General features: G+C 37.0%; 3 protein-coding genes across 3 annotated transcripts; 2 read left to right on the forward strand and 1 right to left on the reverse strand.

Annotated features, from left to right (window-relative positions):
- Positions 1 to 8727: 8727 nt before the first annotated feature.
- Positions 8728 to 13824, forward strand: LOC127098169 (transmembrane 9 superfamily member 8). The gene is made up of 7 exons (XM_051036679.1): positions 8728 to 9046; positions 10843 to 11007; positions 11091 to 11200; positions 11296 to 11401; positions 11484 to 11596; positions 11698 to 11848; positions 12295 to 13824. The coding sequence occupies exons 1-7, from the start codon at positions 8939 to 8941 to the stop codon at positions 13450 to 13452; spliced, it is 1911 nt and encodes a 636-aa protein (XP_050892636.1). The 5' UTR covers positions 8728 to 8938; the 3' UTR covers positions 13453 to 13824.
- Positions 13825 to 13994: 170 nt separating this feature from the next.
- On the forward strand, positions 13995 to 17127 carry LOC127098170 (WAT1-related protein At4g15540). The gene is made up of 6 exons (XM_051036680.1): positions 13995 to 15716; positions 15809 to 15922; positions 16006 to 16249; positions 16342 to 16500; positions 16582 to 16733; positions 16828 to 17127. Exons 1-6 carry the CDS (start codon positions 15457 to 15459, stop codon positions 16964 to 16966), a joined length of 1068 nt encoding a protein of 355 aa, XP_050892637.1. The 5' UTR covers positions 13995 to 15456; the 3' UTR covers positions 16967 to 17127.
- A 7122-nt stretch (positions 17128 to 24249) lies between these two features.
- On the reverse strand, positions 24250 to 24708 carry LOC127098171 (uncharacterized). The gene has a single exon (XM_051036681.1). The coding sequence runs from the start codon at positions 24663 to 24665 to the stop codon at positions 24351 to 24353; it is 315 nt and encodes a 104-aa protein (XP_050892638.1). The 5' UTR covers positions 24666 to 24708; the 3' UTR covers positions 24250 to 24350.
- Positions 24709 to 72089: the final 47381 nt, after the last annotated feature.

Consider the following 72089-nt stretch of genomic DNA (forward strand, 5'->3'; position numbering starts at 1 on the left):
GCAACCTTGAATTGGCAAGTCGGGTTGAATTGGGCGGAGGTGACCTTGATGCGGATGAGTTTCCTTCAGGGTTTCCTTTAGGGTTGCTCTGAATTCTCTTGGTTAGCCTCCAGGGTTTGTTGTGCCTTCTTTCTATCTCCGGTTTTCCTTCCCTTTTCCTTCCCCTTGTTCTGACTGAAGTTGTGGTATTTATAATGCTCTTTTTGTGACCTAATGGGCTCAGAATGAAGCCCAGAATTTTCTGGTATTCGCAAGCTTCGCTAGGCGAGTGGCGTAGCGAAGGGTTCGCTAGGCGAAGGAATTGCTCGCCTAACGAGCAAGCCAGTTTGGGCCATTTTCTGGATTTGGCCACCTGTATGTTGGGTATTGGTTCCCTTAAGATCAATGCCTTGAAAAATAAGTTGGGGTGCCTTAAAAATGCCTCGTAATATTAACGAGCAAATTTGGGGGTATGACAAGGCCCAAGGTAAATAATCTTTTTTTTTTCATTTTTTAATTGGTAGAATCATGTATCATTTTCACATATTGGACACACTTTATGTCCCTTGACGATGTACCCGGACAAATTACCGTATGCATGAAAGTCATTGATTATGAAAAATAACATGACACGTAGCTTAAAGTTATCACTTTTATACGCATCATCAACATCAACAAGTTCCTCCACAAAATTATTAAATTTCAATAAATGGTGTTAAATAAACACCTATGTTGTTCCCTAGTTGCTTTGGACTCAAAATATGAAGGTGAGAAAAATATACAAGAAAAAGGATTGAATTATGTATGCCAAAAATCGTTTTGCTTCTGATAATGAAATTTTAGAATCTGAACAACGTTCAAAGTTTGATATCATAAATAGTAACAACAACAAAAATAATAATGATATGAAGTAAAAACAAGCAACACATAAAGATTGTCTTGGTTCCACTCATCAACTGAGTGTAATCCAGTCCCCTTGCCTTAACAAGAGTTTTCAGTATAATCAACAGATAACACTTTGCTCAAGCACATTTGCAAGAGACTTCACTAACTCAATCAAACTCGAAAGAGACTTATGCTCAAGCAAACTTGCAAGAGACTTCTGCTCAATGAACCTAGAAAGAGACTCCAACTCTCATGTACATAGACAAGAGACTTCAGTGCTCAAGCATGCAGGCAAAAGACTTCCTCTACTTTAAATAAACAGTTTAGTAGAAAAGATAACCACTATACTTATACACACAATTAGAAGTATAGTAGTTGCGCAACAACCACAAAGGTTCTTAACCTCTTAATATTTCTAAGATACGAAAAGATAAGAAATCTTAAGATCTTATGCAATAACAGTTACAAATGAAAATTCATAGTTATACTCAAGATATTGTATTGCGTTATTGTAACCTTCCTTCAAATCTTCAGTTTTCTTTTATATAGGTAGAGAAATAGTCGTTGGAGGGTTGAGCATAAGAGCAAACCTACTGAAGAATCTTGCCAAGAGAGACGTTGGAGGATGTATCTGGTTAGAAGCATTGTCCACTGAATAACGACATTGTTTATATCACCTTTCGAAGTACTGGGTATCTACCAAAAGGTAGAACATACTGAAGAGGTCATATCACCATTCCTTAAGTATTGCAAAAGAAACCCTAGTTGACTATATCCAAAAATCATGCACTTTAACAAGACTGGTCTGCTTTGGTATAGGGTATGGATCAGAGGTTCCTCAAGTCTTCAGAGTCTGAGTTGTCACCAGAGGCTGAAACGCACGACCAGAGTCTGAACATTCAGAGGCTAATGAACACATTCAGAGTTATCAGATTCTAATCAATTAGAATTAGAGTTTTATTTCTTCTCCACATATGCTTTCAACATGATTAATTTAGAATGAATTTTGTGTTTGTGATCCCGCACACTTGAACATATGCTATTATACCCATTTGTTCTTAAAGTACTTTGTTATCATACAAATCCAAGGGATATGAACATTTTTGTTCCAACAATCTCCCCATTTTTGATGATGGCAAAGAAATGTATTTAAAAACAATGTTATGTCAATTTAACTAACTTGACAACAACAGAGTCTAGGGTTTGTAATCTCCCCATGAGTCTAATAGTCCATAGGTTGAGTTTTGTAAGTCCCCCCTAAGTCCTATCTAAGTTAATTTAAACTTATTTTGATAAAATAATGTTCAAACTAAAGCAATATCAAAATAATTAGGATTCAGGTAATGGTGTTGTTGTTTATTATGGTGATTTTGTGGTGATTATTATGGTGTTCATTTGGTGATAATGCATGTTATGGAGAATCATGTATCATGGCACTACGCCAAATAAGGGAAAAGAGGGCGCTTTTTTTGGCCTATAACAACGCTTTAAAGCGCCCTCTAATCTGGCGCTGGCATAGGTAAAGACAACGCTTTTTTTCCTGGTGAAAGCGCTCTCTAAAGTGGCTCTTTAAGCCCTTTAAGGGCCACTTTAGAGGGCGCTTTTTAAAGAAAGCGCCCTCTAAAGTGGAAACTTTTAAGGGTTTAGAGGGCGCTTTTACTGGAAAGCGCCCTCTAAAGTGGAAACCTTTAAGGGTTTAGAGGGCGCTTTTACTGGAAAGCGCCCTCTAAAGTGGAAATTTAAAGGGTTTAGAGGGCGCTTATTTTGGAAAGCGCCATCTAAAGTGGGTGGTTATTTAACATTTGCATGCATCACATGTCTCTGTGACCATATTCTCATTTCAGGTTATGTTGCAGCCACAAGAGGTAACCAGAAGAAAATGGCACACAGCTGCTTGTTATAATTCACAAGAGCAACTAAAGGTTCTTTTTATGCTTTTATAATATTAAAATACAAATACTGATATATGCTTATTGTTTATATGATCCTCTTGCTATTTGAAATGTCATGAACCGAAACCACTGCTACTCTAATTGAAATGTATAATAACCACTCTCTTTCATTTATTTGTTTATAATCAATCAATTACAACAAAAATGCAAGTATGCTGCTAGATTAGAAAATCACACTGTTTTGGTATTTTTCATATTTAACAAGACCAAAGAGCACAAAAATGAATTGAGTTGATTCAGAAAAAAAAATATGAATGTGAATACATGAGTGAACACTAGCTGAAGTGCTACTCGAAAGGAAACTTCATCTGAAAAACTGTTGTATTTCTTCAAGAGTTTTTCCCTTTGTCTCGGGGATCCAAATGGCAACAAATCCTGCTGTGAAAACACACACTGCAGTATATATTGTGAAGGTTCCTGATAAAAACATAGGAAGCTTCTGGTTAGAAACAATAGATATTTATAGAAAATTAACATAGGCAATGCACACAAACCTCCCGAACTCCAATCCAAGAGCAAATTTGCTGTTAATGTAACCAACCAGGAAAAGAACCAATTGGCAAGTGTTGCAAAACTTCCAGCTAGGCCTTTGATGTTAATCGGAAGAATCTATTATGTAAAATATATTCAACACATCAACTATCACATTATATTACAACAAAGGTTTGTTCATATAGGGTTGTCATGCATATTATTATTGAAGAAAATTGTACCTCAGACATTATAATCCATGACATTGCTCCTAATCCCAGAGAGAATGCAATAACCATGACCTGAAAGAAATTGAAAGTTTATAATAATGAAGTTAGGGAAACAAACAATAGAAACCATCATTTGTGTAATAAAGTTGTATTTACACACCACAACTCCAGCCACCGATACGAGGCTCAATGTCGCATATAAATCAGAATCTGGTGATATATATTCCTGAGAGCAAATTCAACATAAAATATATTATCCATATAAAAAACCAAAAATATAAAGAAGAATTTACTGATATATAATCCTGTGAATCTGTGTTACAAATTTCTGAACATTTATGCATGAATGCATGTGTAATATCTAGTTAATGTATTATGTATATATAAAAATAAACAAAAAAAAATGTTCAAAAAATATAACAAACAAAAAAATTATTATTACCTTCAAGTAGAATGATATTGAAACAACCAAAAGACTCAAAGCCATTGCAGATGAAGAAACCTGCAATAGGAGATTTTGATTAATCTCTTATTACCCTTCAAACAAATAGTAATGTGAATGCAAAAATTATCGAAAAAGCTCAGACTCACAATAAGTAAAAGTCGGCGACTAGATTTGTCTGCTAACCACAAAGTTAAAATCGTAGCAAGAACCTAAATGACATGTAAATATTGTTCAGATTATGGTATGATAAATTTGGAACGTTACAAATTTAGTTTCCTTTCGGTCGAACCTGAACAGCATCGACTCCAAATGTTGCTACATCACTCGAAACATGCGTCTAAATCTCGGAATAACAGGAAAATACCACAAGACTTTTGCTAGCATTGCAACACAATAATTATTGTTGAGAATACTCAATAAATGTATGAACCAAGAAAAATGAAACCAAAAATGAACAATAGCGAACATCAGAAGAGAAACCAAGTAATATGAAGATTAGAAAAATACCTATGGTGTCAAAATCGAACAGCTAACAACGAATTAATAGAAGGAGGAAACGTCATAGATCTAACAGAGGTGGAAGGAGAACGCCTTAGAAGTAGCGAAAATCGTAGCAGTGAGAACCTTAACGTGAAAAAGAACGAAAATAACAGAGAGTGAAATAACAAAACGCGCAGTATGTTATAATTTTAATGTTTACTAAAGGGGACCTTAGAGGGCGCTTGTGGAAAAAAAGCGTCCTCTAAAGAGGGCCTAAGAGGGCGCTTATGAAAGCGCTCTCTAAGGCTTTCCAAAAGCGCTTTATAAACTAGAAATGCACATGGACTTATAGAGCGCTTTTTTAAAAGCGCCCTCTAAGGGTAACCTTAGAGGGAGCTTTCTAAAAAGCGCCCTGTATTGTTGTCCCTCTATCTCCTCCTTATTTTTTCGCTTCACCTTAGAGGGCGCTTTATTACAAAAGCGCCCTCTAAAGTGCGCTGTCTATTCCAGTTGTTCGCTTCTTATTTTTTCGCTTCACTTTAGAGTGCGCTTTTGTAATAAAGCGCCCTCTAAGGTGCGCTGTCTATTCCAGTTTTTGGCGTAGTGTGGTGTACGCACTTTGGTCTAGTTTTGTTATGCTCCGGTCCTATGGTAGGGATTCATGAGCGAGTGGCGGGTTCTGAATGAGAATCAGTGAAGCGTTATCTATGGTGATGATAACGATTTGGTGTGCTTAAGTCCTATGGTGGGGATTCAGGAGCGAGATAGACACGTGTTTTTCATAATGGTACCATATGCATTGTTGAGTTATGGTGTTGAGTTCATTGCATTCATTATTTGTATATGCATTGGATGACTATGTTGATGTTGGTGGTTGAGAATGACTTGATGATGTATGCAATTGGATTGTGTGTAAGAAATGTTGTTGATTGTTTATGCTACCACTGCATACTTTTGCATCATTAAATATTATGAGTGTATTCTCACTCCTTTGTTGTTTGTATGATTTTGTGCTCCTTCTTGGGGTACATGCGACCAGGTAACTGAGTAGCTTCTTAAAGGTTGAAGGATGACATAGAGGTTGTTCTTCCTTTCCATGTTCTATTCGTTTATTGAGTATTTAGTTGCTCTGATCTGTAACACTGGGCGGGTGAATGATTTGTTTGATTTCGTTACTATTTGCGACATTGTTGATGTTAAAGGCATTTTGCCATGATCGTGTTTTATGTTATGGGACTTATTATTTATTGAATTGTTTCTATTAATTAATTTCGTGTGGTGAGCCGATGTTAAGGAGAGCATGTGATAACAAGTGTTTAAATTGATGCATGTTTCTTATAACCCGTGTTACGGAGCAGGTTTTGTTGTGTTTGAGTGACATCCTTGTTGTACAATTGTTTTATTTTTGCATTATGTCACGTTTCATGGGTTAGGGTGTTACAAGTATCATTCATAAATTCATCATCTTCAACTCTATGTGACATAGGTCTTTTTTCGGTCACTTCACAATGTCATACTCATTTCGCATAATTTTGAATAATTCCATCACAACCTAAATGATTGAATATAACATCCATTGAATGTTTTTATATATTTCGACAAATTTTACAAGGACACCAAAAAATTCCATTATTGTTAGGAAAATATTTTATCCGCGAATTCAAGAAAAAAACCACTTCACTATCATACTCTTTACTTAATCTATTGAATTCCATCCAACTATGATTCATAATCACGTACAACTTTTGAAAGTAAAATAAAAATGAACATTTCAAAATAAAACAACAATAACAATAAAGAACAACTACAAATATATGAAAAATAACACTACATTATACCAAAAATCTCAAAGACCATGGCAATAACAATAACAATAACAACAACGACAATAACAATAACAATGACGACGACAACAACAACAACAATGACGATAACAACAACAACTACTACAAATACATCAACAACAACAACAACAACAACAACAACAACAACAACAACAATAACAACAACAACATGAAGAGAGTTTTACATACCGGAAACATGATGAGAATGTAAAAAAATGTTGGTTTAAGGTTCGAACTTTCTTCCTCCATGGAGAAGATAATGTTTCAGTTCGTTAGGTGAAAAAATGGTGTTTTAGTTCGTTAGGTGGAGAAATGGTGTTTCGTTTAATAGGGCGTAAAAAGTGAATGAAACTTAACATTTTATTGAGTAAGTAAAATATTTTTTAGAGTTAACATACAAATTTTCAGAAAAACTGAGAGAACATAATGGAGATAAAAACTGCGTTCAATTTAATTTTAATTAAATAAAATATTAATCAATATTTAATATCAGTTTTCTAAAAAACTGAATGATAAGATAATTTATAAAATAAAAAGCAAATTTTAGTTTTGAATAAAATATAAATTTGCAGGAACTGAGAATCGAAGTCGTTTTTCTACAAAATCGAGGGATACGATTAAACTTTAAAAAATGACACATTTCAGGTCATTTGTCTTTGAATTTTCATTAGTTGAGATGATTTTTTTTATAAAATGTATTCCCTCTGTTCCTTTATAAGTGTCATCTTTTTTTCTTTTTACACATATAAAGAAAGTTAATTATTATTATTATTATTTTTCAAGAATGATTCTTCTTTTATCTATTATACCCTTAGTTATTTATTACATTAATTTTATTTTTTTATCTCTTTGTAATAATTATTTAGGGATAATTTTAACAAAAGTATGGTTAATACTATCTTGAACTTTACAAATGACAATTAAGAATATGTTTGGATTTGTGGTATCAGATGAAATGAAATGAAATGGAGCGGAATGGTAACTAATGAGATTCTATTATTTTGATTTGTAAATAATTGATGGAATGAGACATTTTTAATAAAATAATCAAACAATAGAGTGAAATCTATATTCCATTCCGCTCTGTTATAGTATTATTTTTCATCAATCCAAGCATAATCTAATTTTTATTTAAAAGGTGACACTTAAAACAAAAAGGAGCGAGTATTATTTATAGTAGTGAATTTTTTTTAAATATGAGATATAATAAAAAAAATTATTTTAAATTTTTATAAATTCACAATGAGGATGAGACAAAAGAAAAGGTCGACGAGTGAAAGAAAAAAAAAGAAACCGTAACGTATATAGAATTTCTCAGTAACCGCAGTGAGTGACCATATAATGACTGAGCTGGAACTTTGTCGGTGGTTCTGTTTTCTAATCTTGGATCATGTGCATTATTTCTTTTACTTGTCATTATTCCGTACTGGATAATAACAATTTCATGATGGAGTATATCGCAAAGTAAAGCACATTTTTCATTATATTAGAAAAGATAAATAAACGGATAGTATATTGTTAGTATTTGATTCTAACTACCTTGATTTATATAAAATTTTATTATCGCATAAATTATTGGATTTAGAGAGGTTATGATACAATTATTATATTTTATTATCTTTTATTCTGCACATTAAATAATTCTTAACTTTTATTTTAATATGAAAAATAACTTTATCTTTAATTGTAATTATATTAACAATTAAATATTTGACTTTATAAAAAAAATTAAACATGTGAAAAATTATTCTATTATATTTTGACCATCTAAATTAACCTGTTCTTATTTTCATAAATATAGACAGTTTGTTTTACATTTTATTTAAAATAAGTTTTATAATATTATATATTTTGATTAAAAAAATATAAATATTTTTTTTATAAAATTTTTTAGTTTATAAATATCAATTCCTATAAAAAGATGTTGTTGTCAACTTGTCATAAGTTAAAAACTATTGATTTATATTCTCAAAAAAAACTTTTTATGAAACATTATTTTAGACATATTTTTCTGTTTCTATAATTTTTTTTTGAATATTGAAATTTGAAAATGACTTATATTTAATGTCATTTTGAATAATTTTTTTTAATTGTATAATTTTGATTATATATAATTGTATTAATATTTATGTTATTGAATTTTAAAATTAATTTTTTCATTTATTCAATTCATTTAAATAAACTTTTAATTTTTTAAAAAAGTTTTTTTTTATAAATATCAAAGAAAAATCACTTAAAAAAACAAAAGGACAGTAAATATTTTTTTCTAGCACTCTTTTTATTTATTAATTTCTTAAAATGAATCTTGACCCATCCATTCAGATCTGATTTGAAGCCTTTACGTGCAAACCAAATAATGATTTTAACATTTTAGAAGTTACTTCCAAATTTTCCTTCGCTATACCAAAACATGTAAGTAAAATAATTCCATAAACTAAAATCCCGATCATACCCTCGTTTCCAAAGAGAGTCCGTGACGTGGCAGAATCATAGTGGCAGAAAACACTAACCGCACCTATATCGAACCGGAGAGAATTATCATCCCTGTTCTTCACTCCCTTATTATATCACTCACAAAATTCACAAGCAACAAACATATAGAATTCATTTTTTCACAGATCTATCTATTTTCCGATTTCGATCTCAAACGCTATGGCGTTTTCGAGATCCATCGCATTCTCTGCGTTCCTCATTCTCCTCTTCATCAACGGTAGCTTCTGTTTCTACCTCCCCGGTGTTGCACCACAAGATTTTCAAAAGGTTAGTTTCATCTCCATTACGATTTCATGCACATTTGGTTAGTTTTTCGTTATTATGTAGTTTTTCGTTTATTTCATCGTTAATGTTTATGAACCGCTCGATCTGTTTGTTCAAATCTGAGATCTGTGATGGTTGCGACTTGTAGTGATTTAATTTTCAAACTGTTCATTTTAGGATTTGATGTAATTGTTTGAGTTTTATTGGTGATGATTTGAATCACATTGTGATATTGCTCTGTGTGTGATGATTATTGTTGTGCGTGCGAGTATCGTTGTCATTGTTTTTTTTGTTATTTGACTTCGATCTGGTGTCAGTGAATGAATTTTAGTTACTTTGATGGTGCGAGTGTGACAGTGTATGAATAATTTGATTCGGTTCAGTTATTATAGTGATGTGGCGGTTAATGGAATTTAAGCTCAATTTGTAATTAGAAATTAGAAATGTTTAGTGTTTGACTGTGGCTACATGTGGTGTGAGGCTGTTGGATATGTACCCGTAGGAAATTTGTATTTTAGGAATATGAATCAGTGGGTGTAGTTTGTCGCGTTGTCGCCGAGGTTGGTGGCACTTGTGGTATTTTAGAGAAGTGATTTGAGTGTTGATGTAAGAAATTAGAACCTTTCAGGAAGAGAAAATCAGTTATTCTATGGTATTTGTTGTGAATAGCTGCAATAACATAGTAAACTTTTAACAAACCGCGAGATATACAGTTTAGTAGGAAATGGTGTCAAATAGTGGCTAAAGCCCTGTAGCGTAGCAGAATTTAAATAAACCATTTTTTCCGCTACCCGACCTAATTGACAACACAGCTGTTAAAAAAAGTAGAATCAAATTATTTTTGTTCTGTTTTCTGTGTCATGAACACACAAGTATTCTTCCACTTTTAGCCATTGTTTGTCGCATTTGCATATTGTCAAAGGTTTTTCCAAAGACTATGTTGGAATCTGGATTCCCTGCAGTTGCCTAAATCCTGCAGCAACCACGTCAGTGAACATTGGATCAAGAACAGACGGGGCAGATTCAAAGGGCGGGATTTTAGTTCATATATAAAATCAAAGATCTTCTTGAAATTTGCTCTGTCTGATCTGGATCTTATCGGTCATTGACATGGTGACTGCATGAATGCAAGATTTTCGTGATGTCATGGAATCCAATTTCGTGTATTTGGGTGAACATTTTGTTAAATTTGTACTTGAATGAATAGAATAAACATTTCAAAATTGATTTGGTCAGGATTGAGTTTAAATTGAAGTGATTTATGTTTGTATGATTTTACTGTAAATGCTAGTTTGATGTAAAAGTTAAGTATAATAATGTTTTCAACCCAATGTAAAAACTACTATTATCACTTCTAGTCATAGCAAGGTTTGAAAAGCAAAGTAAAATTTGCCAGAAAGTAAACGAAGACTTGTATTTTCACTAAAATCACGTTTGACACAAGGTAAAATAATTTCTCATAATCTTCACCATGAAACCAAAGACACTAATTTGCAGTTTTTTCGGTTATTTGTATTTGTATTCTACATTGTATATCATACTTCCCTACAAGGACTCTGATACCTTTACCTTGTATTCTCTGATGTGGAGTTAACCACCTACAAATTTATGATCCATTGGGTCTTCGCAAGTAGTATCCGATAAAGACTCTGGGTCTTCATTTATCTCTGTAGTTTCATTTCCTACCCTAAGTTCCATTTTTCCTGTATTCAAATCTTAATTAGTAATGCTAAATCAATTTTCAGAATTTTTACATAGATCTACTTCTAGACTGACTATTCTAATATTACACGGTGCAGGGAGATGAATTGCAAGTGAAAGTAAACAAATTAACTTCAACGAAGACCCAACTACCATATACATATTATTCACTTCCTTATTGCACCCCCAAAAAAATAGTAGATAGTGCTGAAAATCTTGGAGAAGTGCTTCGTGGCGACCGCATTGAAAATTCACGTTATGTGGTAAGTTTTGTATGACATGTTAACCGCTGGTTGGATTGTTGTATTGTGGTTATCAACTGGTTTACTCCTTGACATATTTGCAGTTTAAAATGCGTGAACCACAAATGTGCAATATTGTGTGTAAGCTTAAACTTGACGCCAAAACAGCAAAAGCATTCAAAGAAAAGATTGATGACGAGTATCGGGTGAACATGTATGACATGCCAGGATTGTCATATATTTTTGTGCCTGTTTTTTGCTACAATATCAATATAGGGTATCTTACAGTGGCTCTACCTTTACATGCAGGATTCTAGATAACCTTCCTCTGGTTGTTCCCATAAAACGTGTGGATCAGGACTCTACTGTTTATCAGCTTGGTTTCCATGTTGGACTCAAAGGGCAATATAGTGGGGTATGCTCATTATTCTATGAATCAATGTCTGTTGTTGTGAATGCCAACTATTGTTTTGTGCTTACTATGTTCAAATACACAGAGCAAGGAAGAGAAGTTTTTTATACACAACCATTTGGCATTTACTGTCAGATATCATAGGGATTTGCTCACTGAATCTGCTAGAATTGTGGGCTTTGAGGTTAAGCCATTCAGGTTTGTAAGTTTGTTATTGTTTTGTTCTATGATTCATCCTGTCAAACCAGTTGTGGTATGCATGCCTTAGTGATTTTTGAAATCTGAATGTTGATTTACAGTGTCAAACATGAATATGAAGGGAAATGGGAGGAAAAAACTCGTTTAACAACCTGTGACCCTCATGCTAAACATACAGTTGTCAACTCCAATACTCCTCAAGAAGTTGAAGAGGGCAAGGAAATAATTTTCACGTACGATGTTGAATTCCAGGTGAGATCATCTTAAATAAATGGCGCTTGTATACTAACCACTTTTGAGTGCCTATCGGTTTATATTAGCCAAGTAGTTATATACATGGTTTGTGTGGAGAAATTCATTTACTGATAGATCATGTTCCTCTTGTATTATTATTCTTGTATAATTTATCTTAATAAAATGGTGTTTTTAAACTTGCCACTTTTGATTGCCTATTGGCTTACACTAGTCAATTAGTTAAATATGGCTTTTGGAGAGAAATTAATTTATCACTAAATAGATTAAATTCCTCTTGTATTATTCTTTAATTATTTTTGGCTTTTCATTAATAAATTTCTGTTTTCCCCTTTGCATCCAAGTAGTCTGCTGTTTTTCCTCTTCTTCCTTCCGTTCTTATTATTAGTTTAGTGAAAGATGATGACATTTTATTTTTATAACAATTTACCTTTGTCTACATTCAGGAGAGTGATGTGAAGTGGGCTTCAAGATGGGATGCCTATTTGCTGATGAATGACGATCAAATTCACTGGTTCTCAATTGTGAACTCATTGATGATTGTTCTTTTTCTCTCGGGTATGGTGGCAATGATAATGCTGCGTACACTTTATCGTGATATTTCCAAGTATAACGAGCTTGAGACCCAAGAAGAAGCACAAGAAGAGACTGGTTGGAAGCTTGTCCATGGTGATGTTTTCAGGCCACCAAACAACTCAGATCTGCTGTGTGTTTATGTTGGTACTGGTGTTCAGTTTTTTGGGATGATACTAGTAACAATGCTCTTTGCTGTCCTTGGATTCCTTTCTCCTTCAAACAGAGGTGGGCTAATGACAGTCATGCTCTTGCTATGGGTTTTCATGGGGCTTTTGGCTGGTTATGCATCAGCCCGCTTATACAAAATGTTCAAAGGATCAGAGTGGAAGAAAATTTCCCTAAGGACTGCAGTCATGTTCCCTGCTTCTGTCTCTGCTATTTTCTTTGTATTGAATGGTCTTATATGGGGGCAAAAATCATCTGGAGCTGTGCCGTTTGGAACAATGTTTGCTTTGATCTTTTTATGGTTTGGAATCTCAGTTCCACTTGTTTTTGTTGGTGGCTATGTTGGGTTCAGGAAACCTGCAATTGAGAATCCTGTGAAGACAAACAAAATCCCAAGGCAGATCCCTGAACAGGCGTGGTACATGAACCCGGCCTTCTCAGTTTTGATAGGGGGAATACTCCCATTTGGAGCTGTTTTCATTGAGCTTTTCTTCATCCTCACATCAATCTGGTTGAATCAGTTTTACTATATCTTCGGCTTCCTCTTTTTGGTCTTCGTCATCCTTGTTATCACTTGCGCTGAAATAACAGTTGTGCTTTGCTACTTCCAGTTGTGCAGTGAGGATTACTTGTGGTGGTGGCGCTCTTACCTCACATCCGGCTCTTCTGCACTGTACCTCTTTCTTTATGCAACATTCTACTTCTTCACCAAGCTTGAAATCACAAAGTTGGTATCTGCGATATTATACTTTGGCTACATGCTTATAGCTTCTTATGCCTTTTTTGTTGTAACTGGTACCATCGGATTTTACGCATGCTTTTGGTTCACAAGGCTCATTTACTCATCGGTTAAAATTGATTAGACACACTCATAACAGTCGGTGGTCTGAAGTACCATACTATACTTCCTAAAGGATGAGGAAAATGTGTGCAAGAATTTTGAAATTCAGGTACAATCCTTCAGAATCAGATGTAACCTATTCAATGGAATTTTGAATTGTGATGACACAGTTATTCTTTTGTTTCAATATATCTTATACTTGCCAGAGTTATCAAGTACAGATAAGGTACCATGCAGTTTGTTTTCTGTTATTTCTTGTAGAATTACAAATGGGCTACACGATAGATGATTTTTAAGTCTTTTTGAATTGAAAAGAATATTTAGTTTGTTGAGAATTTTTTGTAAGACGATTTAATATTTTTAAATGCTGAACATTGGATGTGCCTTTTATTTATTTGCATCAGCAGTGATTTCATAATTGGGAGGGCTGTTGACTGAACATGGATTTTCTGCAGTTCTATTTTCCTTCGACTCTCCCTCCTGCTCTTTTTTCTTCCTATCTCATCCAGTCACTTCATTTGTTTTTATTTTTTTCTTCCCACACTCACAAGATCGAAGCTGAACTCTACCAGGCATCAATATTTAGACATCTTGCATTTACCTTATATTTATTATATTATCGAAATTTCAGCTTCTCATTTCTTCTGCAAGGCTCATGAATGATATTCTTACCATCACAAATAAAATGGTGTTAACCAAAACTCTTGAACGAGCAAAACAAAACAAAAGGTCATTCTTTTCTTGGGTTGCCTGCTCAAGTATTGTTATTGTGAAGAACAAGAATTACGGTTAGATAAAAAATAATATCGATTGAGATACATAATTTTGTTATGAATGATCGCATTACCAAACATTCACGATCCTTCTTCCTCTTTCTCACCTATAGGGGCGTAGTCACAAAAGACCCAAAGATTCACTATCTTTCTTCCCTTTCCTTTTAGACTCTTCATCCTTACAATGATTTTTGATCTGATATTATCATCTGCAGAAGACTCAAACTTTGTCTTCCAGTGTGTACTTTTGATGACGGGTGACAATTTTTGCAAATCAATTTTACAACTTTAATTGAGATGTAGTTTTGAAATTTTGATTCCCTAAATTCAAATTTCCTAGAGTTCCTTGTATTTAGGTTATTATTAAGGATTTCCTTTTGTCACACACTATGCTCTAGATAATTTCTCTCTTGATAGAATATATACGTAATGCAACACATGCAATTGAAACTTCAAAGAATCGTAATATTTAGTTTTGTTCTAAAAACACATGGACACAACAAAAGCCGAGAATATTTGTTCATTTAATTAATTTTTTTTCAAGCTTTATCTTCTTGTAACTTTGCACTCGTGCCAATTTCATGATAAACTCAATCAACCACACAACTTTCTGTTGTCCTTTCTCCCTCAATTTGGAATCATTTGTAAGTTTTAACCTAAAAAGCACATGCAAACAAAATATCTAGTTTTGAAATAATATTACAACTTACTAGCCATACTTTGTAAAACAAACTTAATAAATACAAATTTGTTACGTGGTGGAAGTTAATTAGTTAATAAAGAAAAGCTGATAACAGAATAAATGGTAGCTGGTAACTAATTAACATCCATGTAACAAACAACAAACTTGTATTCAGTAAGTTTGTTTTAAAAAGAATGGCTAATAAAACTAACGTATGGTTGTGCTTGCTATATAGCCAACTTAAATGACATACCAAAGAAACAAAATATTTAAACTTGTTAGACAGACCCTTATAAAAACATGTTTATTCGGCCATGATAAGATGTCGGAGAGAAGAGACAAAGACCCTTGTTTTAGAAAACAATTTTTAAGATTTCCACATCAATTGCTAAACTAAAAGACAAGAAAAAATAAACATTTAAACAAGTTGTTCACAATAACCTTAAAACCCAAGCCACCTAAACATTTTTTAATCCATATTTAATACTAGTAGTAGTTTTATTAAATGAAATAAGCAACAAACACTGAAATCAAGAGAAAGTGAATCATAGAGAGAAGGAGAGCGATAGAAATGGCATCAAACTATTTTTACAAGGATGTGCTTCCATTGACTGCAATGGTTGCAATGGAGTTCACAAACGTTGGTGTTAGTGTTCTATTCAAAGCAGCCACTCAAAAGGGATTGAGTTTCTATGTCTTCATTGCTTATTCATATGTTGTCTCCACTCTTGTTCTTCTTTTGCCTCTCCCCTTCTTCTTCAAACGGTCAAGAGGGCTTCCCCCTTTGAACGTCTCTCTAATCTTCAGAATCTTTCTCCTTGGAGTTTTGGGGTAATACTCTAAAATTTTGAGTCTTTTTAAGTAACATTTTTTATTGATTTTGAGTATGGTTGATTTGATGAAACTTTTGTTGGGTGATGCAGAGTTGTGGCTCAGCTATTTGGATATAAAGGACTTGAATACACAACACCTACTCTTGCTTCTGCTCTTGCCAACCTTATACCTGCTTTTACATTCATCCTAGCTATCTTTTTCAGGTGCCAATTTCTCTTACTCTTAAAAAAAAGGTTACACTATTCTAAATTTTGTGTTTCACTATAGTTACTTTTATTGAATGAAGGATGGAGAACATAATTATAAGACGCAAAAGCAGTCAAGCCAAAATATTAGGTTCTACGGTATCAATATTAGGTGCACTCGTAGTTGTACTTTATAAGGGTCCAATGATTATATCTTCACCAACAACAAAGCCACTGCATACTATTGTTTCTCCAATAAATCTAACAACACAATCAAATTGGATTATCGGTGGATCTCTACTTGTTATTGAGTTTCTCATTATTCCAATCTGGTACATTGTTCAGGTATGTTGAACTCTAAGCAAAGATTTCAGACACTGTGAATTTCCAATTTTCATATAAAATTACTAACATAAAATTGTGTTGTTTCCAAATAGACAAATGTCATCAAACAATATCCATCAGAGATTATTGTGGTCTTTTTGTATAACCTATGTGGAGCACTAGTGTCTGTTCCAGTATGCTTACTGCTAGAACCAAACTTGAGTGCATGGAAAATAAATCCCGATATCGAGTTGATCTCCGTTATATACTCGGTAAATAAATAAGCTTACATGAAAAGTCATAGAAAATTTGAATTTATTTATTTATAATGGAAACTTTGAAATTTGATGCAGGGAATTTTCTGCACTGGACTAAGTAGTCTTGTTCACACTTGGGGACTCCATGTTAAAGGCCCTTTATATATATCAATGTTTAAGCCATTGTCAATAGCTATTGCTGCATGTATGAGTGCTATATTCCTTGGTGATGCACTCTATTTTGGAACGTATGGATTTCATCCTTTTACTTCTTTTTTTTTTGTTGCTAAAATTTAATTATTCTATAGATTAAGGCTCTTTTGACATGTTTTATTATTGCAGTGTTGTTGGAGCAGTAGTAATATCGATTGGATTTTATGCTGTTTTATGGGGAAAATCCAAAGAAGAATTGAATGATGATTTTGACACAAATAAAGTTCCAGATTCATACAATGCCAAAACTCCTTTGTTGAAAGGCTAAAATGTAGAGAAAGTTGGATTTATAATATTGTAAAATAATTTTATACTATCAATCAATAACTATCATGTATTCTGTCACGTCAGACTGTAATTTTTAAGCTAATGATATAATATGATAAATTGATGAATTCCTATTGAATGACGGTATAAAATTATTTTATATGAGAAGAGAATATCAATTATACTCTAAAATATAGTATAGGAATAACAACCTATGGTTCTTGAAAATGTAGATATGTATTGATAAGTGAAGTTGATAATTAAGGTTTATTGTTTGTTAGGTTTTTAATATTTTGTTTGTTAGGTTTTTAATATTTTGTGCATCAAGAGAATTTTATAGTAATTGTATATACAACACAAAATCAATAAATTTATTAAGCTTATATTTGAATTTAAAAAACATATATTTGCATACTTCAATTCTTCAACATTCTGAATTAAAAAAGAAAAACAACTCAAGGGTTAAGCTATCAAAAAGGACGATTTCAACTAGATTTCCACCACATCTTTATCAACAACTATATCACCTCTAAGAAAATTTATTAATAAAAGGAAGACATGGACACAAGGAAGACATGGACATTCAAACTTAAGACTTAGGTTCATGTACACCATTTCTGAAGTATTAAACCCTACACTTATGAACTTAATTGAGTTGATCCCGAAAGTGTTTGAAGGGACACCCGAAATGATCTTATTAATTCAAATATCTTACGAGTCTTAAGTTTTATCCACTTTCACAAAGGGGTGCCAAAATAAATAGATTGAATTAAGAAAAAGTGTATTATTAATGGTGAATTAAAAGAATCTACTAATCTATTAAAAATCCACAAAACTACCTTAAAAATTTCAATCTAATCCATTCATTAAACATAAAATCTGTCTATTAACATTTTTTTTTGGATAGGTATCCATCATAAAAATTAATTTAAATAAATCAATTTTTTCCAGAAAAAAAAATATTTTTATATTTTTGAAAAAAAGCATGTTTTTGTGTGTAAGGAAAAAATCATTTTTTAAAAAAAAAAAAATCTTATTTTCGAGTTTTTTTGTATTTTCGAAAAAAATCAATTTATTATTTACAAAAAAATATTTTATTTTGTTTTTGAAAAATATCAATTTTTTTATTTCTGAAAATGTCAATTTTTTTATTGTGTTTTTTTAAGTTATATTTAAAATATATGATAAAAATAATCCGTTGGATTATTAAAATATGTTGGATGGATCAATCTATGCCTATAATGAATAAATTTAATCCAATTCATTAACTTATTTTTTAAGTGATTAATGAATTAGATGAATTTTTTGATGGATGAATCGAATGAATTTTATCTTAATGGATCAAATTGTCACCCTACCTATACATTCAACGTCACATGTAGGAGGTGCGACAACATCATCTTCCTCGCCCGTTGTTGCTTTGAATCAACTTTAAAGTTAAGAAGGTCATCCTCACACTCTATAAATCCAACTAATATACTCTTTTTCGGAGGACATGACACATATCATCTTGTTTACAACCTTGTTATTGGTGGTATATTAACAATATAATATCCTTGTTGAGAAAGGTGAATGCTTAATGCCCGAAGAGAATAAATAACGTCAATCCTCATTAGTCTTAGATGATAACCTTATCTCTGTTGGATCATTATAAGGGGAAAATATTCACATTGGATCAAACACTCATTTAAAGGTCAAAGACTCACCCAAACAAGTGAGAGATACACCACACATTCACCCAAAATCTTAATGTGATAGGTGTAGGGTTCCTCTCACTTATAAAGTGAATTATTGAGAAACAAATGTGAGTTATAAGTCTCACATTACTAGGAAATTGGAGGTTGAACTATTTATAAGTAAGAAGACTCATACACCTATCACCTTAAAGTTTTTGGTGAATATGTGGTGTCTCTCTCATTTGTTTGGGTGGGTCTTTGATCTTTAGGTGATGGTTTGATCCAATGTATGTTTCCCTTTCATGATAACCAATCAATGGTATCAAGGTCTGATTCGAGTAAGGGACCGGTGTAACACCCCAATTTTAATAATTTATTTTATGTAAGTCATTTTGATTTAACTATATATTTTGTTAAAATTATGTATTTTTATGATTATTTTATTGTTAGGTGTTGGTGGGGTATGTGTCCTTGATATGGGAGAATAATTAAGGGATTGTGACCATAAGATTAATCTAGAATAATTTAGAGTTATTTTAGATAATTAAAATAATTATGATTTAATTGATTATTTAATAAAATAATAAGGAAAAGGGAATGTGTAGAGATTTTGAGGATAATTATGTTGAGTAAGTGAGGACAAAGTAGGCATTATGGAAAAATATTAAGGTTAAGATAGAGATAGCCTAATGGGGGAATTATGTTTTTGGATAAAAAAGAGAATTGTGAAGGGATAAAGGTTATAATACGTGTTTTTAGAAGTTGGAGCAAAAGAGACAAATTGGCTAGAGGTAGAAGAAGGGAAATCAAGAGATGATTGCATCGATTGCCAGGATTTTAGGTAAGGGTGGAAAATTGTTTCAATAATAATGGTAGGATGAAAGGGTAGAGTGGGGGGATTCATAATCTTCCATAAGGTTTGATTATTCTTTTGATTGATGATGATAATATTGTGTTATATGTAATGATATGAATTATAACCATGTGTATCGATATGTTGTTGTTGTAATGTGCTTGGATCAAATGAGTCATGTTGAATTTGATGGAATTGGTGTGAAATTCGTGTACCATATGTATGCATATATATTCTGTTTCGATATTGATGATATTATGTCAATGATTGATGTTTAAAGGGTATGGCCTTAAGTGTGTTAATGGTGATTTAGAGATAATGAACATGATGATATTGTTGCAATATGGTGTTGATTCATGAACCCATGGAATAGATGATGAGTTTAGGAGGTTATAACAGTGGAAAATTGGATTTATATGATTTTCATAAAATAAGTTGTTTTTATATAGGTTAGTGTTTGAATGATTAAAAATTGTTTTTTTTTACAAAAAATAGCAGTATGGGTCGACCTATGAAGGTCATGTGTCGACTTGTTCGATGCACGTGTCGACCTGTATAGGTTATGAGTCAACCTGTATAGGTCATGAGTCGATACATGCAATCAACACATCTAACTGAATGCTACATGCTTTAAAAGTGACGTACATGCGACGGTATGTACATGTTATGTGCCGACATGTACATGTTATGTGCTGACCTGTATAAGGTCATGAACCGACCTGTACGAGTCATGTGTCGACACATAAATGCCAGAATGTTCGTTTTGCAATGTTCGACAATTTTGGCCATAACTTTTAATCCGTATATCTAAATGATGTTTCGTTTGAAGAGTTATAAAGCTAACGCTCAGATGTAACGTGGTAGTGATATTTAGGAATGATTGAACTATGATTAGGTGTGTACTGTAGTGATTTTCATGGTGATGTTATGAACCGTTTAACGAAACGTTGAGTTCCTGTTATTGATAAATTGTTGTGGTAAATTGCTAACCTAATTGCAGGCTATTTGATTGTTTTGTTTTGATGATAATGTGGGTTGTGATGTATGGTTTCGATGTGAAACTATCCTATTGATGTTGTACAGGAAATTATGCGGTTCGATGTGATACCGTTTGTGCTGTTGCAATTGTTGTGATAATGTTATATGATTATGAGATGGATTGTTATACTTATAATGATAACATGTTGAGTTGGGATGTGTAGTTTCAATATGAAACTATCATGTTGATGTTGTACAAGAAATCATGTGATTGATGTGATACCATTTGTGTTGTTGAGTTGTTGTGAAGATGCATTCATTCATTCATGCACCATGAATTGTTGTTGTTGTGAAAGAGACGATACAAGTTTTGATGTTGGTGACCGGTAATTGTCCCAAGCTTGGAGCTCAGTGTGGGGCTTTGCGTTCACAGTTGATTGGAATCCGGTTCAAAATTGAAATTAATGTGAAAGAGGCGATTACAAGTTTCGACGTTGGTGACCGATAATTGTCTCAAGCTTGATGTTGAGGTTTGAAGCTCGGTGTGGGGCTCATGTGTTCGCAGTTGATTAGAGCCCGGTTCATGATACAAACCATTGTTGAAGTCGGTACCACATGCATGTGAGTCTGTTGATGTCGTTGAGAGTCACATTTTCATATTGATTGTGTATTATTCTGGAGTGAGTGAAATTTGAATACATGTGTTTTCTTGTATATTGAATTATATTTGAACTATATTATATTTAATCTACTCTGATTGTTTATGCACCATTAATTATTCGAAAGAAATTTTCACCCCTTCTGTTTGAATGTTTCCTTTACATGGGCATCGTGCAGATACTCAAGAGTAGCATAGCTAAAGTAAGTGGAAGCCATCTCTTGGAGTTGCTTCTTAGTTTAGCGTTTTCCTTAGTAGCGTCTTGCTCTGATTATGTAACATCGGGTTAGGAATGTTTTTTTAATTTTATGACATGTTTATGTTGAAGTCATAAGATTGATTTTGTTATTATGCATTCATAAGCATGTTAAGTGGATTTATTACAACTCTCTTATTTGTTATTAAATTTATAGTTTAAGACCAAATGTCATTACTTACCTTATACTCCATAATTGTTGAGGATATTTCCGCTGCGATGATACTTTAAAATGAAAGTGAGCATACGATGACATGTTTAATGTGAATTGATGTAATCCGGGTTGCGGAGCAGGATGTGTTTGTGACGTGTGTGACACCCTTGTGATTGTGATTTTAATTAAAATATTTGATAATTGTATGTGAGATTTAGAATGGTGTTACATATTGGTATCAGAGCAGGCCGGTCCGTCCGACCAGGTTGTTTACTTATGTTTGTTGCCTAGTATGCGACATATGCATGAAAACGTTGTCGGTGTTTATTTTATTTTCCAATTACAGGTTGAAAATGAAACAAATGGGAGAGAAGCGTATGCTTCTCTTGGATGTTCAAACGGTAGAAAGCTTGGACATCATGTCACTGCAAGCAAGAGTTATAAGTCTTACATTGTTTAGAAAAGTGGAAGTTGAGCATTTTAAAGATATTCTTATATGATGGAGATTTTCTTAGAAGATGCTTTTTTTAAAATTAAAATAAATTTAGAATATATATTTGATTTTCTTGAATTAACAAAAATAGAAGTTATTTTAAAATTAGAAAATATATATATGTTGATTTTTAAATTATTTTCTTAAAATCCATAATTTACATGATGTTGATTTTATTTGTATAATTATTTTTAGAAATATTTTGTTCACTTGAAAATATAAATTATGAATTAAAGGTTAAAAGAAAATATAAGGCTAAGATTTGGAGTACATTTTTAAGCATACGTTTAAAGACAATATAATCCTTCTCATATATAATCGAGTTGATTCATGAACCTAACAAGTCGAAATATGTATAGTTCAAGTTTAGCTCATTTAGCTAACAAGTTTAATTTTTTGCTCATATTCAGCTCATTTGGTTCATGATTCTAGTTCAACGATTTAATTGTTGATTCGAGTTCTGAACTATATTCGAGTTGGTTCGGTTTATTGTCATCCCTAAGAAAAAGTCATAAAAAGGAACCAAACAAGTGTAAAGATAATACTAGGAGCAAATAAGGTACATACAAAAGAATTATTTTCTTTGGAAAAAGGAGAACAAATGCAAGAAGAGTAAGCAAATAACAAAGAACTCGTGATGACGATCATGTTACTACTGCTGCGAATGATGATCTTGTTATTCTTCGTGTCCACGAATCAATTAATCTTGCATATGATGAGAGAATGTTGATAACTTATAATGATTCTACACTACATGTTACACTATAGGTGACTTTTGGAGAATCAATTAATCATTGTCTCTTATACTTTAGGTGACTTTTGAGTATTGGAGAGAATAATGACGGTGTATCTTTTGAGTATTGGAGAGGATAATGATGGTGTTGGCGATGTTTGTTTGCTAACTCACATGGGAATGCCATTGTTGCTTAAAGGATTTATGCATGCTCCATATGTTTCTTTTTTAATTTGATCTTTGTGCATATGCTTGATGATGATGGTTTTTATAATTATTTTTTTCTAGGACGTCTAAACTCAACAAAGGTAATTTGATTGTGGTTAGAGAGGATATAATTTCTAAATTGTATTGGACAAAATTTTGGATTGCTAAAGACATTTGTGAATGAGATTGATATGAAAGCATCTTTGAGGCACCAAAGACTTAGCTATATCAGTGAGAAATGGTTTAATAATTTAACTTGAAATGATGGCTTCCATTATTGAATAATGTTGATTTGGAAAAATGTTCTCATTATATGGAGGGTAAACAGATCAGAGTATCTTTCAAAAGACATTTCTCTCAAAGAAGTTGACATGTGTTAGTACTAACAACAAAGGTGAAGATAAAATACCAAGTGTTAAAAAACTTCTAATAGTTAACATGCCGTCATGTAAGAAGAAGTTGACATGTGTTAGTACTAACAACAAAGGTGAATATTGTGGACCTTTTAATGTCTATTGCAAATAGGGGAGTATTGCACATAAAAAGACTCCTTTCAAAGGCGAGGCATTATACATGCAGGTTTAAGTTCTTAATCTTACTACTACTATTACTACTGTGAATTTGAATAGTGAGGTGTAAAAAAAAATTGGTTTGAAAATAATGTCATCGATGATCATTTGAGATTTTTTGTTGTAAGTTTTTTTTGAGTGTAAAAGTGGAAAGATCCAAATCAGATGCAAAGTCAAATCTAAGTAAAAATATTATTAGGAGTCGTGATGTAGTATTCATGTAAGACAAAACTATTAAAGACATTGATAATGTGAAAGAAAAGTCCTACACATGATAACATATTTTCTGATGTTGATTCAATTTGATTATCGAATACTATTGATGGAAATATTTATAATGGTGAGCCACATGATTATTTTTGTGATTAAGAGTTTGAAGATAAGTCAAATATTCAATTAGGTGATGAAGATGGTCTAAAACATGAGGCGCCAAAGGATGAAAATCCCGGTGATGCTTCTAAATCATCACGGGGTATGATTATAATGACTATGACTTTGAACGGGGAGAGAAAATCTAAATGTTTTTGAAAGACCATGGAAATTGAAGAAAATCAAAAGTGGTTGGGTGAAACGAAGAATGAGATGAAATATTTGTATGATAATCAAATTTATGGTTCGGTTAGTGCATAGTAGAAATCGAGAAGTAAAAGAGAAACATTAGAAAATAAACCGATCTTGAACTAAAATAGTTATAACAAGGAATGATATATCTCAAAACAACTATGCCTATGAATATCATAATTTATTGATATATTACAAAATAAAAGACAGTAACACCATCATGATGTCTAAATATATATATTGCTATCTATTTCTTAGGGTGAGTGTCCTCAGGATCTGCAACTCCAACAGAAACCCTAGCAACATCACCAGCAGTAGCTTCTGGTTTCTTCTTTGCATACAAAACCGAATATCCAACAGCCCCTGTAATAAGCAAGCCAGCTACAGCCATTGTTGAATAGTTGAAAGGAAGTGATTTCCTTTGGTGAAGAACGTTTCTACCAGACCCATGGCTACTACCTGGTGGTCGCTTTGAATCATCCACTCCTGCTGCTTTCACTTGTTCTGAACTCATATTGTGTGTTTCTGCATTTGTTCTCCAATCTTCGTTTCCAGTACTCATCTTTTTCTGATTTCTCTTGAAGTTGTGTTCTATCTATGTAGATGCTTCAAAGGAAAAGATTGAATAAAAGAGGGTGGTTAGGCACGTTTCATCATAATTTGGCTGTTTTCGAGACACGTAGTTGCTACGTGTCGTTGATATGGTCACGTGTACCTCAAACATTTATTTATATTAGTTTGTGTGCTTCAAGGCATGAGTCATGATACCAATGTTTCGGTAGATATTTGAATATTGATATCAATAACTTGGAAACATGACAGATGGCCGGATGAAAATATCAATTGGTACAGCTGATTAAAAAGTGAGATTAACCGTTTATTTAAAAATAAAAAAATTATTAAATTTGTTTTATTTGAACTAAACTCGTTTTATTTTAAATAAAAAGATTTTTTAATTATTAAATCAATACAACAAATAAACAATTTACAAGAGTTTAAGAGAAGAGCACAAAAATTTCGAGAAGAGTAGAAGAGAAAAAGATAAAAGTGATAGAAGAGTGTGTAATAGCTCTTTTTCAGTTTAAATTACAATTTTAATATAAAATATTGTTGTTATCACTTAATTAATTTTATTGATATTTTTGTTGAATTGTTTTATTTTATGTTAGTGTTGTTTTGGTATATTCATTTTGTGGAGGTGTTGTTTGGTGTGAGTTTTTTCATCTTTATGGTTTATAGATGAAAATTGTTATTCTCTAGTATTATTAGGAAGATTTTTGTATACCCGTTATTTATATAGCGAAAGGTTTTACAGGATTAGGTTCCATGATTTTTATTCTCTCACTTTGAGAGAAGTTTTCCACGTTAAAAATCTGGTCTTCTTGCTATTTTATTTTCTTGTTATTATTATTGTATTCTGAAATTGGTTCTACTGATTGTTTATTTAAATTGCATAGTGTCATACCCCAAAATTTGCCCGTCGATATTACAAAGCTTTCCTCTGACTTGTTCTGCAAGGCACTGACTCTAAAGGAACGAAAGCCCAGCTCACAACAGGCCCAATCCAAAGACGGCCCAAAATAGCTTGCTCGCTAGGCGAGCAATTCCTTCGCCTAGCGAACACTTCATCATGACACTCGCCCAGCGAAGCATCAGATCCAGAAAAAAGCCCAGAATAGCTTGCTCGCTAGGCGAGCAATTCCTTCGCCTAGCGAAGCTTGCGAAAATCTGAAGTTTTGGACCTCATTTTAAGCCCATTAGGTCACTACCACTACTACTATAAATACCAGCTCCTCAGCCCCGAAAATAAGACACAGAGACCCAAAGGGAGAAACACAGAAACACGCATAGACGAACGGACACCGAGACGGAGAGACCAAGACGAAGGACGGAAACCCTGGTGCAAAAACCCTGCTAACCTGAAGGCAGCCCCTCCGCGCCGAAACTACCGCCGCCTCCAAGCAATCAGTCCCTTTCAATATCGCAATTGCACACAGGTTTGCGTATCATCGCTGTTTTACGTTTCCAATTGATATTCTTTACACACATGATGCATTTCGATTAAAGTTTTGATATGTGATTTGATTTCGTATGTGAATCTAAGTATGAACATCCTGTATAATTGTCTATGCTATGCCTGTGATCAAATGCCATAAGAGTGCAGGTTTTCGGAAGTCGTACTGCTGCCAAACTCCAAACCCGTGGCCGCTCGCTAGCACGTCGCTAAGCGAGCCTGCAGCGAGCCTTCGCTGAGCCTTCGCTAGGCGAAGCAGAGGCGAGCGGGACAGGGGCTGCTTTGTCTCTTTGCTGTTCTATCTTATGCTTATCTAATTGCGATTTTCGCATCACCTGGCCTGAGCTCATCACTGTTATGTCTATTTTATGGTGCAATTGTCAGATCATATTTTATCTCAATGCTCTAACCCGTGTGTTGAATGGTGTAAAGGCTTCCATATCCTCAATGAAGTGGCCGGCTAGGTACTCCACTTTACGTGTGGGAGACCTTCGTGGAGATGGATTCTAAATTACTTCACTTTAATGTGAAGATTCATATTGATTGCCTAATTAATTTTAATGTATTAATTTTTAATGTATTGATTTTAATGTGTTGATTTTAATGTGGAGATTCATCGTAATTACCCAATTAATTGTTAAAATATGGACTTTAAATAAATAATATCGGACCTCTCTTTTGTTATCCCCCGATTACGTAATATGGTCATGTCCCGTGAATATGGGGATACCCTTAGCAAAGACCCTTCGGTTAAATCATCATAAAATAAATCATGGTCCCTCGGATGTTGCCTTCGAAATTACGATTCTGTCCCTCGATGACCCTTCGGTGTAGCCTATGGCTAAATGATGATAGTCCCTTCGAATGCTAAGGTATCCTCACTACTGTTGCCTTCAATGACCTATCGATGACCCTACGATGACCCTTCTACATCCCCAAGGATAAAGCTACTTACTTCTCAATAGTAAGGATAGTTTTACCCTCACAAGGATAGGAAATACAGTAAAGACCTCGGACAGGTATAACCCTTAATTGCTCATTCATACCCTAAAATATTTTTCCCACCTTACACATTTCAAACATCCTTTTTTGGAAAATCACCACTTAGCATACATCCGTACCAGGATCATTGCTAAGTTATATTTTTCTAAATAACTTTCAAATCCAAATGAGATAACCACTTTGTATACATTCATGCAAGAATCATTACAAAGTTAAATTCTCCTTTTCAAGACATTTCCTACACATTTCTCAACCACCTTTTTTAAACTAGCAAAACATAAATGATTGAGCAATTAAGAGCCCATGGATACCCATGGATACAGAGGGTGCTAACACCTTCCCTTTGTATAACGTACCTCCCGAACCTAAGAATCTAAATTAAGGTCTTTCCTGTTCTTTTCCACCTTTCCTTATGGGATAAAAGAAAAGTCGGTGGCGACTCTTGCTAACCGCGACATTGCGATTAAAAAACACAAAAAAGTCCAGTTCACCGTATGACAGAACTGGCGACTCTGCTGGGGACTTACAAAGAGAGGTCACCTTAAAAAATCATTTATGTTTTCAAATTGTTCCTTCTTGTAAGGGAATTTTTGAGTGAAAGATCCTACACCCGGATCTAGTGTACCTAATTTTTGAGTGAAAGATCCTACACCCGGATCTAGTGTACCTTAGGTAAGTAGCAATAGATCATCGCGACTATCCGGCGTATACTGGAATGGTTAAAATGATGGCTACGGTTAATGTGACACTTTGGATGTCCTGATGTTCCTCATGTTTACTTGAGGAAAAATTTGGCATTCGCGTGGTGTCATCAAAGCATTAACCAGACCTTTAGAACCCTAATTGACTCATCCTAGCCATTAGAAAGTAGTGAGATAACTGACTTCGGTTCCGACTGGGGTTGGTTGAGACTCGATACTACACTCTTTGAGATTGGACTTTAGGGAAGCTTTGGTCAACCACTTGGCGTTGCACTGAAGTGGACTTAAAGAAAGGTCGATGATCTGAGATCCTTCTAGAACCCGGTTACTATTCTAGGACAGGTTGAACCAACCAAACTTCAGTGGGGAGGGTACTTACCTATGGAACTCATGCAAGCCTTAAAACTTAGGAATGATGGTTGTGTGACTTGCTTGTGCTTGTTATTTACTTAACATCATAACATCATCATAACATCATGGCATTGAACTAACCATTTCGAGGACTTAGGGATTTAACTTCGCTTTATTTTGTAAAAAAAAAAAATAAAAAAAAAAAGTTTCCCTTTTTGGTAGTTTATGCAAAGTTAAATTCCAAAAGTCCTTGAAAACATTTCATACATTGCATAGCATAACATTGCATAACAGGTGTTCTAAAGGGATCAATGTTCTCACGGTTTTCATGCAAACAGAAAAATGGACCTCGAACAAACTGTCAAAGATCTTCATGCTCAGAATGCTCAACTCCAGGAGATGATCTTGAACTTATCCAAGGGGCAGGACGAACTGAAGGCTCTCTTGCTCGAGAAGAAAAAAGAAAAGAAATTTGTGAGGCACATTAACCCGGGAAGAAGGCAGTTTGCGAAGATCAATATGACTTTAGCACAAGCACTGCAGGGTATGCTAAAAGCAAATTTAATTACCCTCAGAGATCCTCCTGCAAAACCCAACACTACTTCTCCTAGTTATAATCCCGACGCCAGGTGTGCGTATCACTCCGATAGCCCCGGGCATAATACAAACGATTATTGGTCGTTGGAGAATAAAATTCAGGATATGATCGACGCCGGAGAATTTGAATTGAATCCGCCTGAGACTCCTAAGGTCATCACTGCTCCTCTGCCTAATCATGACAAAACTCTTAATGCTATAGAGGATGCCGACAGCGATTGCGACCTGGATAGCTGGGTCTACCCAACAATTGGTGACGGACTCAATAATTGGAAGGCTGAAGACACTATCCCGATTTCCTTTAGTCGGGAGTAATTGTTATTGCTATTTTAGTATTTCAAAAGCATTGTGTCTATACCCGGGGCACAATAGCTAATTTTTCAAGGGTTTTGTCATTTTCATAAGCATATTCATATTCAATAAATCAATGGACTTTTTGCATTCAAATATTGCGCTCTTTATCTTTCCTGTCATTTTTCAAACAAGCTATGTTTTCTTGCACACACTCACGTAACAATTTGCCGATCCATATCCACTCTGGATCCTGTTGGTAATGACTCTGCTACTGTTCATTATGACTTTGAAAATCCGATCTACCAAGCCGAGGATGGAAGCGAGGAAGATTGTGAAGTCTCTGGAGAACTTGCCAGACTGTTACTGCAAGAAGAAAAGACTATACAGCCGCAGGAGGAGTCAATTGAAACTGTAGATCTGAGTACTGAAATAGACCAGAAAGAAGTCAGAGGTTTCTTGGGGCACTCGAATTACATTGCCCGATTCACTCCACACTTGACTACTATCTGCAAACCCATCTTCAAATTACTGAGGAAAAAATCAAGAGATGGTATGGAATGATGAATGCCAAGAAGCTTTTGACCAAATCAAGAAGTATCTCCGAGAACCTCCAATTCTGATACCACCAGTTGAAGAAAGACCTCTCATCATGTATTTGACCGTGTTAGAAAATTCAATGAGGTGTGTGTTGGGGCAACATGACGAGTCTGGTCGAAAAGGGCATGCCATATATTGCCTTAGCAAAAGGTACCGACTGTGAAACAAGATACTCATAGCTCGAGAAAGCTTGCTATGCTTTGGCTTAGGCTGCTCGCCGACTAAGACAGTATATGTTGAATCATACCACTTTATTGATTCCTAAGATGGATTCTATCAAATATCTATTTGAGAAACCTGTTGTCTCCTGAAAGAGTTATCACTGACAATGGTACTAATTTGAACCACAAGATGATTACTGAACTCTGCATGCAGTTCAAAATAAAACACCATAACTCTTCTCCGCACCGGCCAAAGATGAACGGCGCCGTGGAGGTTGCTAATAAAAACATCAAGAAGATCATACAAAAGATGACAGTAACGTACAAAGACTGGCATGAGATGTTACCGTTTGCTCTCCAAGGTTATCGCACTTCAGTACGCACTTCGACAGGGGCAACTCCTTTCTCTTTAGTCTACGGAACGAAAGCCGTTTTACCAGTGGAAGTCCAGATTCCCTCTCTAAGAATCATGAAAGAGGCGGGCTTAGATGAGGATGAATGGATTCAGACTCGGCTCGATCAGATAAATTTGATTGATGAGAAGAGACTTGCGGCTGTTTGTCACGGGCAGATATATCAGAAGCGCATGACCCAAGCATTTAACAAAAGAGTCAAGAGACAGGTGTATCAAATTGGCGACTTGGTGATCAAGCGTATCATTCTACCACAAGGGGATCCCAGAGGCAAGTGGACTCCCACATACGAAGGGCCATTTGTGGTTAAGAAGGTATTCTCCGGTGGAGCCATGATACTTGCTACAATGGATGGCGAAGACTTCCCGCATCCTGTGAACGCGGACATAGTTAAAAAATACTACGCATGAAAGAGACCCGCTAGGTCGACGTACCTAGGCAAAAATTAGGGATAAACATAAAAAAAAATGTGTACACCCGGCAAGTCGAAAACCTGAAAAGGCGGCTTGGGAAAAAAAGGGTATCCCGGTGGACTGAAAACCTGAAAAGGCGGTCCAGGCAAAAGTTAGGGATTAAAGCATATGACTACATCCCGTTCGCTGTCAGCGTCAACCAAGTTCAAGGGACTGAACAAGCCAATCACCTCTATCCGACAGCAGGAGATGAGATGCTTGAAGACATGATGACAGTAGTGGAATTAAAATCAATAGGACTTTTTCTGCATAGCTTTCTCTTTGCTTTCTTGACAATTTCCTCTTACTAGGATTTCTGTCTCCTTGTACACAAATTGCCTGTTTATAGGCCCTCTTTCAAAGTCAATCCAATTTTATTTCCAAAAAGATGCTTTTGTTTTACTTCCTCTGTTTTGTTTGCGTAAACGTCCATTGATTTAATTTGAATTGATTTATGCATTTGAATATGATCAATGTTTACAAAGATGCATGCTTAAAATAGAAATAGCGATTACTACAAGACTTCGGGACCAAGGAGAAGGTCTAACCATGCTTTCCAATGAATCCGTTGCTAATTCGATTCCCCGGCAACGCCAATTATTCCCCAGAAGAGGTCGGCACCACCATACCGACAGGTCATCTCTTCCATCCCCAGCCAGGCTCTGTTGAGTGTTTTCATCGTCAGACAGAAATCAAGTATCCCCCAGCCGAGACAGGGTCATCAATACTGTCATACGGTGAACTGACTTGGGGTATTTTGCTTTTTATCGCAATGTCGCGGATAGCAAGAGTCGCCACCGACTTTTCTTTTATCCAATAAGGAAAGGTGGAAAAGAACAGGAAAGACCTCAATAGATTTTGGGTTCGGGAGGTACATTATACAAAGGGAAGGTATTAGCACCCTTTGTATCCATGGTTATCCATGGGCTCTTAATTGCTGGATCACTTATATTTTTGTCTGGAAAAAGTGTTGGTGAATTGCTTAAAAAATGTTTGAAAGAGAGTTTAACTTTGTAATGATTCTCGTATGAATGTATACAAAGTATTTATCTCATTTGATTTTGAAAATGGTTTAGAAAAATATAACTCGGTAATGATTCTAGTATGAATGTATACCAAGTGGTGATTTTCTAGGATTTGTAAAGTGTAAAGTGTGAGGGGTGGAAAATGTTTTAGGTTATGATCCAGCAATTGAGAGTTATACCTTCCTAAGGTCGTTATGAACGTTTCATATCCTTATGAGGGTAAAACTGTCCTTACTATTGAGAAGTAAGTAATTTTACCCTTTGGATGTTTAAGGGTCATCGTAGGGTCATCGATAGGTCATTGAAGGCAACCGTTGTAAGGATACCTTAGCATTCGAAGGGACGATCATCATTTAACCGTAGGCTACACCGAAGGGTCATCGAGGGACAAAATCGTATTTTCGAAGGCAACATCCGAGGGACCATGATTTATTTTATGATGATTTAATCGAAGGGTCTTTGCTAAGTGTATCCCTACATTCGCGGGACATGACCATTATACCGTAATACCGAAATCGTGGGGTAACCAAGAGAGGTCCAAGATCACTTATTTAAAGGCAAAGTTTTACAATTAATTAGGTAATTAGGATGAGCCTCCACATTAAAATCAATACATTAAAATTAATACATTAAAATTAATACATTAAAATTAACATATTAAAATTAATTAAGTAATTTAGGGTGAGTCTCCACAAGGGTATCCCACAAATAAAGTGGAAGACCTAAACAGCAACCTTTTCCTGGGATATGTGAACCTTTACAAAATTCAGCAAACGGGTTAGAATACCAATCAGGGTGCAATCGAGGATTACACCGCAAAAGAGAACACAGCAGCATGAATGTCAGGCAAAACAGTGCATAATTAACATAGAATAGATCAGATACGCATAGGACATAACAAACAAAATATTAGCGATTGTCCCGTTCGCCTCTGCCTCGCCTAGCGAGGGCCTAGCGAATACTCGCTACATGCTCGCTTAGCGATGTGCTAGCGAGCGGCTGCGGGTTTTGAATTTCAGAACAGTATGACTTCAACCTGCGGCATGGCTTATGGCATCCAACACATAATTATATGGTTCAGCATTCACAATATTCAGGCACACTTAAATTCACATGCAAAACCTCAAATATGTTTATGAATTCAATTATAATATCACATGCAAGTTAAGAACATAAAGCGATATCACATGCAAATTAAGAAAATAAAGCGATAATAGTAATGCAAACCTGTTTGCAATCGAATTGCAACCTTGAATTGGCGAGCCGGATTGAGTTGGGCGGCGGTAGCTTCGGAGCGGAGGAGCGGCCTTCAGGGTTTCTAAAGTAGCCTCCAGGGTTTTTGTGCCAGGGTTTTCATCTGTCTCCCTCTGTTTTTCGTCCTCCTCTCTTGTTACTGAAGTGCTGGTATTTATAATGCCTTTTTCCATGACCTAATGGGCTCAGAACGAAGCCCGAAATTTTTTGTTGTCTGTCAGCTTCGCTAGGCGAGCTGGTAGCGAACGCGTAGCGAACGTTCGCTAGGCGAGCGTGTAGCGAACGTAACGTTCGCTAGGCGAGCGTGTAGCGAACAGGCCAGTTTGGGCCATTTTCTGGATTGGGCCATTCGTGAGTTGGGCCTTTGTTCCTTTAAGATCAGTGTCATAAAAATGAGTCGGAATGCCTTGAAAAATGTCTTGAAATATTAATGGGCAAATTTTGGGGTATGACAGCTGCCCCTGTTCAATATTCTTGAACCGAGAGAGTTGGGATGGCAAGTATGTCGTTCGTGGTCTGGAGGTGAAAGATTATTGAACACTTAGAATGCCCCAAAAATTTGCACTTGTCCATTTGTCTTGATGGAGATAGGAAGTTTGATGATGAGAGCTTCAGATTGTGTCGTACGTTTAGACGATATCTGAAGACATGGGTGTCCTACCGGGTCATACAGTAGACCGGATAGTGAGTCATCCATTATGCTTATCGACTTCGCTGGGGAGTCAGAGTGTGTTATACGCCGCTGGGGATAAGATCATACCGGATCGTATGCTAGATCGTATCTGAGTTGAAGATCCAAGTGGGTCTTATGCTAGACCGTATTGGAGTTGCAGGATGAGTCGTCCGTTAGGCTGTGTCTGATGATGAAAGGGGGTAGTCGTACGCTCGACTACACTTCAGAAATGTACCGTACACTAGGTAGCATCTGAGCAGATGAAGGTCTAACTGGGTCGTACATTAAACCGTATCTGAGCAGAATGAGCCGTCCATTAGGCTGAATTTGATGATAAAAGGGGGTAGTCGTACGCTAGACTACAATTCAGAAATGTACCTGTCACTAGGTAGCATCTGAGGAGATGAAGGTCTAACTTGGTCGTACATTAGACTGTATTTGAGCAGCATCTGGTCTAACTTGGTCGTACATTAGACTGTATTTGAGCAGCATCTGGTCTAACTTGGTCGTACATTAGACTTTATTCGATGACTGGAAGGTCTAACTTGGTCGTACATTAGACTATATTTGATGACTGGAAGGTCTAACTTGGTCGTACATTAGACTGTATTTGAGCAGCATCTGGTCTAACTTGGTCGTACATTAGACTGTATCTGAGCAGAATCCGAGGACTTGACGGTCTAACTTGGTCGTACATTAGACTGTCACTGAGCAGAATCTGGTCTAACTTGGTCGTACATTAGACTGTATCTGGGCAGAATTCGAGGACTTGACGGTCTAACTTGGTCGTACATTAGACTGTCACTGAGCAGAATCTGGTCTAACTTGGTCGTACATTAGACTGTATCTGGGCAGAATCCGAGGACTTGACGGTCTAACTTGGTCGTACATTAGACTGTCACTGAGCAGAATCTGGTCTAACTTGGTCGTACATTAGACTGTATCTGGGCAGAATCCGAGGACTTGACGGTCTAACTTGGTCGTACATTAGACTGTCACTGAGCAGAATCTGGTCTAACTTGGTCGCACATTAGACTGTATTTGATGACTGGAAGGTCTAACTTGGTCGTACATTAGACTGTATTTGCAGAATCTGACTTGAAGGTCTAACTTGGTCGTACATTAGACTGTATTTGATGACTGGAAGGTCTAACTTGGTCGTACATTAGACTGTATTTGCAGAATCTGACTTGAAGGTCTAACTTGGTCGTACATTAGACTGAATTTGAGTGGCCTCTGAGGACTTGAAGGTCTAACTTGGTCGTACATTATGTCGCATCCGCGAAAATCAACCGGCGAAGCTCAAATAAAAACACAACACAGAGCCGCCACTGCGCGTTATTTATCCCAAGATAGGGAAAGGAAACGCTAAGAGAAACCTGGAAAGGAAATGGTCTCGCGACCAAAGAGAAAGGGTAAAGGAGTCGGTTACGCAAGGGGAAGGTATTAGCACCCCTCACGTCCGTCGTACTCGACGGGATCCACGTTCTAAAATAAAGAATAGGTTGCTAAAACATCACACACACACACAGGGAACGCAGGTGGGGTTAGGAGAAGGGAGCTCGATAGGACGTCGCATCCTATGCCTACATATCTCGTCTGGAACGAGAATCAGAGCCACTGTAGTTCGGCTTACGCACGCCAAACAATACCAAACGCACAAACAGATGGCAAACATGGAGCCTGACAACCACTCGATGGAATTACGTCAGCATCCGAACCAAACACACCCAAAACGGCAAACGTGGAGCCCGACAGCCAATCATTGGACTTACGTCGACATCCGAACCAAACACACAATCAGATAACAAGTAAACACACGCATAAAGAAAAAAAAGTGCCCGGAGTGGTCTCGCACGACCACCTGCCTACATACCTCGTCTGGAACAAGGATCAGGGCGATGTAGTTCCCCCGAAAGGGACTGAATTACTAGCCAGAAACCAGGGGAAGACACACTACCAGGGAGCTGGACTCGAGCCTAGTGTTGTCATGCGTCGTTACCCTAAGTTCAGTTTTCTATCCTACTTGCATAAGCAAACTACTCCTATCCAGGAAAGAAGCAAGCATACAAGCATACAAAATAATTCAAGCATACATCAAATGAGAACAAGCATCTCAAACAGATATCCACATAGCACGCACTATAACCAAACAAGTGGGCTCACACAATAGGTTTGACTGCCTCAGCAAGTCATCTGTACGGGCTGTGTTTGCTCTTAACCTTGCCATTACGAGGCTAAGGTGAAGCAGATGAAAGGTGAAGTGAGGATCAGACCTCACAGCTCTTATCCCTGACCAGGGAGAGCTTCTGACAAATGAGCATGGGTCCAGAATGGGGGAACCCTTCTATACTCAAAGACTCTGACACAATGTGCACTGCACAAGATCTTGGGCTTGTGATCTCAATGCTACAACCATGTAATGGGAGCAAGGAGAAGACTCAACTGAATAGTGGGGGATAGATTGCATATCCCTACCTTCCACCAATTGCCTTGATTAAGGACTTTACCTGCTTAGGCACAATATTAAACAATCACAAGCATCGCCTCTTAAGGAGGACTTCAGACAGTTTGCCCGGTCAAATAACAGACCGGGTCTCCAGACTACATGAAGTTAGGAAGTTATACCTCAATGCAAGTTGCTTAAGCAAAGAAAAGCAAAAGTTCACAAGGAACTGAGCAACTAAAAGTACCTGGAAACAGTCAAACACAGTTAGTACTCAGACAGACAAAAATAAACAGCAAGTATTAATCAGTCAGACTATACAAACTAATGCACAACAAAGGCAAGCTATGAGCTCAAGCCCAAACTTCACAACCTACAAAACAAAGTTATGTTAGTGTACAAACATCAAACAACATCAATTGAATTAACTTGGATCATTCTCCACACACATTGCACCTTTTCATCCTGAAAAATCAATCAAATGTTAGAAACTAGACCACTAGGCCAAGCCTAGGGTCCAAAGGTGACAAAAATGTCTAAACAGCAAGGGATCTCTAACCAAAGTCAAATTAATGTCAAACAAAAGCCAACACAATTAGTCCCATTTCCATATCATTCATCATGTTCATTTTATGCACAAAACAATCCAAACTAGTTCAAATGGAACACCAAACATCCAAACAGAACTATTGCATTCAAATCCATATCAAAACAATTCTAAAAATCCTCAAATAATTTACACCTAAACAGGACATAATCAAGGTCCAGCATGTCAAATTTTAGCTTAATTGGACAAAGGAAACCATGTCAATGAAAATCAACAAAAACAGACACAATTACATGCTCCAAATCACAACATCAACACATGCATTCACTTCAAAAATTCATAAGTCCATGAAAACAATAAAGAAATGAATGAGACCAAAACAGGGATGTCATACCATGTGTCTACAACAATCATACCAAATTTCATGATTATCCAATACCATATGAGCATTTCACATCCAAATTACAAACATGTACCACATGGACTTGCATATTTGACCAACAGAGATGAAAAATAGCAATCAAATTGAAAATGCCACATAAAATTCCACAAAAATTCACATAGCTTCTTAACATGTTAATGAACATCCATGCAAAATTTCATATCAATTCAACAAGCCTAGGTCATTCAAATAAATCCAGCAAGTTGACATAATGAGGTGTGACACAAATTGTCACACCTAGGTTCCAAAATTCATAACTCAAACACCAGGAATCCAAAATTCATGAAATTTACATGTGAATCACCATTAGCCAGTCTACAATTACCACAAAAATTTTCAAGAATTTCTTTGTAAACATGAGAATTTCACAATGGATATGGTAGAATGTATCAAATTTACATACATGTGAAACATCCCTAGGTCAAACTAAATATTCACCATGCACGACTTCCAAAAATAAGTCAACAAAATTCTAGAGTCAAAAAGGAAGTCAAGGAAAAAATCCACATATTTTTTTGGATTATTAAAACATTTTTTATGAATTTTCTAATGTGTTTATGATCTTAACAATTTTTTAGAATTAAATTAATTAATTAGATTTTACAGTGGCATAGTCGTAATTAGGCAAACGCGGGAGCGGTAAACCTCCTATTCAAATTTTCAAACCAAAATCCAGATCAAACAAGCCTTGTTCATCGTTTTCACTCAGAATTTTTCCAGGAACAGCATGAACATGATGAACATCGAAACCTCACAAAAAACCACAAGCGCATAGTCAATGGAACCGTCTAAGAACAAGGAGTCCAAATATGATCCTAATTTAACCTAACTATTCCTAAATCTTACGGATCGATCGAGTTAGGGTTTTGCAACGAAACTTTGAATCCAGACTACATGAGCTACAGTTCATCATTTCCTAAACTAATCACATCACTACGATCTATGTTCAACGAACTATAAAACGCATATGACCAGTCAAAGAATCATGACATTCGAATTTTCGATTACCTGGAATGGCAGTGGTGAATTTCTGGTTCTTCGCGCGATTCAACCTCAAACAGATGGACCAGACACTTCAAGAAGTTGAATGATGTGATTAGGTTCGAGTGAAACAGCTTCTAATGCACGAAATTTTGATTCACCATTAATGAAGCTTGTATGAACAGTGGCGATTTGGAACTCCTTTCACTCCATTCTTCCAAAACAGATGCAGCAAATGATGAATGAAACTCGAATCCAAAAGTACTTTGCCAAATGATGGAGAATTGAGGAAGTTTGATGAATTTGAGTGTGAAGTGTTCTTGAGAATTTGAGAGAATGTGATGAGTTTTTGGATCTGATTTGGTGAAATGTGAATTCTGTTATGATTTGATGATGATTAACAATACATACTCAAGCTTAATCCATGCTTAACCATGCTAATTAATCAATTGGAAATGATTAGTGAAAATGTCACTTTCAAGCTAGGGGCAAAATTGTATTTTCACATGCCAGCTCATGACAGCTCAATGCCACCTCATACACCTCCTAAACACCTGTCATGAGCTGTTGCCACTTGTTTCACCTTCATTGGATACATATTTCTCATTTTCACTATGTGATGGCTTATGTGTTCATTTTCAAGTCCATTTCAAAAGCCAATTTCCAAACCATGAAGCCTTGGCATGTTATGAATATTCCAACAAGTTTCAAATGCCATTTATGAAGTGTTGCAAAAATCCCCACTCAAAAATTCCAATTATTTCACAAGTTGGACAATTTTGCCCCTGGTTCATTTAACTGTACAGTTGAAATTTGACTTTTTGCATTGACCATTTTTGGGAAAATCCAATTATGCACCATGAAAGTACATGTCAAGGGGAGTTTGTGCATATAAAGAACATCCAATTTGGATACTCCATGTGGAAGTTATGCCCTCCTGATTATGGGTCATTTTTGCAATTCACTGGGCCATATCTTGACAACCATACATGGGATTTTCAAGTTCTTGGACTTTTTGGAAAGGTGAGAATAAGATCTACAACTTTCATGTTGAACAAGTTTTCATTTGAAGCTTCCTTGGACATTTCATTTTGAGGTCAAAAACTTTCCATTTTTGGAAACTTCCATTACAAGTCACTTTCTATTTTTGGCAGTTTTTGTCCTGACTTGATTTTCTTCATTCTTAATCTTTGATATGTCAAATAACACTTGTTCCAACATGAATGAAGTGTATCCAACTCATTTCCACCTCCACATCCATCAAATCATGCACAGTTGACCATAGTCGACTTTTCCAACTGATAGATGAATCTGGCAATGCATAGATCAATCTGAGCTCCAATCTTCTGATGAAATAGCTCAAGGGTGAAACCCTAGCCTCAATTAGCTCCATATAATCATAAAATGACCCTCATATCCATCATAAACCCCATCTCTTGATCATGCCCTGATTGGCCCAATGCAACTGATTAGGGTTGACCAGTGGTCAAAACCCTATTCTCAAGAAATCTGCTTCAACACTTGATGATGTCAAACCATGATGATGATGATGAATCATTGCAATCAAGATGAAGATCAATATCCTTTGAGAACCACAAAACCCTAATTCATAGCCCAATCCTCAGATGGCCAATGATCAGTCAATAAAACCCTAGCTTGCACTTTGACTTCCTCATCTTCTGAACAAGACTTGGGAGGATGGCTTGCACAATGTAACCACATGATATGCAATATGCAATGCCTAATGACCTAAAAAATGATATGTAATATGTTAATGCTAGTCCCAAGAGAGGAGGGCAAATTTTGAGGTGTTACACATTAGACAGTATTTGAGTGGCCTCTGAGGACTTGAAGGTCTAACTTGGTCGTACATTAGACATTATTTGAGTGGTTGAAGGTCAGAATGGATCGTACGCTAGATCGTATCTGAGTGGAAGGAGTCATTTGTTGAGCTGAATCAGAATGAACCATACGTTAGACTATATCTGATAGTATTTGTATATGCTGTATTTGCAATAAATGTCTGGGATGGGCTTATAGATGCCATCGTTAGGAGGATGTCAGAATGAATGGTGACATGGAGTATATCTGAAAGATGTAGTTGAATCCTGAATGTAATTGATAAGGATGCCCGTCTGAATGAACCTTTGTTTTGATTGTATCAAGAGGATAATTAACCTGAAAAATAAAGTTAGCTTCATGCCATGTCATGATGCATGAGATGCAAATGTTGTATGCATGCGTGGGCTGTGAAATGATGTAATGAGTGAATTATGCGTCTGAAATAAATGCGAACATTGTATGCATGTATATGTTATGAAATGATGTAATGTATATGATGCGGAATGAACATTGTATGTAGGTATGTGATGTGAAGTGATGTAATGAATGCACTATGTGTCTGAAACGTTCTTCCAGGGGACTCTACTGGGGAAACAAATCTCAGTCTTCGGGTCGGAGATATTTGTATTGATGACCCTGTCTCAGCTGGGGGATTTGATTTCTGTCTGATGGTAGAAACATTCGACAGAGCCTGGCTGGGGATAGAAGAGATGACCAATTCGTCTAGTGATGCCCATTTCTTCTGGGGAATAACTGGCTTAGCCGGGGAATCGAATTAGCAACAGATTCATTGGGAAGCGTGATTAGACCTTCTCCTCGATCCTGAAGTCGTGTAGTAATTGCTATTACTATTCTAGGCATGCATTTTTGGTAAACATTGATCATATTCAAGTGCATAAATCAATTCAAAGTAAATCAATGGACGTTTACGCAAACAAAACAGAAAAGGTAAAACAAAAGCATCTTTTTGGAAATGAAATTGTATTGATTTTGAAAGAGGGCCTATAAATAGGCAATTTGAGTACAAGGAGACAGAAATCCTAGTAAGAGGAAATTGCCGAGAAAACAAAGAAAAAGCTATGCAGGAAAAGTCCTGTTGATTTTAAATCCACTACCGTCATTATGTCTTCAAGCATCTCATCTCCTGCTGTCGGATAGAAGTGATTGGCTTGTTCGGTCCCTTGAAACTTGGGTGAAGCTGACAGAGAACGGGGCATAGTCATACGCTTTAATCCCTAATTTTTGCCTGGACCGCCTTTTCAGGTTTTCAGTCCACCGGGATACCCTTTTTTGCTCAAGCCGCCTTTTCAGGTTTTCGACTTGCCGGGTGTACGTCTTTATATGTTTATCCCTAATTTTTGCCCGAACCCTTTTGGTTCGCCGGGATGCCCTTACTTTTGCCTAGGTACGTCGACCTAGCGGGTCTCTTTTATGCGTAGTATTTTTTAACTATGTCCGCGTTCACAGGATGCGGGAAATCTTCGCCGTCCATTGTAGCAAGTATCATGGCTCCACCAGAGAATACCTTCTTAACTACAAGTGGCCCTTCGTATGTGGGAGTCCATTTGCCCCTGGGATCACCTTGTGGTAGAATGATATGCTTTATTACCAAGTCGCCAATTTGATACACCTGTCTCTTGACTCTTTTGTTAAATGCCTGGGTCATGCGTTTCTGATATATCTGACTATGACAAACAGCCGCGAGTCTCTTCAATCAAATTTATCTGATCGAGTCGAGTCTGAATCTGTTCCTCTTCATCTAAGCCCGCCCCTTTCATGATTCTTAGAGAGGGAATCTGAACTTCCACTGGTAAGATGGCTTCCCTTCCATAGACTAAAGAGAACGGAGTTGCCCCTGTCGAAGTGCGGTAACCATGAAGAGCAAAAGGTAACATCTCATGCCAGTCTTTGTATGTTACTGTTATATTCTTGATATTGTTAGCAGCCTCCACGGCGCCGTTCGTCTTTGGCCGGTACGGAGAAGAGTTATGGTGTTTTATTTTGAACTGCATGGCGAGTTCAATTTAGTACCATTATTAGTGATAACTCTTTTAGGAGACAGCAGGTTTCTCGAATGTATATTTGATAAGATCCATCTTAGAAATCAATAAAGTGGTATGATTCAACATATACTGTCTTAGTCGGCGAGCAGCCCAAGCCAAAGCGCAGCAAGCTTTCTCGAGCTGTGAGTATCTTGTTTCACAGTCGGTACCTTTTGCTAAGGCAGTGCATGACATGCTCTTTTCGACCAGACTCGTCATGTTGCCCCAGCACACCCTATTGAATTTCCTAACACGGTCAAATACGTGATTAAAGGTCTTCCTTCAACTGGTGGCATCGGAACTGGAGGTTCTTGGGGATACTTATTGATTTTGTCATTCATCATTCCATACCATCTCTTGATTTTTCTTTTTTAGTAATTTGAAGATGGGTTTGCAGGTAGCAGTCAAGTGTGGAATGAATCGGGCAATGTAATTCGAGTGCCCCAAGAAACTTCTGACTTCTCTCTTGTTTATTTCAGTACCCAGATTTACAATTTCAATTGATTCCTCATGCGGCTGTATAGTCTTTTGTAGTACCAGTCTGGCAAGTTCTCTAGGGACTTCACAATCTTCCTCACTTCCATCCTCGGCTTGGTAGATCGGATTTTCAAAGTCATAATGAACAGTAGCAGAGTCATTACCAACAGGATCCAGAGTGGATATGGATCGGCAAATTGTTACGTGAGTGTGTGCAAGAAAACATAGCTTGTTTGAAAAATGACAGGAAAGATAAAGAGCGCAATATTTGAATGCAAAAAGTCCATTGATTTATTGAATATGAATATGCTTATGAAAATGACAAACCCTTAAAATTAGCTATTATGCCCCGGGTATAGACATAATGCTTTTGAAATACTAAAATAGCAATAACAATTACTCTCGATTAAAGGAAATCGGGATAGTGTCTTCAGCCTTCCAATTGTCAAGTCCGTCACCAATTGTTGGGGAAATCCAGCTATCCAAGTCATAATCGTCATCAGTATCTTCCACAGCATTGACAGTCTCGTCCTGCTTAGGCAGAGGAGCAGTGATGACATTAGGAGTCTCAGGCGGATCAAATTCAAATTCTACGGCGTCGATCATATCCTGAATTTTGTTCTTCAACGACCAACAATCGTTTGTATCATGCCCGGGGCTATCGGAGTGATAGGCACACCTGACATTGGGATTATAACGAGGAGAAGTAGTGTTGGGTTTTGCAGGAGGATCTCTGAGGGTAATTAAATTTGCTTTTAGCATACCCTGCAGTGCTTGTGCTAAAGTCATATTGATCTTCGTAAACTGCCTCCTTCCCGAGTTAACGTGCCTCACAGGTTTCTGGTCTTTCTTTTTCTCGAGCAAAAGAGCCTTCAGTTCCTCCTGCCCCCTGGATAAGTTCAAGATCATCTTCTGGAGTTGAGCATTCTGAGCCTGGAGATCTCTGACAATTTGTTCGAGGTCCATTTTTCTGTTTGGAGGAAAACCGTGAGAACATTGATCCCTTTAGAACACCTGTTATGCAATGTTATGCTATGCAATGTATGTAATGTTTTCAAGGACTTTTGGAATTCAACTTTACGTAAACTACCAAAAAGGAAACTCTTTTTTTTTTTTTTTTTTACGAAATAGAGAAAAGTTAAATCCCTAAGTCCTCGAAATGGTTAGTACAATGCCATGATGTTATGATGTTATGACGTTAAGTAAAATAACAAGCACAAACGAGTCACACAACAATCATTCCTAGGTTTTAAGGCTTGCATGAGTTCCATAGGTAAGTACCCTCCCCACTGAAGTTTGGTTGGTTCAACCTGTCCTAGAATAGTAACCGGGTTCTAAAAGGATCTCCAATCATTGACTTTCCTTTAAGTCCACTTCAGTGCAACGCCAAGTGGTTGACCGAAGCTTCCCTAAAGTCCAATCTCAAGGAGTGTAGTATCGAGTCTCAACCAAGCCCCAGTCGGAACCGAAGTCAGTTAGCTCACTACTTTCTAATGGCCAGGATGAGTCAATTAGGGTTCTAAAGGTCTGGTTAATGCTTCGATGACACCACGCGGAAGCCAAATTTTTCCTCAAGTAACATGAGGAACATCAGGACAACCAAAGTGTCACATTAACCGTAGCCATCATTTTAACCATTCCAGTATACGTCGGATAGTCGCGATGATCTATTGCTACTTACCTAAGGTACACTAGATCCGGGTGTAGGATCTTTCACTCAAGCATAGGATACCCAAGCAATCCCTTAAAAGTAAATCAAACAATTCAAATAAGTGATCTTGTTTTTTAAGGTAACCTCTCTTTTTAAGTGTCCCCAGCAGAGTCGCCAGTTCTGTCATACGGTGAACTGACTTGGGGTATTTTGCTTTTAATCGCAATGTCGCGGATAGCAAGAGTCGCCACCGACTTTTCTTTTATCCAATAAGGAAAGGTGGAAAAGAACAGGAAAGACCTCAATAGATTTTGGGTTCGGGAGGTACATTATACAAAGGGAAGGTGTTAGCACCCTTTGTATCCATGGTTATCCATGGGCTCTTAATTACTGGATCACTTATATTTTTGTCTGAAAAGTGTCGGTGAATTGCTTAAAAAATGTTTGAAAGAGAGTTTAACTTTGTAATGATTCTCGTATGAATGTATACAAAGTATTTATCTCATTTGATTTTGAAAATGGTTTAGAAAAATATAACTCGGTAATGATTCTAGTATGAATGTATACCAAGTGGTGATTTTCTAGGATTTGTAAAGTGTAAAGTGTGAGGGGTGGAAAATGTTTTAGGTTATGATCCAGTAATTGAGAGTTATACCTTCCTGAGGTCGTTATGGGCATTTCCTATCCTTATGAGGGTAAAACTGTCCTTACTATTGAGAAGTAAGTAATCTTACCCTTTGGATGTTTAAGGGTCACCGTAGGGTCATCGATAGGTCATTGAAGGCAACAGTTGTAAGGATACCTTAGCATTCGAAGGGACGATCATCATTTAACCGTAGGCTACACCGAAGGGTCATCGAGGGACAAAATTGTATTTTCGAAGGCAACATCCGAGGGACCATGATTTATTTTATGATGATTTAATCGAAGGGCCATTGCTAAGTGTATCCCCACATTCGCGGGACATGACCATTATACCGTAATACCGAAATCGTGGGGTAACCAAGAGAGGTCCAAGATCACTTATTTAAAGGCAAAGTTTTACAATTAATTAGGTAATTAGGATGAGCCTCCACATTAAAATCAATACATTAAAATTAATACATTAAAATTAATACATTAAAATTAACATATTAAAATTAATTAAGTAATTTAGGGTGAGTCTCCACAAGGGTATCCCACAAATAAAGTGGAAGACCTAAACAGCAACCTTTTCCTGGGATATGTGAACCTTTACAAAATTCAGCAAACGGGTTAGAATACCAATCAGGGTGCAATCGAGGATTACACCGTAAAAGAGAACACAGCAGCATGAATGTCAGGCAAAACAGTGCATAATTAACATAGAATAGATCAGATACGCATAAGACATAACAAACAAAATATTAGCGACTGTCCCGTTCGCCTCTGCCTCGCCTAGCGAGTACTCGCTACATGCTCGCTTAGCGATGTGCTAGCGAGCGGCTGCGGGTTTTGAATTTCAGAACAGTATGACTTCAACCTGCGGCATGGCTTATGGCATCCAACACATAATTATATGGTTCAACATTCACAATATTCAGGCACACTTAAATTCACATGCAAAACCTCAAATATGTTTATGAATTCAATTATAATATCACATGCAAGTTAAGAACATAAAGCGGTATCACATGCAAATTAAGAAAATAAAGCGATAATAGTAATGCAAACCTGTTTGCAATCGAATTGCAACCTTGAATTGGCGAGCCGGATTGAGTTGGGCGGTGGTAGCTTCGGAGCGGAGGAACGACCTTCAGGGTTTCTAAAGTAGCCTCCAGGGTTTTTGTGCCAGGGTTTTCGTCTGTCTCCCTCTGTTTTTCGTCCTCCTTTCTTGTTACTGAAGTGCTGGTATTTATAATGCCTTTTTCCATGACCTAATGAGCTCAGAACGAAGCCCGAAATTTTTTGTTGTCTGTCAGCTTCGCTAGGCGAGCTGGTAGCGAACGCGTAGCGAACGTTCGCTAGGCGAGCGTGTAGTGAACGTAACGTTCGCTAGGCGAGCGTGTAGCGAACAGGCCAGTTTGGGCCATTTTCTGGATTGGGCCATTCGTGAGCTGGGCCTTTGTTCCTTTAAGATCAGTGTCATAAAAATGAGTCGGAATGCCTTGAAAAATGTCTTGAAATATTAATGGGCAAATTTTGGGGTATGACACCGGGGAATCGAATTAGCAACAGATTCATTGGGAAGCGTGATTAGACCTTCTCCTCGATCCTGAAGTCGTGTAGTAATTGCTATTACTATTCTAGGCATGCATTTTTGGTAAACATTGATCATATTCAAGTGCATAAATCAATTCAAAGTAAATCAATGGACGTTTACGCAAACAAAACAGAAAAGGTAAAACAAAAGCATCTTTTTGGAAATGAAATTGTATTGATTTTGAAAGAGGGCCTATAAATAGGCAATTTGAGTACAAGGAGACAGAAATCCTAGTAAGAGGAAATTGCCGAGAAAACAAAGAAAAAGCTATGCAGGAAAAGTCCTGTTGATTTTAAATCCACTACCGTCATCATGTCTTCAAGCATCTCATCTCCTGCTGTCGGATAGAAGTGATTGGCTTGTTCGGTCCCTTGAAACTTGGGTGAAGCTGACAGAGAACGGGGCATAGTCATACGCTTTAATCCCTAATTTTTGCCTGGACCGCCTTTTCAGGTTTTCAGTCCACCGGGATACCCTTTTTTGCTCAAGCCGCCTTTTCAGGTTTTCGACTTGCCGGGTGTACGTCTTTATATGTTTATCCCTAATTTTTGCCCGAACCCTTTTGGTTCGCCGGGATGCCCTTACTTTTGCCTAGGTACGTCGACCTAGCGGGTGCGTAGTATTTTTTAACTATGTCCGCGTTCACAGGATGCGGGAAATCTTCGCCGTCCATTGTAGCAAGTATCATGGCTCCACCAGAGAATACCTTCTTAACTACAAGTGGCCCTTCGTATGTGGGAGTCCATTTGCCCCTGGGATCACCTTGTGGTAGAATGATACGCTTTATAACTAAGTCGCCGATTTGGTACACTCGTCTCTTGACCTTTTTGTTAAATGCCTGGGTCATGCGCTTCTGATATATCTGCCCATGACAAACAACCGCAAGTCTCTTTTCATCAATCAAATTTATCTGATCGAGTCGAGCTTGAATCCATTCATCCTCATCTAAGCCTGCATCTTTCACAATTCTTAGAGAGGGGATCTGAACTTCCACTGGTAAAACGGCTTCCATTCCATAGACTAAAGAGAAAGGGGTTGCCCCTGTCGAAGTGCGGTAACCATGAAGAGTAAAAGGTAACATCGCATACCAGTCTTTGTATGTTACTGTTATATTCTTGATATTGTTAGCAGCCTCCACGGCGTCGTTCATCTTTGGCCGGTACGGAGAAGAGTTATGGTGTTTTATTTTGAACTGCATGCAGAGTTCAGTTTAGTACCATTATCAGTGATAACTCTCTCAGGAGACAGCAGGTTTCTCAAATAGATATTTGATAGAATCCATCTTAGAAATCAATAAAGTGGTATGATTCAACATATACTGTCTTAGTCGGCGAGCAGCCCAAGCCAAAGTGCAGCAAGCTTTCTCGAGCTTTGAGTATCTTGTTTCACAGTCGGTACCTTTTGCTAAGGCAGTGTATGACATGCTCCTTTCGACCAGACTCGTCATGTTGCCCCAGCACACCCTATTGAATTTTCTAACACGGCCAAATACATAGTTAGAGGTCTTCCTTCAACTGGTAGCATCAGAATTGGAGGTTCTTGGAGATATTTCCTGATTTTGTTATTCATCATTCCATACCATCTCTTGATTTTTCCTTTTTAGTAATTTGAAGATGGGTTTGCCGGTAGCAGTCAAGTGTGGAATGAATCGGGCAATGTAATTCGAGTGCCCCAAGAAACCTCTGACTTCTTTCTTGTCTATTTCAGTACCCAGATTTACAATTTCAATTGATTCCTCATGCGGCTGTATGGTCTTTTCTTCTTGTAGTACCAGTTTGGCAAGTTCTCCAGGGACTTCACAATCTTCCTCACTTCCATCCTCGGCTTGGTAGATCGGATTTTCAAAGTCATAATGAACAGTAGCGGAATTACTATCAACAGGATCCATAGTGGATATGGATCTGCGATTTGTTACGTGAGTGTGTGCAAGAAAACATAGCTTGTTTGAAAAATGACAGGAAAGATAAAGAGCGCAATATTTGAATGCAAAAAGTCCATTGATTTATTGAATATGAATATGCTTATGAAAATGACAAAACCCTTGAAAAATTAGCTATTGTGCCCCGGGCATAGACACAATGCTTTGAAGCACTAAAATAGCAATAACAATTACTCTTGACTAAAGGAAATCGGGATAGTGTCTTCAGCCTTCCAATTGTCGAGTCTGTCACCAATTGTTGGGGAAATCCAGCTATCCAAGTCACAATCGTTATCAGTATCTTCCACAATATTGACAGTCTCATCTTGATTAGGCAGAGGGGCAGTGATGACATTAGGAGTCTCAGGCGGATCAAATTCAAATTCTCCGGCGTCGATCATATCCTGAATTTTGTTCTTCAACGACCAACAATTGTTTGTATCATGCCCGGGGCTATCGGAGTGATATGCACACCTGGCATTGGGATTATAACGAGGAGAAGTAGTGTTGGGTTTTGCAGGAGGATCTCTGAGGGTAATTAAATTTGCTTTTAGCATACCCTGCAGTGCTTGTGCTAAAGTCATATTGATCTTCGTAAACTGCCTCCTTCCCGGGTTAATGTGCCTCACAGATTTCTTGTCTTTTTTCTTCTCGAGCAAGAGAGCCTTCAGTTCCTCCTGCCCCCTGGATAAGTTCAAGATCATCTTCTGGAGTTGAGCATTCTGAGCCTGGAGATCTCTGACAATTTGTTCGAGGTCCATTTTTCTGTTTGGAGGAAAACCGTGAGAACATTGATCCCTTTAGAACACCTGTTATGCAATGTTATGCTATGCAATGTATGTAATGTTTTCAAGGACTTTTGGAATTCAACTTTACGTAAACTACCAAATAGGAAACTCTTTTTTTTTTTTTTTTTTTTTTTTTTTTTTTTTTACGAAATAGAGAAAAGTTAAATCCCTAAGTCCTCGAAATGGTTAGTACAATGCCATGATGTTATGATGTTATGATGTTAAGTAAAATAACAAGCACAAACGAGTCACACAACAATCATTCCTAGGTTTTAAGGCTTGCATGAGTTCCATAGGTAAGTACCCTCCCCACTGAAGTTTGGTTGGTTCAACCTGTCCTAGAATAGTAACCGGGTTCTAAAAGGATCTCCAATCATTGACTTTCCTTTAAGTCCACTTCAGTGCAACGCCAAGTGGTTGACCGAAGCTTCCCTAAAGTCCAATCTCAAGGAGTGTAGTATCGAGTCTCAACCAAGCCCCAGTCGGAACCGAAGTCAGTTAGCTCACTACTTTCTAATGGCCAGGATGAGTCAATTAGGGTTCTAAAGGTCTGGTTAATGCTTCGATGACACCACGCGGAAGCCAAATTTTTCCTCAAGTAACATGAGGAACATCAGGACAACCAAAGTGTCACATTAACCGTAGCCATCATTTTAACCATTCCAGTATACGTCGGATAGTCGCGATGATCTATTGCTACTTACCTAAGGTACACTAGATCCGGGTGTAGGATCTTTCACTCAAGCATAGGATACCCAAGCAATCCCTTAAAAGTAAATCAAACAATTCAAATAAGTGATCTTGTTTTTTAAGGTAACCTCTCTTTTTTTGTTTCCCCAGCAGAGTCGCCAGTTCTGTCATACGGTGTACTGACTTGGGGTATTTTGCTTTTTATCGCAATGTCGCGGATAGCAAGAGTCGCCACCGACTTTTCTTTTATCCAATAAGGAAAGGTGGAAAAGAACAGGAACGACCTCAATAGATTTTGGGTTCGGGAGGTACATTATACAAAGGGAAGGTATTAGCACCCTTTGTATCCATGGTTATCCATGGGCTCTTAATTGCTGGATCACTTATATTTTTGTCTGGAAAAAGTGTTGGTGAATTGCTTAAAAAATGTTTGAAAGAGAGTTTAACTTTGTAATGATTCTCGTATGAATGTATACAAAGTATTTATCTCATTTGATTTTGAAAATGGTTTAGAAAAATATAACTCGGTAATGATTCTAGTATGAATGTATACCAAGTGGTGATTTTCTAGGATTTGTAAAGTGTAAAGTGTGAGGGGTGGAAAATGTTTTAGGTTATGATCCAGCAATTGAGAGTTATACCTTCCTAAGGTCGTTATGAACGTTTCCTATCCTTATGAGGGTAAAACTGTCCTTACTATTGAGAAGTAAGTAATTTTACCCTTTGGATGTTTAAGGGTCATCGTAGGGTCATCGATAGGTCATTGAAGGCAACCGTTGTAAGGATACCTTAGCATTCGAAGGGACGATCATCATTTAACCGTAGGCTACACCGAAGGGTCATCGAGGGACAAAATCGTATTTTCGAAGGCAACATCCGAGGGACCATGATTTATTTTATGATGATTTAATCGAAGGGTCTTTGCTAAGTGTATCCCTACATTCGCGGGACATGACCATTATACCGTAATACCGAAATCGTGGGGTAACCAAGAGAGGTCCAAGATCACTTATTTAAAGGCAAAGTTTTACAATTAATTAGGTAATTAGGATGAGCCTCCACATTAAAATCAATACATTAAAATTAATACATTAAAATTAACATATTAAAATTAATTAAGTAATTTAGGGTGAGTCTCCACAAGGGTATCCCACAAATAAAGTGGAAGACCTAAACAGCAACCTTTTCCTGGGATATGTGAACCTTTACAAAATTCAGCAAACGGGTTAGAATACCAATCAGGGTGCAATCGAGGATTACACCGCAAAAGAGAACACAGCAGCATGAATGTCAGGCAAAACAGTGCATAATTAACATAGAATAGATCAGATACGCATAGGACATAACAAACAAAATATTAGCGACTGTCCCGTTCGCCTCTGCCTCGCCTAGCGAGGGCCTAGCGAATACTCGCTACATGCTCGCTTAGCGATGTGCTAGCGAGCGGCTGCGGGTTTTGAATTTCAGAACAGTATGACTTCAACCTGCGGCATGGCTTATGGCATCCAACACATAATTATATGGTTCAGCATTCACAATATTCAGGCACACTTAAATTCACATGCAAAACCTCAAATATGTTTATGAATTCAATTATAATATCACATGCAAGTTAAGAACATAAAGCGGTATCACATGCAAATTAAGAAAATAAAGCGATAATAGTAATGCAAACCTGTTTGCAATCGAATTGCAACCTTGAATTGGCGAGCCGGATTGAGTTGGGCGGCGGTAGCTTCGGAGCGGAGGAGCGGCCTTCAGGGTTTCTAAAGTAGCCTCCAGGGTTTTTGTGCCAGGGTTTTCGTCTGTCTCCCTCTGTTTTTCGTCCTCCTCTCATGTTACTGAAGTGTTGGTATTTATAATGCCTTTTTCCATGACCTAATGGGCTCAGAACGAAGCCCGAAATTTTTTGTTGTCTGTCAGCTTCGCTAGGCGAGCTGGTAGCGAACGCGTAGCGAACGTTCGCTAGGCGAGCGTGTAGCGAACAAGCCAGTTTGGGCCATTTTCTGGATTGGGCCATTCGTGAGCTGGGCCTTTGTTCCTTTAAGATCAGTGTCATAAAAATGAGTCGGAATGCCTTGAAAAATGTCTTGAAATATTAATGGGCAAATTTTGGGGTATGACAAATACCAATGTCTCCGACCAGCAGACTGAGGTTTATCTCCCCAGTAGAGTTCCCTGGAAGAACGTTTCAGACGCATAGTGCATTCATTACATCATTTCACATCACATACCGCATCATATACATTACATCATTTCGTAACATATACATGCATACAATGCTCGCATTTATTCCAGACGCCTAATTCACTCATCACATCATTTCACAGCATACGCATGCATACATCGTTCGCAGTTATTTTCGAAAGCATAAAACATCTCATGCATCATGACATTGCATGAAACTAACTTTATTTTTCAGGCTAATCACATTCAAGATTCGAGTACAGCTCTCAGATATAATCCATCTGACGAACGTTCTGACATCCTCCCAATGGTGGCATCTCTAAGCCCACCCCGGATAGTCACTACAAATACAACAAATATCATCAGATACCGCCTAACGGACGGTTCATTCTGATTCAGCCCAACATATGACTCCTTCAGCTCAGATACGGTCTAACGTACGATCCATTCTGGCTTTCAGCAACTCCAATACGGTCTAACGTACGACCCATTTGGATCTTTAACTCAGATGCGATCTAGCGTACGATCCGTTCTGACCCCTTTTCAGATACAGCCTAACGTACGGCTCATTCTGCAACTCTAATACGGTCTAACGTACGACCCATTTGGATACTCAAATCCTCAGATGCTGCCTAGCGTACGGTACATTCCGAGGTGTAGTCTAGCGTACGACTACTTTCTTCTTCAGATACAGCCTAACGTACGGCTCATTCTGCAACTCCAATACGGTCTAACGTACGACCCATTTGGACCTTCAGCTCAGATACGGTCTAACGTACGATCCATTCTGACTTTCGACCAACTCCGATATGGTTTAATGTACGACCAAGTTAGACCTTCATCTACTCAGATGCTACCTTAGGACAGGTACATTTCTGAATGGTAGTCTAGTATACGACTACTCCCTTTTCAGCAGATTCAGCCTAACGGACGGCTCATTCTGCTCAGATATGGTTTAATGTACGACCAAGTTAGACCTTCATCTCCTCAGATGCTACCTTAGGACAGGTACATTTCTGAATGGTAGTCTAGTATACGACTGCTCCCTTTTAAGCAGATTCAGCCTAACGGACGGCTCATTCTGTTACTCAGATGCTACCTTAGGACAAGTACATTTCTGAATGGTAGTCTAGTATACGACTACTCCCTTTTCAGCAGATTCAGCCTAACGGACGGCTCATTCTGTTACTCAGATGCTACCTTAGGACAGGTATATTTCTGAATGGTAGTCTAGTATACGACTGCTCCCTTTTAAGCAGATTCAGCCTAACGGACGGCTCATTCTGTTACTCAGATGCTACCTTAGGACAGGTACATTTCTGAATGGTAGTCTAGTATACGACTACTCCCTTTTCAGCAGATTCAGCCTAACGGACGGCTCATTCTGTTACTCAGATGCTACCTTAGGACAGGTACATTTCTGAATGGTAGTCTAGTATACGACTACTCCCTTTTCAGCAGATTCAGCCTAATGGACGGCTCATCCTGCTCAGATACGGTTTAATGTACGACCAAGTTAGACCTTCATCTCCTCAGATGCTACCTAGTGACAGGTACATTTCTGAATTGTAGTCTAGCGTACGACTACCTCCCTTTCATCGTCAGATTCAGCCTAATGGACGGCTCATTCTGCTCAGATACGGTTTAATGTACGACCAAGTTAGACCTTCATCTCCTCAGATGCTACCTAGTGACAGATACATTTCCGAATTGTAGTCTAGCGTACGACTACCCCCTTTCATCATCAGACACAGCCTAACGAACGGCTCATCCTGCAACTCCAATACAGTCTATCATAAGACCCATTTGGATCCTCAACTCAGAGACGATCTAGCGTACGATCCGTTCTGATTTTTCATCCTTGGCAAAGTCATCTGCCTAACGAACAACTCACTCTGGTATTCAGATACGGTCCAGTGTATGATCCATTCTGATCCCTTATCCCCAGCAGTATATAGCATACTCTGACTCCCCAGAGAAGTCAACAGCATGATGGATGATTCACTATACGGTTTAGCGTATGACCCGGTATGACATCCATGTCTTCAGACATCGTCTAATGTACGACACAATCGGAAGCTCGTCATCAAACTTCCTGGATGGCATCTCTAAGCCCATCTCCATCAAGACTAGCTCCTGATTGACAAGCGCAAATTTTTGGGGCATTCTAGTGTTCAATAATCTTTCACCTCCAGACCACGAACGGCACATACCATTCTACTCTCTCGGTTCAAGAATATTGAACAGGGGCAGCTGTCATACCCCAAAATTTGCCCGTCGATATTACAAAGCTTTCCTCTGACTTGTTCTGCAAGGCACTGACTCTAAAGGAACGAAAGCCCAGCTCACAACAGGCCCAATCCAAAGACGGCCCAAAATAGCTTGCTCGCTAGGCGAGCAATTCCTTCGCCTAGCGAACACTTCATCATGACACTCGCCCAGCGAAGCATCAGATCCAGAAAAAAGCCCAGAATAGCTTGCTCGCTAGGCGAGCAATTCCTTCGCCTAGCGAAGCTTGCGAAAATCTGAAGTTTTGGACCTCATTTTAAGCCCATTAGGTCACTACCACTACTACTATAAATACCAGCTCCTCAGCCCCGAAAATAAGACACAGAGACCCAAAGGGAGAAACACAGAAACACGCATAGACGGACGGACACCGAGACGGAGAGACCAAGACGAAGGACGGAAACCCTGGTGCAAAAACCCTGCTAACCTGAAGGCAGCCCCTCCGCGCCGAAACTACCGCCGCCTCCAAGCAATCAGTCCCTTTCAATATCGCAATTGCACACAGGTTTGCGTATCATCGCTGTTTTACGTTTCCAATTGATATTCTTTACACACATGATGCATTTCGATTAAAGTTTTGATATGTGATTTGATTTCGTATGTGAATCTAAGTATGAACATCCTGTATAATTGTCTATGCTATGCCTGTGATCAAATGCCATAAGAGTGCAGGTTTTCGGAAGTCGTACTGCTGCCAAACTCCAAACCCGTGGCCGCTCGCTAGCACGTCGCTAAGCGAGCCTGCAGCGAGCCTTCGCTAGGCGAAGCAGAGGCGAGCGGGACAGGGGCTGCTTTGTCTCTTTGCTGTTCTATCTTATGCTTATCTAATTGCGATTTTCGCATCACCTGGCCTGAGCTCATCACTGTTATGTCTATTTTATGGTGCAATTGTCAGATCATATTTTATCTCAATGCTCTAACCCGTGTGTTGAATGGTGTAAAGGCTTCCATATCCTCAATGAAGTGGCCAGCTAGGTACTCCATTTTACGTGTGGGAGACCTTCGTGGAGATGGATTCTAAATTACTTCACTTTAATGTGAAGATTCATATTGATTGCCTAATTAATTTTAATGTATTAATTTTTAATGTATTGATTTTAATGTGTTGATTTTAATGTGGAGATTCATCGTAATTACCCAATTAATTGTTAAAATATGGACTTTAAATAAATAATATCGGACCTCTCTTTTGTTACCCCCCGATTACGTAATATGGTCATGTCCCGTGAATATGGGGATACCCTTAGCAAAGACCCTTCGGTTAAATCATCATAAAATAAATCATGGTCCCTCGGATGTTGCCTTCGAAATTACGATTCTGTCCCTCGATGACCCTTCGGTGTAGCCTATGGCTAAATGATGATAGTCCCTTCGAATGCTAAGGTATCCTCACTACTGTTGCCTTCAATGACCTATCGATGACCCTACGATGACCCTTCTACATCCCCAAGGATAAAGCTACTTACTTCTCAATAGTAAGGATAGTTTTACCCTCACAAGGATAGGAAATACAGTAAAGACCTCGGACAGGTATAACCCTTAATTGCTCATTCATACCCTAAAATATTTTTCCCACCTTACACATTTCAAACATCCTTTTTTGGAAAATCACCACTTAGCATACATTCGTACCAGGATCATTGCTAAGTTATATTTTTCTAAATAACTTTCAAATCCAAATGAGATAACCACTTTGTATACATTCATGCAAGAATCATTACAAAGTTAAATTCTCCTTTTCAAGACATTTCCTACACATTTCTCAACCACCTTTTTTAAACTAGCAAAACATAAATGATTGAGCAATTAAGAGCCCATGGATAACCATGGATACAGAGGGTGCTAACACCTTCCCTTTGTATAACGTACCTCCCGAACCTAAGAATCTAAATTAAGGTCTTTCCTGTTCTTTTCCACCTTTCCTTATGGGATAAAAGAAAAGTCGGTGGCGACTCTTGCTAACCGCGACATTGCGATTAAAAAACACAAAAAAGTCCAGTTCACCGTATGACACATAGGTTTGAGAAAATATTCCGCGTGAGGAAAATATTCCAATTATTTGATAATTTTCCAACAAAGTGGTATCGAGAGCTCTAGTGGCTTGTTTTGTGCATTATAAATGGAGAAAAATCAAGAGCCTGATATGATTAAGCTCAAATCTACTAATTATACACTCTCGAAGACTCTCATGGAAGATATGTTATACATCAAAGATTTCTATGATCATATTGAGGGGGGAAATGTAAACCAAGTGATAAGTCTGATGACGAATGGAGGAAAATGAATCAAAAGACAGTAACTATAATTATACAATGGTTGGACTTTAGGGTATATCCATGTGTTGAACCTGAAACTAATGTGGAGAAAATGTGGAATAATTAAAAGAGTTGTATGAACGCAAGAACGTGCAAAATAAAACATGTTTGATCAGGAAGTTAGTTAATATGAAATACAAGGATTGCGATTCAATGGTAGAGCATATGAGTATATTTCAGAATACTGTGAATTAGTTAGAGGTTACTAATATTAAGTTGGATGATGACTTCTAAGCCTTATTACTACTTAGTTCCTTGTCTCATAACTAGGAAGTTCTTGTTGTGACACTTATTAATTCAGCTCCGAATGAAAAATTTATAATGTCAACGGTTAAAGATAACATACTTAATGAAGAAGTTAGAAGAAAGGAACGAGGTTTGATTGTTACTCCGAGTTAGTTTGAAGCTCTAGTTTCTGAGTCAGGGGGGAGAAACAAAACCAAAAAATCTCTTGAGTGTGAAAAATCTTAGAGTCGCAGCAAGTCAAGAACTAGAAACAAATTTATGCTACAATTATGGTAAGGCAAGACACATAAAAATGAATTGCAGGTTTCTCAAAATAGAATATTCAAGAAAAAAGATGAAGGTAATGAAAAGAAAAATGATAAAGACACTGTAGCAGTTGCACATAACAATGATGTCTATATTATTTATGATGATAATTTCAAAAACTTTGCATGTCAAAATTCAATATGGATTATTGATTCAGGTGTCTCGTACCATGTTACTCCTAGGCGTGATTTTTTCTCATCTTATATTATTGGTGATTTTGCAACGGTAAAAATGAGAAATGAGGGAGTTTGTGAAATTGTTGGTATGGGAGATTTTTGGGTTGAAACTGGTGTTGGATGCAAGTTTAAATTGAAGAATGTGAGATATGTTCCAAATATTCTACTCAACTTGATTTTTGTTAAAGCATTGAATATTGAAGGTTATCAAACTTACTTTGGTAGTGGTGGCATGTATAAGATCACCATAGGGTCACTAGTGGTTACAAAGGAGAAACGTTCAACATCTCTTTACAGAATGTCTGTAAAGTTATGCAAGGAGGAAATGGATGCAATTGAAGATGCATCTAGTGATTTATGGCATACACGCATTGGTCACTTGAGTGAGAAATGACTCAATAATCTTGCAAAGAAAAATTTTCTTTATGTGAAAAGTACTCCTCTATAAACATGCACTCGTTGTTTTTTCTATTAAACAACATAGAGTTTCCTTTAATAGTTATGGTACTCATAGGAGGTCAAGTATTCTAGATTTAATTCACAATGATGTTTGCATGATATATGATAAGTATTTAGGTGGTGCATCATACTTTATTACTTTTATTGATGATCATTCTATAAAAATATGGGCTTTTGTTGTGAAATCTAAAGACCAGGTACTCTGTATTTTCAAGCACTTCATCCAAGTGTTGAAAGAGAAAAGGAAGGAAACTGAAATGTGTTAGAGCTAATAATGGTGATGAATATAAAGGCCCATTTGATGAGTATTGTAAAAAGCATGAGATCACACTTGAGAAGACGGTTCCAAAGCCTCCTTAATCAGGTGTATGCTCTCTCATGCAAAGTTATAAAAAGCCTTTTGGGTGAAACATTGACAACTACAGTGGATTTGATCAATCTTTTTTCTTTTGTTCCACTTGATGATGATGTTTAAAATAGAGTATGTATAGTGAAAGATGTCTTTTATGGTTACTTGAGAGTGTTTGTCTGCATGGCTTTTGTTCACATTCCAAGGGATGAGAGATCCAAGCTTGATAAAAGATCTAAACAATGTGCATTTATAGGTTATGGTCATGAAGAGTTTGGTTATAGGTTGTGACTTCCCGTTGACAAGAAATTTATTAGAAGTTGTGATATGATATTTCTTGAATACCAAACTATTGAAGATTTTAATAAAATAGAGAAGCCAAAATTTGATTGTAGACGTTACACTGATGTCGTGCCTAAACTTCATAGTGGAAATTTCGTTGATGGGGAAGATATACAGGTGGATGATGATAATGTAACCAATGAACAAGACCCTTACCAGGATGAGCAAGTTGAAGAGGTTCTAACTGAGCCCCTGATTGAACTTGAGTTGAGAAGATCTTTTAGAGTGCGTCAAGTTTCTCATAGATATCCTCCACACTAGTATGTGATCATCATTGATAATGGAGAGCCAGAATACTACCAAGAGGACATTTCAAGTGTTGATAAATAAAAGTGGTTGAAAGCCATGCAAGAAGAGATGAATTCATTGCATGAGAATCACACATTTGAGTTGGTGAAAGTTCCTAAGGGTAGAAGAGCACTCAAGAATTAATGGGTATACAAGATAAAATCTAAAGAGAATAAATCTTAACCAAGATACAAAGTAAGATTGGTTGTGAAAGGTTTTAATCAGAAAAAAGGTATTGACTTTGAAGAAATTTTCTCACATGTGGTAAAGATGACATTTATTCGAGTTGTGTTGGGATTAAAAGCCAACTTGAATATAGTCGTTAAACCACTTGATGTGAAGACTCATTTACTTCATGGTGATTTAGAGGAAGAGATCTACATGGAGCAACCTGAAGGATTTGAAGTCAAAGATAAACAAGAGTTTGTTTGTAGATTAAAGAAAAGTTTGTATGGTCTCAAGCAAGCTCTGCATCAATGGTACAAAAAGTTTGATTCTTTCATGGAAAGAAATAGTTATGGTAAAACTATTGTTGATCCTTGTGTGACTGTGAAGAAATTATCTTATGGTGATTTTATTATTCTTTTGTTATATGTTGATGACATGTTGATTATTGATCATGACGCTAAGAAAATTCAAAGCTTGAAGAAAGAGTTAAGCAAGTCCTTTACAATGAAGGACTTGGATCATCCACAACAAATTCTTGGCATGAAAATTTCTCATGATAAGAAGAAATTAAATTATGGTTGCCTTAACACAATTACATTGAGAAGGTGTTAGAGAGGTTTAAAATGAGTTGTTCAAAACCCGTGAGTACTCCACTTTCTAGTCATTTCAAATTGAATTTTGAACAATTCCTTACAATTTAAGAAGATATGAAGAATGTTCTTTATGCATCTGCAGTTGGTAGTTTGATGTATGCTATGGTATGCACAATATTGGATATTGCTTATGTTTTTGGTGTTGTTGGTCGACTTCTCTCTAATCCTGGTAAAGATCATTGGCAAGTAGTGAAGTGAAATCTCAAATATCTTAGAGGTACTTCCAGAGTGTGCTTACGTTTTAGGAGCAGTGTTCATGTGTTAGACGGCTACACAAATGCAGATATTGTTGATGATATTGATTTCAAAAAATTTACTTTTGGATACATGATAACTTTTGCAGGAGGGAGGTGTCTTGGAAATCAAGGTTACAAAAGTTTGTTGCTTTATCTACTACTGATTATGAGTATATTAAAGCATTTGAAGCGTCTAAAGAAATTTTGTGGATGAAAAACTTCTTACAACAATTGGGTGTCAAGCAAGAGAAGTTTGTGTTGTTCTGTAACAGTCAGACCATGATTCATCTTGGTAAGAACCCGACATTTCACTCCAGGTCAAAGCACATTGAGGTGTGGTATCATTGGATACAAGATGCATTTGAGGCAAAGTTGTTTTCACTTAAAAAGATCCATATTGGCGAGATTGGTTCAAATATGATGACAAAGACTTTGTTTGCGACAAAGATGATCAACTACAAAAAGAAGTCGGGCATGGTGGAGTAGCTTCTTTCCACTTGAGTCGTGAGGGGAGATTTTAGGGCGGGCTCACTCCTAAAAGGGGGGCCACCGTTTATTTAGAAAAAGAATAAAAGAGAAAAAGAAAAAAAAGATTTTATTAGATTTGTTTTATTTGGCCAAATCCATTTGGCATCTATTTAAGAGGATTTTTTAATCCATAAAGCAACACAACAGATAAGAAATTTACAAGGGTTTCAGAAAATAACACAAGGGTTTCAGGGAAGAGGAAAAGACACAAGTGATAGAAGGGTGTGTAACAAACCTTATTAGTTTGAGTTACAAATCCAGTATGTTATTCCTATCACTTGGCTAATTTTATTGATTTTATTTTTGAGTAGTTTTACCTTCTCTTAGAGTTGTTTTGGTATACCCACAAATTTTGGAGGTGTTGTTTGGAATGAGTTTTCCCACCTTTATTGTTTATTGGTGAAGATTGTTATTCCCTAGTGTTACTAGGAAGACTTTTGTATACTCATTATTTATTATCTGACGTTATCCCGTGATTTTTATTCTCTCACTTTGAGGGAAGTTTTCCACATTAAAATGTTATTGCTATTTTATTTTTTTGTTATTATTATTATGCTCTGGAATTGATTATGCCGATTGTCTATTTAAATTGCACAGATTTGGGAAAGTATTCTATTTGAGAAAAATATTTGATAATTTTCCAACAATAAAGAATTTCATAAATAAACTATATGAGGCAGGACTAGGGTCGTAGCCAATCTATATGTTGATGATTTTATGTTTATACACTTGCTAGAGTAATGAGTCTAAATTGTTAAATTATGTATGCTATATGAGTTTAAATTGGGAAAAATTCAACTATCCTTGATGATATGCCAATAAGATTAGAAAACATACACTACAAAAATCATATGGACTTGATGCACTATCTTTCTTAAGAGAGAATACTTGATTATGCGTCTCCTCCATGTTAGAAAATTAAGTAAATAAGGTGTTAGCCTGATCAAAAACCAAATAAGGAATAACCTCGTCCACCAAGCTAAAATCATGTAAAACAAAAGCATTGTTAAATAAATCATGAAAGTGCTCCACTACATGATTAGTTATTTGATCTTTGCCTGTGACTACTTGATTATTCACTTTAAGATAGTGTATTTGAAGGAGAATTATGGTCCAAAACGCAGCGGAAATTAAAATTTTCTCCTTTAGAGATCCTTACGAATGGTCATGATCAGTGATAGAATATTTACCTCTTGTGACGATTGAAACCATTGGTGCAGATCTCTTGTGACGATCAAAATCTTTGATGCAGATCCACGAAGCGGTCACGAACGTTGAACGATGACAACGTCTCTACTCAGTCCACACGAACAGATTTCTTCAATCTCAGTGCTAGCTGGTACGAATGAAGGCTTTGAGTGTGTGTGTGTGTGTGTGAGAGAGAGAGAGAGAGAGAGAGAAAACGAAAATAATGCAACCGCTATGAATGCTTCTGCACAAGGGTTCTATTTATAGAACCACTTGTGTGGGCTTCAAGCTAAAAAGCCCACTTAAGTGTATTTTGGCCATTATCTTATAATATGCCCAAAATCACTTAAGCGTGTGGTACCTTACCATATTTCGTATTCTACTTAAGTACACCGTACCTTACGATGTTCTATAATTCACTTAAATGCACCGTACCTTACGGTGTTTCTTAATTACTCTATCTCTCATCAATTCGTCCTTTGTGTGTGACCCTGTAGGTTTTCGCGATGTTGGCAATTATATTAAATCACGCATTTAACATAATAAACAGTGAGCGGTATCTAGCAACACATCACTGCTACCCAAGACACGAAAATGTCATGTGATCTGACAAATCCTTCTGTGATAATACTTATGTGTATAATTACCCTTTTACCCTTATGTCTATATTGAACACAAGGCATAGACCGTGTCATCCTTGTCCAGTTCAATATTGGGCCCATAGACATTTATCCTGTTATGCAGGATGGGCAAATTCCATCTAGGTCACTCATGTCCCTCAGCATGCTTCGTGGAGTACCCATCAACTGTCTTTATGGTTATCCAGTTACGGACAATGTTGGATCAGCAATAAAGCTCTCGACTCTACATCTAGGGTCCATAGTGGTTTCGGGTCGAAGAGTGGTATACACCATTATCACCATGAGAATAACTTATGACACTTTGCATAATTTTCTATATAGTATTATCATAGCGGGTCAATCCGGTATAAATATTACTTTTAATATTCATACCTATGTTTAAGACTTGATAACTCCTTATCCATGATCCATGAGATGTGATCATCAGTCTATATACATAATAGTCTTAATGCTTTAGTGTTCTCCCACTTCACAATAAAGCTCGACTACGGATACTTTAAGAATAGTGTCCTTATGTTTAATGTGATCTCATGATCAAGTCACACTTGATACATTAAACGGACTAGCTATTCTAGGGACTTTATTAAACAAACGTAATAAAGAAAAAGCCTTTTATTATTAATAAATAATTCGATACAAGTACCAAAAGTATTGGCCTCTAGGGCTTACACCAACAATCTCCCACTAGCACTAGAGCCAATCAGGCATACCCCTAATGCCCATAGATCTAGTATGGCCATCATGCTTCTGCTGCGCAAGAGGCTTTGTCAGTGGGTCTGCAATATTGTCAAGTGTTGGTACTCTGCATATTTTCACATCTCCTCTATCTATTATCTCTCGAATGAGGTGATAACGCCTAAGTATGTGTTTGGATCGTTGGTGAGATCTGGACTCCTTAGCTTGTGCGATAGCACCATTGTTATTATAATAGAGACCAATGGGATCCACAATTCCAGGAACTATGCCAAGTTCACTAAGGAACTTTTGATCCAAACAACTTCCTTTGCTGCACTTGAGGCAGCAATATACTCGGCCTCGGTTGTAGAATCAGCAACTGTATCTTGCTTTGAACTTTTCCAGCTCACAGCGCCACGATTTAAGCAAAACACATAACCATTGGAATCATTCATATTAAAGTGTCTCAGCACTTTGTCTATGTATGTACTCTGACTTAGGCCAAGCAGTTTTGTGATCTATCTCTATAGATTTTGATTCCTAATATATAGGCTGCTTCACCTAGGTCCTTCATAGAAAAACAATTCCCCAACCAAGACTTTACTTGTTGTAGGGTAGGGATATCGTTTCCAATGAGTAATATGTCATCTACATATAATACCAGGAAAACGATCATGCTCCCACTAACCTTCTTGTAGACACATGGCTCATGTTCGTACTTGATCAATGAGTAATACATCACCTTAATCAGTTATGAGATATCAATATCTCTCAGGTAGGTGACGTATCCTGCCTGACCTACGCTGGTCTTGTTCTACTTGAGCAGGTTGCTCTTACACAACTATTTGTGTTTCCTGCTCTAATTCCTTCATAGGTGTATCAATGCTTTGTGATTCTTGAATTTCTTCAAGCTCTACTTTTCTCCCACTGATTCCTTTGGAAATAAAATCCTTTTCTAGGAAAATTCCAGTTCGAGCGACAAACATTTTGCCCTCAGAAGGATTGTAGAAGTAATACCCTATTGTTTCTTTAGGATACCCCACAAATAAGCATTTGTCAGATTTGGGCTCAAGCTTAGTTGAAGTTTGTCGATTCACATAAACTTCGCAACCCCAAATCTTCATGTAAGATATATGTGGTTTCTTACCACTCCATATCTCATATGGTGTCTTTTCAACCTTTTGGATGGAACACGGTTAAGTGTGTAAGCTGTTGTCAATAGTGCATGTCCTCAAAAGGAGTTTGGAAGATCGGCGTGACTCATCATGGATCGGACCATGTCCAACAGGGTTCGATTTCTTCTCTCAGATTCACCATTCCATTGGGGTGTTCCAGGAGGAGTAAGTTGGGATAGGATCCCACACTCTTTCAGATGGTCATCGAACTCTAGGCTTAAATACTCACCACCTCGATCTGATCGAAGAGATTTTAATGTTCTTACCTAGTTGGTTTTAACTCGTTAGGTTTCACCCTTTTAGTATTAATGTTATTAATAGGCATTTCGAGATCAAGAACATATAGTCCATTGCTCTTTTGTGCAGTAGCATAGAATATATCATTCAAATAAATTGAGCAACAATTGTTCTTTATTATAAATGAAAAACCAAACTTGTCTAAACAAGAAATGGAAATAATATTCCTGCTAATTGCAGGTACATAATAACAGTTCTCTAACTGAATTATTAAACCACTAGGTAAAGTCAATACATAAGATCCTACGGCTAAAGTAGCAACCTTTGCTCCATTGCCAACTCGTAGGTCAACTTCACCTTTTGCCAAATCTCTACTCCTTTTCAGCCCCTGCACATTTGTACAAATGTGAGAACCGCATCCAGTATCTAATACCCATGATGCAGAAGTAGATAAATTTATTTTAATAACAAAAATACCTGAAGTTGAAGTCTCTACTCCATTCTTCGTATCTTCCAGGTACTTTGGGCAGTTTCTCTTCAGTGTCCAGTCTTACCGCAATGGAAGCAGGTGCCTGCCTCAGCTATGCCTCCACTAGGCTTCAAAGCAGCAACAGTGGGTCTGGGTTTGGCAACTTCCTTTCCTTTCCCTTTATCACCCTGCTTGGTAGGCCTTTTATTCTGTCTCTTTCCATTCCCGATCATCAGAATGGACTTCCCTTTTGACTTCAAATTCTGCTCAGCAGTTCTTAACATGGCTAGCAGTTCAGGAAGAGATTTGTCCATATCATTCATATTGAACTTTAGGACAAATTGACTGAATCCATCTGGCAACGATTGCAAGATCAAATCAGTCGCAAGTTCCTTTCCGAGGGGAAAACCCAACCTCTCAAGGTTCTCCACATACCCAATCATCTTGAGCACATGGGGACTTACAGGGGCTCCCTCAGCTAACTTGCTTTGAAAAAGGGCTTTTGAAACTTCAAACCTTTCATGCCTTGCTTGCTCTTGATAGAGCATTTTCAGGTGTTCGATCATATCGAACGTTGTCATGTTCTCATGTTGCTTTTGCAATTCTGAGTTCATGGTAGCTAGCATGAGACAAGCAGTTTCATTGGCATCATCGACATGCTTCTTATAAGCATCTCTTTCTGCCTTAGGTGTAGAACTAGGAGGTTCCTCTTCAGGAACAGGTTTCTCCAAGACATACAGCTTTTTATCATGTTTGAGGACAATCCTCAGGTTTCGGTGCCAATCCAGAAAATTTGTCCCAAACAATTTTTCCTTCTCAAGGATTGATCGCAAAATGTTGTTAGAGGTGTTTGCTGTCATGGTACTCTACATAAGAACTAATGAAAATATAAGTATCATTAACATATTTAATTAGGCCTTTAATTAAATATGTTCCCACTATTTTACTCAAAACAAATGACCATCATCATTTGATTCGGAAAATCCCATTGGAAGATTTTCTAGTGGCTTGAGATCCATATTTCACTTCGTTCTAAGTCCGCGTAGGCGGATTACACAAAACTAGGTTATTTAGGTAGGAACTCCTTCCAATTGTATCTCATACAACTCTCGAAATTTCAGTTGGGTGAATAACTCCTTATTCCAATCCATCATATGGATCATTCCCAACTCTTGCTTCTAAATATATATAGTATTATTATAATTTGTTAAGTTTGACCAATTGTCTTAGCAGTTGGATATTACAATTATCCCATTGCACCTTACTAATATAGAACATGCACCTCGCGTAGGCGAAACCTACATTATCCGATACTAGTCTTGATGAGTGCTAAAACTGGGAAAGCAAACATATATAATATTATTATAATTTGTTTAGTTAAGTTTGACCCATTGTCTTAGCAGTTGGATATTACAATTATCCCATCGCACCTTACTAATATAGAACATGCACCTCGCGTAGGCGAAACCTACATTATCCGATACTAGTCTTGATGAGTGCTAAAACTTGGAAAGCATAAACTTAATATCTTATTTGAGGGAATTGAAATTGTTATGATCTCACCGGCTTATTTATCATATAAATCGTCTCTCACATGCATCAACATATATTCACATGCATCAACATACATACACATGCATCAACATACATAATGAAACAGTTATGGCCCCTAGCGCAATTGTTCTCCCAAGCCAATGAGAGAACCTAAGCTAACCTAATAACGATCTAAGCTTCTCCAAGCAAGATCTTCAAGGTTGTCCTCCTTTGATCTTCAAGGTTGTCCTCCTTTGATATTGAAATCTTCTCTTTCTTCATAACATTGTCTTCTTCTCTTTCTTCATAACATTGTCTTCTTCTCTTTCTTCATAACATTACATTACAGAAGAAACTCGTTTTACATACGAGGGATTGAGATGAGAAAAGAAGTTACATTAAGAGATTAAAAGGAGAGGCACGACACGCAAGTCGTATTTAAAAAAAACAAAACAAAATAAAGGAAGACTAAGGCCATAACTGATCACCACAAGGCAATAATAATAAACACATTATTATTATTATTAATTTTAATTCCTTTAATTTATTAAAATCAAATTTAAATTTCGGCGACCAATCACACTACGCAGAGTTAGCCGGGGGTTGTAGGGGCAGCGCCCCTATCCAAAATTTTAATGAACAATTCATTTGAAATCGGCGTCGTTTTGCATTAACACAACTCTTGCGCAATCACAAAACGGAAAACCCCGAGAATTCTGACTATGTGAATGTGACGACTGTCACAAGCATGTTACGACCGTCACAGGCCCATGACGAACGTCACGAGGCCAAAATAACAGAAACGCCTAGAATTCTGGATCTGTGAATGTGACGACCGTCACAAAGCATGTGACGACCGTCATGTCCATCTTGTTACGATCGTCACATCCCCATGACGATCGTCACGCGGCCAAAACCAGCGTTTTGAAACAGTCAACAAACCTGATCCAACAAGCCCTCAATTCATAACTCCTTGACGGCACAACCCTTGCGTCGTCACTAACCCTAATGCACCAATTTCAGACCGTCAAACATACCTCGATTGTTGATTCAGTATGATTGATCAACAGGTCATTGCTTCACCATACTAATGTCGGATTCCAAAGAAAATGACCATTGATCGCTCAAAGGAAAACAACCACTTAGTGTTTGAATGAACGAAACAGAAACAGTATATCATATATACCGTACTTTGCATTAGGATTACATATATAAGTTGACCAGTCTCAATTGCGTAACCTATGGACGATCGATGTATCGTTGCTTCACCATACTAATGTCGGTTCCGAAGCATAGTCAACATCAACCATCCAACTCATACACTCATGATGCCAAATTTAATTACTCGTTTAATTAATTGATTCATTCTATCTTTTAATCATATTAATACAGAAAATAAACAACTATCCGATGCATGGTTTCGTAAGTGGCTCTGATACCACTGAAGGAGAATTGCGGTCCAAAACGCAGCGGAAATTAAAATTTTCTCCTTTAGAGATCCTTACGAATGGTCATGATCAGTGATAGAATATTTACCTCTTGTGACGATTGAAATCTTTGGTGCAGATCTCTTGTGACGATAAAAACCTTTGATGTAGATCCACGGAGCGATCACGAACGTTGAACGATGACAACGTCTCTACTCAGTCCACACTAACGGATTCCTTAAATCTCAGTGCTAGCTGGTACGAATGAAGGCTTTGAGTGAGTGAGAGAGAGAGAGAGAGAGAGAGAGAGAGAGAGAGAGAGAAAACGAAAATAATGCAACCGCTATGAATGCTTCTGCACAAGGGTTCTATTTATAGAACCACTTGTGTGGGCTTCAAGCTAAAAATCCCACTTAAGTGTATTTTGGCCCATATCTTATAATATGCCCAAAATCACTTAAGCGTGTGGTACCTTACCATATTTCGTATTCTACTTAAGTACAGCGTACCTTACGGTGTTCTATAATTCACTTAAGTGCACCGTACCTTACGGTGTTCCTTAATTACTCTATCTCTCATCAATCTGTCCTTTGTGTATGACCCTGTAGGTTTTCGCGATGTTGGCAATTATATTAAATCACGCATTTAACATAATAAACAGTGAGCGGTATCTAGAAACACATCACTGCTACCCAAGACACGAAAATGTCATGTGATCTGACAAATCCTTATGTGATAATACTTATGTGTATAATTACCCTTTTGCCCTTATGTCTATATTGAACACAAGGCATAGACCGTGTCATCCTTGTCCAGTTCAATATTGGGCCCATAGACATTTATCCTGTTATGCAGGATGGGCAAATTCCATCTAGGTCACTCATGTCCCTCAGCATGCTTCGTGGAGTACCCATCAACTATCTTTATGGTTATCCAGTTACGGACAACGTTGGATCAGCAATAAAGCACTCGACTCTACATCTAGGGTCCATAGTGGTTTCAGGTCGAAGAGTGGTATACATCATTATCACCATGAGAATAACTTATGACACTTTGCAATACTTTCTATATAGTATTCTCATAGCGGGTCAATCTGGTATAAATATTACTCTTAATATTCATACCTATGTTTAAGACTTGATAACTCCTTATCCATGATCCATGAGATGTGATCATCGGTCTATATACATAATAGTCTTAATGCTTTAGTGTTATCCACTTCACAATAAAGCTCGACTACGGATACTTTAAGAATAGTGTCCTTATGTTTAATGTGATCTCATGATCAAGTCACACTTGATACATTAAACGGACTAGCTATTCTAGGGACTTTATTAAACAAACGTAATAAAGAAAAAGCCTTTTATTATTAATAAATAATTCGATACAAGTACCAAAAGTATTGGCCTCTAGGGCTTACACCAACAGTATTAGCATAGTTACATTCTTGATCTTAGCAATTTTATGAAAAATTATGTTCTTGTCACCATCAAAGTGCCACTTAATTCTAGATTTTTCTCTTCAAAAAATCTCCTTAATCTTAATAGCCTGGCCAAGGATAAATTGGGTTTTCTTTTCTTAGTCTGCAAGAATATCATGATGTCTTGTGGAGGCTATTGAAGCCCGAGTGCTTTGGAGATTAACCTCAGCTTGTTTCACATTATCTTGAACATTTTTAAATATCTCTTTATTCCATAACTTCAGTTTGGCTTTAAGAATTTAAAGTTTACTATTTTATAAGAGTGTATTAGCATAGTTACATTCTTGATCTTAGCAATTTTATGAAAAATTATGTTCTGGTCACCATCAAAGTGCCACTTAATTCTAGCTTTTTCTCTCTAAAAAATCTCCTTAATCTTAATAGCCTGGCCAAGGTTAAATTGGGTTTTCTTTTCTTAGTCTGCAAGAATATCATGATGTCTTGTGGAGGCTATTGAATCCCGAGTGCTTTGGAGATTAACCTCAGCTTGTTTCACATTATCTTGAACATTTCCAAATATCTCTTTATTCCATAACTTTAGTTTGGCTTTAAGAATATAGAGTTTACTATTTAAGATATACATTGGTCGACCTACCACATTAGTGGTCCAAGAAGATTCAGTTAGGGATGTATATGGGTTGGATCAACCCACAAAACCCGATCAAATTCATCCAAAAAATTCCATTAAAAGGGTTGGGTCGGGTAATTGGGTGGATATGGATTTAAAAACTAAAAAACCCATTAGAAAAATTGAGTTTCATGTAAAACCAGACTCTAACCCAAAAAACTCATTGACCCACTAATCATAAATTTATTATTATAATTTTAATGATTTTGATGAATATTAACTTACTTATTAAAATTTTAGTCTCTTGAACATTTACTATTTTAGTGAACCATGACTTTAACTAATTTTGGATATTTCACTCTTTGATTATTTTGATGCTAATACGATTTTATGTCATGTTACTTTAGTTTGTTTCTAGTATTTTATGATATTTTTTATTACTTGATGTATCATTTATTATTTTATGATGCTAAAAAATAGTAAGAATATGTTTTCTAATTTTATTTAAGAAGATAAAATGTTGAATAATTTTTATAAAAAATATGATGACTCATCATTTAGTCATTTAATATTAATAAAACAGAAAATTTTATTTGGGCAATCCACTATCCATCCCAACCAAACCCGAAAATTAGTGGGTTTGCCCAAACCGGCCCATTGGTGTAGCGGGTGGTTATTTTACATCACCCAAACCGGAGTATCATATATGGATTGGATATTGAGTTTGACCAAACCCAATCCAAATCGGCTCATGTACACCCCTAAATTCAATAACATCTAAACATTCAAGATGCTTGCTCCATACTTGGAGAACCCTGAATTGAGATATAAATCTTGTGTCATTGTAGTCAAACACTAACAAAAAAAATAATGGTCTGAGTTGGTTTTGATAAGGGTTGGGCAAGAGATTTTGGTACATGCATCAATCCATTTGTGATTACAAATTGACCAATAAAGTATTTTTTGATTATTAACTCCTTCTCTCCTACCATTGTTCCAAGTGAATTTAGCTCATGTGGTGGGAAGGTGAAGAATATGGTTAGAGTTTGACCAATTTGAAAAGTCATCCATGGGAGTTATAGTAGGTTGGTGAGATCCTGAGTATTCCCGACCTCCAAAGATGGTGTTGAAATCACCATGAAGCATCAGGTTATGTCCATATCTGCAAGTGTATTGGACAACTAATTCCAAAATAATGTTCTAGTAACATAGTTAGTAGAGGCATAAACAATAGCCATCCCATACATTTTTTCTTATACTTTAATGGGAAATGATATATGTTGGTCATCAATGTCAACAATAGAAGGGTTCATATTAGAGTCATAAAAGCACCAAAGAGTAGGGTTCATGTCTTCTCTTTGATTAATAACAAAGAACTTGAGGTGAAGCCTTTTGTATTGGTTTAAAAGTACATGTGCGTGTGTGTTCCTCCTACAGTGTAAGGGAGACTCAGAGGCCTTGGTAGGTTTATGAAGTTGTATGGTGGTTAGAATTTGCCCACAGTGGCGAGAAGCCTTGTATGACAGTGTTTATGGTGGTTTTAGGAGTCCTGCTCACGTGAGGTGAGAGGCTATGTAGATGGTCGATGTGCATGTGTAAACTTTGGTATGGTGTGATCATATGAGAAATGATCTTGATAAGTGAATGCTTTAGTGTGTAATGATTTGTATGACTTAATATTTTTCCTTTACTCCCATGAGGGGGGAGTATTTATAGAGGTCATTTGGGCCTAGCGTTTGGGTAACCTCAGATGGTGGTAACCGCTCCCCCTAATCACTAGAAGTTATTGACTACCTATCTTTTAGGAGTAGTGGAGGATTCCCTCTCCTTTGACTAGCATTCTTACACATCATTGGTACCCCTGGGTGAGTCTTCAAGATATGGCATGGGTTATACAACTTTTTAGATGAGGGCCCCCTAGCTTAGGACCTTTGCAAATATAATACTACATAGTCCCTCAATCACGAGGGCATTGATGAGGATGAAGTCTTTTTAAGAACCTATTCCCATGTAGAATGCACCCCTCGTCTCAGAAGTAACTCCCTAGATTGGCAACGTTCTTAAAAAATGGACGAGTCCCTCAGCCTGAGGTGAGTCCCTCAATTGAAGGCGACTATATCTATTGTGAGTGAGTCCCTAAGCCGGAGTCGATTCCCTTAGCTGAAGACGACTATATTTACAGGTGAGTCCCTCAACCGAAGACTACTATGTTTATTTCTTAAGCCATTAACTGAGGGATGAGAAATATGTCAAATGCCTCTCGATTAGCTAAAAATGTCAACTGAGAATGTCAATCAATCACTTAACTTGTCACACTTAGTTTCATTTAATGTAAGTAATGATGGCTTATTTTTCGAGACCCTAAACTCCAGGGGCGCGTGTCAGAAACGTGTCGAGTTTTTTCAGAAACCTTGGGGGATTCTAAAGGATCCTTTATGGTTTCCCCTATAAAAGATTTTATCTTTCATTTCG

Source organism: Lathyrus oleraceus, chromosome 6, assembly GCF_024323335.1.
Source record: "Lathyrus oleraceus cultivar Zhongwan6 chromosome 6, CAAS_Psat_ZW6_1.0, whole genome shotgun sequence".
In the NCBI taxonomy this organism is placed as follows: Eukaryota; Viridiplantae; Streptophyta; class Magnoliopsida; order Fabales; family Fabaceae; genus Lathyrus; species Lathyrus oleraceus.

Excerpts from the sequence above, each read along its gene's own strand:
- LOC127098169 (XM_051036679.1), top strand. The coding sequence starts at position 8,939 with ATGGCGTTTTCGAGATCCATCGCATTCTCTGCGTTCCTCATTCTCCTC. Across the intron at positions 9,047-10,842 it reads CACCACAAGATTTTCAAAAG|GGAGATGAATTGCAAGTGAA; the intron begins GTTAGTTTCATC and ends TACACGGTGCAG. Across the intron at positions 11,597-11,697 it reads TTTGAGGTTAAGCCATTCAG|TGTCAAACATGAATATGAAG; the intron begins GTTTGTAAGTTT and ends GTTGATTTACAG.
- LOC127098170 (XM_051036680.1), top strand. The coding sequence starts at position 15,457 with ATGGCATCAAACTATTTTTACAAGGATGTGCTTCCATTGACTGCAATG. Across the intron at positions 15,923-16,005 it reads ATCCTAGCTATCTTTTTCAG|GATGGAGAACATAATTATAA; the intron begins GTGCCAATTTCT and ends TATTGAATGAAG. Across the intron at positions 16,501-16,581 it reads TGATCTCCGTTATATACTCG|GGAATTTTCTGCACTGGACT; the intron begins GTAAATAAATAA and ends AATTTGATGCAG.
- LOC127098171 (XM_051036681.1), bottom strand. The coding sequence starts at position 24,665 with ATGAGTACTGGAAACGAAGATTGGAGAACAAATGCAGAAACACACAAT.